The 72,089-nt window shown below is 37.6% G+C and overlaps 1 protein-coding gene across 1 annotated transcript; it reads left to right on the top strand.

Annotated features, from left to right (window-relative positions):
* The first annotated feature begins 16,728 nt into the window (after positions 1 to 16,728).
* Positions 16,729 to 50,469, top strand: GC (GC vitamin D binding protein). Its single transcript, XM_038556296.1, has 13 exons — positions 16,729 to 16,956; positions 28,671 to 28,740; positions 29,303 to 29,435; positions 31,738 to 31,949; positions 33,069 to 33,201; positions 33,487 to 33,581; positions 37,132 to 37,261; positions 38,138 to 38,340; positions 39,269 to 39,398; positions 39,867 to 39,964; positions 41,736 to 41,868; positions 47,983 to 48,037; positions 50,290 to 50,469. Exons 1-12 carry the CDS (start codon positions 16,899 to 16,901, stop codon positions 48,010 to 48,012), a joined length of 1,425 nt encoding a protein of 474 aa, XP_038412224.1. The 5' UTR covers positions 16,729 to 16,898; the 3' UTR covers positions 48,013 to 48,037; positions 50,290 to 50,469.
* Positions 50,470 to 72,089: the final 21,620 nt, after the last annotated feature.

The following is a 72,089-nucleotide window of genomic DNA, read 5'->3' as shown; positions in this document are numbered from 1 at the left end:
ATAGCTACAGTATAGAGAGGTATTACAAACAAATGTCTATACAGTCTTGAAAATTTTTTTGTTAGTTCATTGGGAATTCATTTTTTTTTTCTTTAAAGATTTTATTTATTTATTCATTAGACAAAGAGAGGCAGAGACACAGGCAGAGGGAGAAGCAGGCTCCATGCAGGGAGCCCGATGTGGGACTTGATCCCGGGTCTCCAGGGTCACGCCCTGGGCCAAAGGCAGGTGCTCAACCCCAGAGCCACCCGGGCTGCCCTGGGAATTCATTTGAAGTAAATTTAAGAATGACCCAAAACATGAGTTGATAATTAAAAGAAAAACTGTCTTTGAGAATAATCCTCACCACTCTTCCAATTATACTATAAATCAGTATCTTAGTAAGAATTTCAGATTCTTATTTTTTAAAGTGAACATAACAGTGTACTGCCTACCAATGCATAAACTACCCTTCTTTTAGATAACCTTGAAAATGTTTATTTCTTTGGCAGCCCTGGTGGCTCAGTGATTTAGCGCCACCTTCAGCCCAGGGTGTGATCCTGGAGACTCGAACGGAGTCCCATGTCGGGCTCCCTGCTTCTTCCTCTGCCTGTGTCTCTGCCTCTATCTCTTTCTCTGTGTCTCTCATGAATAAATAAATAAAATCTTTAAAAAAAAGAAGAAAATGTTAATTTCTTAAATATTGTCTACATCATAGGTCATACATTATGAAGGCTACATAAGAGATGAAAGAACAAAATTAATAGCAAGGAAAAATGATGACTGTTTTCTCTTACTATTAAGCACCCTTTCACCTCGCTAAACAAGAGGGAGTTACTTCATCTAGTGTTTTATATGCCTTGTGGTTAATTCCCTGTTGTTCTATATGCTGCACAATCCATTTGTGATTTTTTTGTTGCCCATAACTGTTCTACTTTTTATTTCTGTGATTAAAATCATTACAAATATTTTTTATTGTCTAGAAGGTAAAAATGAACATAGCAGAATCTCATGTCTAATTCTCCTTGGTATTCACTGACTTTTTTAATAATAAAAAAAAAAAAGATACAAAGCCTTAAAAAAAAAACGAATGAACTTGAATGGAATAGAGTCCAGAAGAGACACCTGGGTGGCTCAGTGGTTGAGTGTCTACATTCAGCTCAAGTCGTGATCCCGGGGTCCTGGGCTCGAGTCCCACCCCGGGGTCAACGCAGGGAGTCTGCTTCTCCCTCTGCCTATGTCTCTGTCTTTCTCTGTGTCTCTCATGAATAAAATCTCTAAATAAATGAACAAACAACAATGGGTATTGAGATGGGCTGCTCATTATAAAAATTTTCCTTGGGTTACAGTGGCTCAAACGTCCTTAAGATTATATAGTTGTATCTACTAGAAAACTACATAGCAAAAGAGATATGCCCCTTAAAACTTCTTTTTAAGTTGGGCTTGAACTCAATAATCTTGAGACCATGACCTGAGCTGAAATCAAGAGTCAGATGCTTAACTAATAGAGCTACTCAGGCACTCTGCCACACAATTTTAAAGGATGTGGGATCCTCAGGTTTCTCTCAGTGTAAATTATCTGCATAAAGAGGGTTCCCTAAAAACTTTTACATCAGAAAGCAATGATCAATACCTAACATGCAGCTATTTAAAACATAATTATCATCCATTCTATCCCACTAGAATTACACTCCATGAAGGCAAATATTTTTGTCTGCATTTCCATGATCTTACCCCAATGTTTAGAACAGTCCCTGACCAATAAAAGTTTCCTTGAATAAAGTAATGTGTTACTAATGTTACTCAAATTACTATAATTAACAATTTAACAGTATGTTAGGAACAATAGGTTACTACTATTATAACACATGACTATAGGTTAAGCAGAGTTAGGTTTTTTTAAAAAGGTAGACTTTGTATATTGTTTTTAAACAAAGTGGGCTTTTTATTACTTCCTCTGACTTGTTATATTAGTCAACATTTGTAGAATCAAAAATTTAATACTTCTTATGAATTAGCCATAATTGAAAGAATAATGTATTTTAATAATATAACAGAAGTTATAGTATGTGTTTCAATTTCAAAGTTTTAAACTTGGCCAGATATCCTCACTTTTTCCACTTAAACTTATCATTAAACTTGTATTATCATATTAATTAAGGTTATTAGTAAGGTTTACACATAAATCTTTGTCTACAACAACCAAAGTTCATGTTCTTTTCACTGTTCTAGAATATTGCTTACTCCATCAGGAGAAATCCATCTACCTTATCTACCAGTGATGATGATATAGACTAGTTCAATTAGTGAGAAACACTCTGGTCTGGAGTCAGGTTTTGTATTTTAATCTCAAAGAATTTCAATTATCGTTGGTGCTCTGAGTCTCGGCTTTTTTATTTGTAAAATTATTTTATAATCTTCTACCTACCAATGCATGAATTGTTGTCCAGAGCACATGAAATACGAAGTGTAGGAAAATGATTTACAAGCTGTAAAGCAATTGAAATATATGATATGGGTGGTATCAGTACTTATCTGTATTCACTTACATTAAAGTTTCTTTTTAAGAGCTATGATTTTATACCAAATTTTATTTGTAGGAATGCAGGAGAGTCCTGATATCTGAAGTAAGAGGTAAAAAAATAGAGTAACAAAAATAGCCAGGTTTGTATCCTGCATATCCCTTTATACTATGTGGACTCCTTTTCAGAGCACATCTCACATAGAATTCACACAGCAGTACTTTGAATAAAACAGAACAGAAAGGGACACCTGGGTGGCTCAGTGGTTGAGCATCTGCCTTTAGCTCAGGGCATGATCCTGAGGTCCTGGGATCAAGACCTGCATCAGGCTCCCTGTAAGGAGCCTGCTTCTCCCTCTGTCTATTTTTCTGCCTCTGTGTGTGTGTGTGTCTCATGAATAAATAAATAAATAAATAAATAAATAAATAAATAAATAAATAAATAAATAAATAAAATCTTTAAAAAAAAACAGAACAGGGAGAAATAGGTAATTTATCAGCATTCATTACACATTAACCTGCTTAGTCTCCATATTTGAAGTGACAATCAGAAGTGATCTTTCCAATAGGTAACCACATGCCTTTCTTTAAAACAAATAAATTGGTTCAGAAATAGAATGAGAATAAATTTGTTGCTAGAAAACTTTTCTTTGCTAGTTCCTTTTACCCTCAGCCAAATTAGAGTTTAGGTATGGCACCAAACAGAGTTCATCAGATATTCCTATCTTAGTCCCACATTTGAGTATTCCAAATGTTGGTTTGACTAAATTGGGCAGCAATTTGGCCGCTATCCAATTGATTCAATCAAAAGGATGTCTGAACAGCACTAATTACACTCAGGGATATCAAGAATGAGAAAAGTAACGTGAAAACAACTTGACAGTTCTGTATGGTTTGATTTTTTTATTCCCTATAACATCACAAGTGCTAATTAGACTATCCTATGGGTCTTGTTTTTCTGTGAAAGAACATATTGACCTAACCTAATCAGTGTAGACACAGCTCTATGTGAATGCCAATATGATCTTGTGTGTGAATAATACTAGAAGGTAAATATCAAAAAATAAAGATATGAAGCTTAAGCTCCAAACATTAATTGCAATAATTAAAAGCACTGGAAAACCTAAGACTATTAAAACAGTGAAGTGTTTGTTGGAATAGGTAAGAGTGAAGAATAATTAAAATGATAAGTATCAAGCTGTTAGAATAAAGGCTTATATCTAATACTTAGTCAAGACAAAATCTACTTTCCAAAGAAAGGAAGGGGTGATATAAGACTACGATAAAGTCAATTAACTCAAAAAAATAGATATTTTGCTCATTTCTACGAAGTTAAAAATTAGGTTGGTATTTTCAAACACTTAGCTTTTCTAATACTAAGATTAATTTTCATCTCAAAATCAACTTTGAGAATAGGTAAAAAGAATAATCTACCATGAAGTTATAGGAAAGTTGAATACAAATATTTAAAAATTAAAGAATAGTCATTTAAAAATATGCCAGTGATAGTCTCAATTATTGTCAATACTTATAGGCAAAGCTTTTATATTTTAGGTATTTATAATCCTGTTTATGTGTAAAGAGCAGGTAGGAAGGAATAAAAGGAAAATAAAACACCATGCTAAAGTTCCTAATGTAAGAAATCATTAATAAGGAACCTGCTTTCGGGCATTAGACAAGAGTTAAGTTTGAATTCCTCTGAATGAGGAACCTCATGAGGCAAGCCCCAGGGTTACCCTGGCTCTCTATTTGTAGAAAATGTGCTGACCTTAACTGTAACAAGCTCCAGTCCATGCAGCACAGTGGTTCCATTGAGCTGTAGAGACAGAGATGAGAATTTAGGGCAGCTGAAACACATGGAATTTGCAACATAGGGATGGGATTGGGAAGAGAATATGCATGGGGGCAGGAAATGTGCTCTGGGGACTGTGAGTTTCCCCATATGATCTAGGACAAAGACTGGGCTGTGTATGCCCAGGGCAAAGACCTATAAGCCTTGCTTGTACATAATTTTTTTTGATACTGGCTTTATTAAAATAAAATTCAGATACCATGTAATTTATCTATTTAAAATATTGTCTATCCCACAGATACATGCAATAATGACCACAGTCAATTTTAGAACCCTTTCATCAACTCAAAAAGAAATGCCAAGATGCCTAAGTGGCTCAGTTGGTTGAGCGACTGACCCTTGGTTTCAACTCAGGTCATGATCTCAGAGTCATGGGATCAAGCCCATCCTCGGGCTCCACACTCAGTAAAGAGCCTGTTTAAGAGTCTCTCTCTGCCCACTCTCTTCCCCAGCTCACACGTCCGTTTGTGTGTGTGCGCGCATGCACTCTCTAATGTAAGTAAATCTTAAAAGAAAAAAAACTACTATACCCTTTATCTATTACCCCACTGCTTCCTCCATTTCCCCAAACCTGGGCAACCACTAAGCTACTCTGTCTCCTTAGCTTTGCTTATTCTGGATATTTCACTTAAGTAGAATCATGTACTAGGTCATCATTTAGCATAATGGTTTCAAGGTTCATCCATCATTACCAGTATTCTGTATGGATATATCACATTTTGTTTGCCCATTCATCAGGTGATGGGCAATTGGGTTGTTTCCACCACTGAGTTGTTTGTGCCCTTTGACTATTACGAGTTATGCTGCTATAAATGTTTAAATGTTTTTGTGTAGAATAAGATTTCATTTCTCTTGGGAAGAAATCTAGGGGTGGAACTGCTGACACGGTGACTATGTTTATTTGAAAAATGGTCTGGAAATTCTTCAAAGTGGCTGCACCATTTTATATCCCCCACAAGCAGTTATAAGGGTTTTAATTTTTTCACATTCTCAACACATTATTATCCAACTTTGAGATTGTAGTCATCTGAGTGGGTATGAAGGGGGGTAGCTCATTGTGGTTTTAGTTTGCATCTCCCTGTTGACTAATGAGGTTAAGCATATTTCATGTGCTTATTGGCTATTTATATACCTTCTTTGGAGAAATGTCTATTCAAATCCTTTACCTCCCCTGCTTTTTTAAAATTCGGTTGTCTTGATTTGTGAGAGTTCTTTCTATATATTTTGGATACAAGAACGTTATCAAATATGATTTGTAAAAATTTTCTCCTATTCTAAGTGTTATCTTTTCAAGCTTTTGATAAAAACCTTTGTACTACAAAAGACACTAGTTTTGATGAAGTCCTTTTATCTGTTTTCTCTTTTGTTGGTTATCATTCTGGTGTCATATCTAAGAATTCTTTGTCATAAAGATTACCCCTATACTTTCTCCTAAGAAATTAATAGTGAAATAGAGCTAAGCACTCAGTGGAGGGGGCAAACATGGTGGGTAGCCCAACCAACTGAGAGATGGTAGGAGAAAAGGAGCCCTGTGTGCTAAATTATACTTGTTTTGCTAGCTGGAAGTGAGGAGTGAGTGGTCTTGTCTCAAATACCACAGATTGTCATTTTCCTTACCAAGTTCAGTAGATTTTCTTGGGGAAAAAAAAAGTTTCTTCATTTGTTATATACCCTTAGAACCATTTCTAGATACTTTCACCAGTTTCCCCGGGGGAACAAGTCCATGGTGTTCCTCCTACTATCATGCCAAAAGAACTACATCTTTTCTGGGGTGACGAAAATGTTCTAAAATTGGATATGATGATGGTCACCTGACTATACTAAAAACCATTCAATCTTATACCTTAAATAGATGAACATTGTGAAATTTAAATTACATCTCGGTAATTTTGCTATAAAAAATATATGAGGTTTATCAAAATGTGGCTGCTGTATTGAGAAGGCAAAAGAAAATAGAGGTCAAGCAGTGCTAAAATCTTCCAGATCCCACACTCAGCTAGTCGAAAGACTTCATCATCACCTTTGTAAACATCAAAACACTGGCTAAGACACTAAAAAGACTACACTCTAGACATACAGACCTAATTGGAGAGTAAGATCTACTCCAGATACATCTATACAGAACCTAATATCCAAGTTCTTACCAGAGCAATATAGGAGTTTGGAAGGGTTGATCCGTCTAAGTTACAGGGGCTTGGGAAACACCATGGCCTTCATTCATCCACTCTAGGGCAAAATTAAGTTCACATGATTTTAAGATAAAGTTGGCCAATAATTGAAGTGTCAGCTGAAAAAAAAAAAGTCAAATCTTTGTAGGAATATAATGGAATGCAAGGTTTTTTTTTATAACATATTCTTTTTTTAAGATTTTATTTATTTATTCATGAGAGACACAGAGAAGTAGAAACATAGGCAGAGGGAGAAGCAGGCTCCATGTGGGGAGCCCGATGTGGAATTCGATAGGTATCATTCTGGATACCAGACTTAGGACTCCAAGATCATACCCTGAGCCAAAGGCAGATGCCCAACTGCTGAGCACCCAGGTGTCCGTCCCTATAACATATTCAATAGTGTCCAGTATACAGTGAAAAAGTTACAACATATGAAAAGAAACAGAAAAATGTCACTGATGATCCAGTCATCAGTCAATAGAAATTAACTCTGAGATGGCCCACACATATTATTTAGCAGACAAAGACCACAAAAAGCTTTTGTTACTATGAAGGAATATTTAAAGAATAATATGCTTAGAGAATTAGGGTGCCTGGGTGGCTCAGTCAGTTAAGTATCTGCCTTTGGCTCAGGTCATGAGCCTGAGGTCCTGGGATGAAGCCTGCTTCTCCCTCTTCCTTTCCCTCTGTTTATTCTCTCTCTTTCTCTCAAGTAAATATATAAAATCTTTAAAAAATTGAAGAATTAAAGGCAAATAAGGTCTTAAGTAAACAGAAACTTAGTAGCAAAATAGAAACTATAAAAAACAGAAATTCTAAAGCTGAAAAAATTCTAAATTCTTTGAATGAGATTGGAGATAAAAGAGTAATGAGACTGAGGCTAATGAATTGAAATTATCCAAACTGAAAAACAGAGAGAGCAAAGGTTGAAGAAGCTGAATAGAATCTCAGAGACATATTCTCTGGGATAATATCAAATGGTCTAATACACCACTAGAAGCATGTGCAATTATAGTCCCACTGAAAAGAGTAGGGCAGAAAAGTTCTTAAAAAGTAATGGCTGAACAGTTCACAAATTTGATTAAAAACATTGACTTGCAGATATAACAAGTTCAATGAAACCTTATTAAGATAGATATAAAAAGAACCACACTGTACACAAAGGCTAGTGAAAACCAAAGGTAAAATACTAATATTGAAAGCAATCAGACACACCATAAACAGGATAACAATAAGAACTACTGACTACTTATAAGATGTAAAGTGCTACATAAAGGACATACTGAAAAAAGAGTATTTATAAGAAGTAATAATTATAAGTCTATTTGTATACAACACCAGTTTCAAAATTTAAGAAGCTAAAAAAGTGCAGAAATGTAAGAAAAAAAGAAAAAATTCTTAGAACTAGAGATGGTAACATCCCTATTTTCTTGCCCTTTCCAACTTCCTTCCAGAGGCGGCCCACATTTTGGGGCTCATGTCCCCTTTCCCTTTTGAAAGTCAACAATCACATTATTCTGATCTCTGCTTTCCCCCTCACATCTCTTCCTAACCTTTTCTAATCTGTTTTATTCTTCCATGTTTAAGGGACTCTTGTGAGTTCTTTGGGCCCACCTGGATAACCCAGGAAAGTCTACATATACCACAGTAATCTGATTAGCAACCTTAATTCCCCCTTTCCATGCAGTATAATCTGTTTACAGTTTCCAAGGATTAGGATGTGAGCATCTTTGGGGTGGGGAGGTGGAGATAGGAGAATTATAGGCATATCTTGTTTTATTAAGCTTTGCTTTATTGAGATATTGTTTGGGTTTTTTTGTAAACACAAATTGAAGGTTTGTAGAAAACCTGCATCAAGTAAGTCGATCATTGCCATTTTTCTTTTCTTTTTTTTTTTTAGTGCCATTTTTCAAACATTTTCTCAATGTCTCTGTGCCACATTTTGGTAATTCTCATAATCACCAATTTCAGACTTTTTCATTATCATTGTATTTGTTATAATGATCTGTGATCAGCGATTATAAGCTGCTAAAAGCTCAGATGGTGGTTAGCACTTTATTTTTTTAGCAATAAAGTATTTTTTAGTTAAGATGTGTACATTTCCTTTTAGACATGATGCTATTGTACACCTAATGGACTACACTATAACGTAAACAATACTCTTATACATATTGGGAAAAAAAATTCATTTGGTTTGTCCTATTGTGATATTTGCTTTATTGGAATGTGGGTCTGGAACCAAACCCATAATATCTCAGAGGTATGTCTATATTCTACTTGTTATAATTAATTTCTCAAAATTTCCTATTTATTGACATTCTAGCCCCCCCCAAAATAAATTCATGAAAACCAAGATAATATATTTCCCCCAAGTAGAATCTATTAGGTTATCTCTTAATTGTTACAATATGATCTTGGAAATGTCAAACTCTTATAATATAATTTAAATATGAATTTCATTTACTCAAATTGCCAGCCTTTCCTCTTTAGAGTCCTACTTAATAGAGAATGTCTGGAAGGCAGCATTAGAAACTCTTAATGAAGGTTAACACAGGCTATATTAACACTTATTCTATTTTTGAGGACTTCATTTTAAGAGAGTATTTAAAAAATGTGAAAAAGAAATATATACATTTTGGGCATATCAATCTGCACTGTTCACAATGGATATTTTACTCTAAAGGGGCCTATTTTCTTATTCTTTCTTTTTTTTTTTTTTTTTTCATGATTTATTTTAGAGAAAGAGCACACGAGCCAGAGGGGCAGAGGGAGTGAGAATATCAGGCAGACTCCCTGTTGAGTCCATAGCCTAATGTGGAGCTCAGTCTCACAATCCTGTGATCAGGGCCTGAGCCAGAACCAAGAGTTAGACCCTTAACAACTGAGCCATCCAGGTGCCCTTTATTTCATCTTCTATTTTATCATTAATCTCTTTTTTTTTTTTTTAAGTTTTGGATACTTTTTTTTTTTTAATTTTTATTTATTTATGATAGTCACAGAGAGAGAGAGAGAGGGGCAGAGACACAGGCAGAGGGAGAAGCAGGCTCCATGCACCGGGAGCCTGATGTGGGATTTGATCCCGGGTCTCCAGGATCGCGCCCTGGGCCAAAGGCAGGCGCCAAACCGCTGCGCCACCCAGGGATCCCTATTTTATCATTAATCTCATTGTCAACCCCTGCTTCCTTCTCTATAAATGATGCAAAAATATGTTTTTCAATGGTCCCCAAAAAGTAATTTCAGTTGTTAAAACTTGGGCCTGTTTTCACAAATTACTTGGCACCATTACTAGAAAACAGTTGAGCAAGAAATCACTATAAAGTGATTTCTTCTTAATAAACTGAACGTAGTCATCACTTTTTCTTAGGTATTCTTAGCTGGCAGTTCCCTAGTCAGAACTACAGCTGTAGCAGTGGTGACCACAGAATCACTCATTCTATCAAGCAACAGAGGCACACAGAGTTGTAGCTACTTGTCTAAGGTTGAGGCGATCTCATATAAACCTTGTTCTGGAGATTTTTTTTTATCTTTACGTTCCCAAGCAGAAGACAAAATTGATTGCTTCTAGTCTAAATACCCATTTTTCTTAAATATCTGATGTACTCTTCAGTGATTATTTCTTTATGGACATATTCTTGGGAAAGTTATGATTATTTGCCAACTCATCATGTAAAACTTCTTAAATTACAGACTTAGAACCATGATAGAAGTTAATAATTTCAACTAAAATTTTCCTTTTAAAATAAATCAAGTCATTTTGCTTAATAAACCTATGTGTATTTGTGAGATTTTTCTAACTCCCGTACTCTGTTGAATATATAATAGCCTCTTGTTTAAAATACACAATGAGGCATTTGTAGATTTGCACAAAAGTGCAAGTGAAACATACATGAATTGACTTGTTCATATTTTATCTGTATTTCAATGAGCAAAAACAAATTATAGACTTCTATCATAGTCTTTAATTTTAAAACACAGAGTTGACAAACTCACTAGATATTTTAATTGCTCCATGAAACTAATGATTATTCTTCAATAATTTACAATGATGTGTTTCTGTGCTAGCTGTTGTGAGTGCTTAGGTGAACTAGTGTCAGCTGGAGTAAGAGCACTAGGGGGTGAATGGCACAGTGCAGGAAAACTCAGTGGGCAACGTGGAAATTCAGGTCTCTTCTGCACTCCAGAGTAATAGTCACCAACTTTGCTTAGGCCAAAAACCAGGGGGCTCACCTCTGACTTTTTCTCCCTGGGTCAATCACCCCTGATTCTCTCTCCTAAATAGTTTCCTTATCCCGCGGCCCTTACCACAGGCCTAGCGTCTTGTCTTCTCTTGCCTGAACTCCTGAAGCAGCCTCCAGACTGGCCTTGCTGCATCTACTCTGATCTCTTTTGCATTCTCCACATACTCACCCCTCAACACATTTGCTATTTTGTTTTCATCATTGGCCTTCCTAACTAGATTAGAAGGTCCCTGAGGACCACAGAGATCTGTGTGCCATGGTAACACCAATAACTTTGCATGATACCTGTCAAAAAGTGATGTTAATTAAATATAGGTTAAATATGTGAAAGGCTTCTTCTACTGAAAACCAAGAGAGCAGACAGAAAATAGAGTAAAAGCTCTTCCAAGGAAAAGAATGGGAACAAAGATCTTTGAAGATGCAGCAATGCCACATGCTCAGTGAACCACAAGCAGTTCAGTTGTACTAAATTTTAATATGCAACACAAAGAGTACCTTACAAAGGTGCAAGCATATAGTCATGAACTTTAAGTACAGGCAATTAATTAAAGGGTTATAAGTAGGGAGGTAATAATATGGTTAATTTACATTTTAGATAAATGATGGCAAGAGAGGGAAGATTGATCTAAGGTCGGTTAGAAAGCCTTTAATTGTAAATGATGGAATTGGAGCTTGAATAAACTTAAAAATATAGAAGGAGATTATAAAGCTATTGGAATTTCTCATGGGAGTCAAGAACAGGAAAATGGTCCACCTATAAAGAATACCCTGCAGGAAAAACAGAGGTTTCCTCCTAAGGTCAGGAACAAGACAAGAGTGCACACTTTCACCACCTTTGTTCAATATAGTACCAGATGTCCTAGTCACAACAATCAGACAACAAAAAGAAATAAAAGGCATCTAAATCATCAAGGAAGAAGTAAAACGTTAAGTATTTGCAGACGACAGCATACTATATATAGAAAACCTGAAAGACTCCACCAAAAAAGCTACCAAAATTGATAAATTCAGCAAAATCTCAGGATAAAAAAAATGTACAGAAATCTATTGTATTTCTATACAACACTAATGAAGCAGCAGGGAAATTAAGAAAACAATCCCACATATGACTGCACCAAAAACAATACTATACCTAGGAATAAACCTAACCAAAGAGATAAGCGACTCATACTCTGAAAACTATAGAACACTAATGAAAGCCATTGAAGATGACAAAAAAAAATGGAGAGACATTCCACGCTCATGGATTGGAAGAATATTGTCAAAATGTCTATACTACCCAAAACAATACACACATTTAATGCAATCCTGATCAAAATACCACCAGCACTTTTCATAGAGATAGAACAAACAATCCTAATGTTTGTGTAGAACCACAAAAGACCCAGAATAACCAAAGTAATTCTGAAAAACAAAAGCCAAGCTGTATGTATCAATTCTAGACTTCAAGTTACATTACAAAGCTGTAGTGACCAAAACAGTAGGTACTGTCACAAGCAGACACATAAATCAATGGAAAAGAATAGAAAACACAGAAATAAACCACAATTATATGGTCAATTAATCTTTGAAAAAAGCAAGAAAGAATATCCAGCTGGAAAAACAGTCTCTTCAACAAATGGTATTGGAAAAAACTGGACACTTAAATGCAAAAGAATGAAATTGAACCACTTATACTATACACAAAAGTAAACTCAAAATATACTATGCACAAAAACTCAAAAATAAGCACATGTAGGATTCAAGACCTACATGTGAGACCTGAAACCATAAAAACCCTAGAAGGGAGCACAGGCAGAAACGTGTCTGACATCAGCCATGGCAACAGTTTTCCAGATATGGCTCATGAGGAAAGGGAAATAAAAACAAAAGTAAACTATTGTGACATCAAAATAAAAAGCTTTTTCACAGAAAAGGGAACAATTAACAAAACTAAAAGGCAACCTCCTGAATGGGAGAAAAATATTTGCAAATGACATATCTGATAAGTGGTTAGTATCCAAAATATATAAAGAATTTATAAAACACCAAAAACCCCTCAAAAAATGGGCAGAAGACATAAACAGACATTTCTCCAAAGAAGATATACAATATAGATGGCCAACAGATACAGGAAAAGATGCTCAACATCTCTCATCACCAGGGAAATGCAAATCAAAACTACAATGAGATATCACCTTACACCTGTTAGAATGGCTAGAGTCAAAAACACAAACAGGTATTGGCAAAGATATGGAGAGAAAGGAACCTTCTTGCACTGTTGGTCAGATTGCAAACGGCTACGGTCACTCTGGAAAACACCATGGAGTTTCCTTGAAAAGTTAGAAACAGAACTACCCTATAATCCAGTAATTGCACCAGCAGATATTTACCCCCAAAATATAAAAACACTAAAACATAAGGATACACATATCCCTCTATGTTTATACAGCATCGTTTATAATAGCTAAATTATGGAAGCAGCCCAAGTAGTCATCGACAGATGAAGAGAAGAAAGAAGATGTGATGTATACATTGGAATATTTTTCAGCCATCAAAAGGAATGAAATCTTGCCATTTGCAATGACACTGTTAGAGCTAGGGAGTGTAATGCTGAGCAAAATAAGTCAGAGAAAGACAAATACCAAAGATGTCACTCGTATGTGGAACTTAAGAACCAAATAAAGAGGGAGAAAAGAGAGAGATGCAAACCAAGAAACAGACTCTTAACTATAGAGAATAAACTAATGGTCACCAGAGGGAATGTGGGTGGGGGGATGGATGGACTAGGTGGTGGGGATTCAAGAGTGTACTTCTGGTGATGAGCACTGGGTAATGTATGGAAGTACTGAATCACTATATTGTGCACCTGAAACTAATTTAACAATGCCTGCTAACTATACTGGAATTAAAATAAAAATTGGGGAGGGCGAGTACCAGGGGTGGCCTGGATTGCTCGGTCAGTAAAGCATCTGACTTTGACTCAAGTCATGATCTCAGGGTCCTTGGACTGAGCCCTGCATCAGGACCCCCACTCAGTGGGGAGTCTGCTTGTCCCTCTCCCTCTGTCCCTCTGCCTGCTGTGTTCTCTCTCAAATAAGTAAAATCTTAAAAAAAAAAAAAATGCACACCCTGCAATGATGATCATATTCTATTCCTACTCTGCACATCACCTTTAAGGATAATACATACTTTATGCTACTAATATCTATCTATTCAGGTCATTCATCAGGTCAAGGTACTGATACTGCACTTTAATAGCATAAGAGAAGCTGAATTAAAAGAACAATCTGGCAAATAAAATCATTTCGAAAGTAATTTCTACTGTTATACTATAATGGAAAAGTCTAGCAGCCTATAGTAGCACAGAAATGTTCAAAATACAGCTCTGGTAAATAGTATATGGTTTAAATGTTATTAAAATAAGAAAACATAATAGAGAAAGAACTAAAGATGGGCTTTGTCTCACAATTTTGCTTAGAACTAGATTTATTTAGGTAAGAAACCTACATTTCTTCCAAAGCCAATGGCGAGATAAACAGAAGACTACTTCAATTCGGTGTTTTTGTTTTAAGATTTTGTTTTTAAGTAATCTCTACACCCAACGTGGTGCTGGAACTTACAGCCTGAAATCAAGAGTCACATGCTCTACCAACTGAGCCAGCTAAGAGCCCCAACTACAACTATCAATTCTTCACAGGCAAAACCACTCCTGCAAAATTCTATTGCTTAAATATTTAATAAATAATTCTTTTTAAACATCTATTTCAGTAATAAAATTAAGTTGCCATAACTGCTATTCTAACACGTCAGATGTACTAGTCATTGCAACAAGGGACTTCTCATTTAAGCCAATTAGGATTATTTCTTCCCAAATTTCGAACTATTGTAAGCAATCAATATTTGAAAGATTAAGGAAACTTATAGAAATAAAATGGAGCAAAGGTTCATATATTTAGCTACTAGCATATGAGAGCCAATTTTCAGTTAGAAAAAGATAGACTCAACCAAGAGAATGCATTTGGAAGCTGTGTAGAGATTGCTCAAGAGGACATCTAAATGAGATGTTGCAATTCTTGCTACATGTAGTTTGTCATTAAACAGAAATGGTAGAGGTTATTGCAAAAGCAGAGATAAAGTTATTTTTTTTTTTTAGTGAAAAAACTGATCTTAAACCCTATAGCAAATTTAATGGGAAATAATATACTCTATCTTTGAATGAACTAACCAAAAGATGACTAAAATGCTGTTTAAAAAACTATAGGAGTACATATGTTGTGTTATCTTAAAAATGGAAACTAATCTGTCAGATATTCTGAGCTCTGGGTTTCTCTTATTTTTAGACTCTTTGGCCCTCATTTAGAGTTGATTTCCAGATAGTTTACAATAAGACTAAAACTTTTTCAAATTACAAAATTACAATTTACAAAGCAAATTCGTAGTTTAGCCAAAGGAAAAGTTTAGAAGATTTTTAGTAGGCAGAAATTTAATCTTTGAACAGTACAAAATATAGACAAATATAAGGCTTAGACAAAACTTCCCAAGGTTACAGAGCCAATAAGAGCTGAGTAAGGATTTGATTTCAGAGTTTGTGTAGCAATCCTTAACTGACCCTTTTTCTGGAAAACAGGGCTAGACCCAGGCAGTGATCCCATTCCAATGATGGGATGAATGATAACTGTGCCTCTCCTGGCAAGTTAGAAAACCTATCTGGGACTTGGTTCCCTCTTCTGTAAAGTGTTCCCTTGTCCGCATTCCATAAAGCCGCTATGAGCTCTCTCAAGTTATGCTATCCAAAAATATACTAATTTTATAGAATTCATAGAGAATTTTTTTTTAAGATTTTGAGAGCAAGCACAAGCCAGGAGGAGGGGCAGAGGAAGAGGGACAAGCAGACTCCCACTGAGCAAGGAGCCTGAAGCAGGACAGGATCGATTCTGAGACTCTGAGATTATGACCCAAGCTTAAGGCAGATACTTAGCCAACTGAGCCACCCAGGTGCCCCCACAGAAAGAACTTTAAATGAGCTCTGGGGAATCCAAGACTTGCTACTAGTTTTTATGGTTTGGAGCAAGTCATTTACCACCACCACCACCACCACCACCACCACCACCACCACCACCACCCTAGTTATTTGCCTCACTTCAAGTGTTATTTTTAATACGTATTAAGATAGTGTGTGGATGGCTCAGTCATTTCAGTGTCTGCCTTCAGCTCAGGTCATGATCTTGGGTTCCTGGGATGAAGCCCTGCACCAGGCTCCTTGCTCAGTGGGGAGTCAGGTTCCCCAGCTCCCTCTACTCTCCCCCTTTCATGCTCAGTCTCTCATAAATTAATAAAATAAAATTTAAAAAATATTAAAATAGGTCAATGTTTCAAAAAGTAATAGCGCATAATGTACTATCCCACCATCATCAATAAAATTTTACAACATTAAGATTATGGAACTAGGCAACTGTTATAAATTGGCTTCTCAGGGCAGCCCGGGTGGCTCAGCGGTTTAGCACCGCCTTCAGCCCAGGGGGTGGATCGAATCCTATGTCAGGCTCCCTGCATGGAGCCTGCTTCTCCCTCTGCGTGTGTCTCTGCCTCTCTGTCTCTCTCATGAATAAATAAATAAAATCTTTTTTAAAAAATTGGCTTCTCATGTCCCCACCACACTGCCTTAGAACTTAAATATATCTAATCTTCAGTATTTTAAGGTAATCCTTAATTTGAAGTAAATTTGAAGAAAGAAAAACAGAACAACAAAAACCTCCAGGTTTCCATTTATGTATGAGAAGGATACGGAGGATCCAAAGACACATAACCTTATAAGGGGAAAGGGAGGGAAATGTGCCAATTAATATATTAAGTCAATTTTAGTAAAAAGCAGCAGTGAGAAAAAAAAAATTCTATGTATTCCCTGACTCTTTTGCAGTTTGACAAAGTTAATGATTAATATCACTTACATTTTCCCCCAGGATGTCTATTTGCCTTGATTGATATTATTTTCTCTCTTGTGGGCCAAGGATGATGCCCTTGCTTTTGTGTAGAGATTAATAATTGATTAGTTCATAGTCAAGAATTTTAGTAAAAGGGAATTGGTTACTTTGAGCTGCTACTTTTTACTGGGTAACGTACAAGAGACGGGAGTTACAGAACTTGCCAGCAGAAAAATGAAGAGGATCCTGGTTTTTCTGTTTGCTGTAGCATTTGTGCATGCTCTAGAAAGAGGTAAGAGCTTCCTGTACTGTGATCATTTATAAGAGCTCTTAGTAGTCTGGATTTTCTAATATTGTTTTTAAAAGTTATATAAAAGATGAAGAACAGAGAGTTGTAAGCATCAAAGAGGCACTTATCTGAGCTCAAATGTGGCATATAGCATTGAATTGGAATGTGCAAGGAATCAAGAACCTCATAAAAGGAAAATCATAATTTTTCAATTATCCTTCCCTGCTTTTTTGAAAACCAAGATCTGGAGGGAATTGCTTGAAATTAGAAATTTTTTTGGTTGTCAAAAGATAATGCTAATGGAAGTTGTGGTCCATTACTGTGCATCGCCCCCACCCCCACCCCAGACTTCAAAGATTTATTATCTTTGAGAGAATAATATAACTTATCAATGATGCATGAAGTCAGCTAAGATCCTTGATCCTCTTCAAGGAATTCTGTGTACATGTAATATTTGAAAATGCATCATAGTTTCTGAAAGATCCCACATGAAAGAATTTAATAGATATGAAACATGACCATCAAGATAATTAAGCTATATATTTCATTAATATTTTTCAAATGGTGTCTTCATTTTGAACAATGTGTAAAAAACTTTTCAAATGTTACAAGCTAAAATATGTGAAACAACTTCATGAGAAGTTCCCAAGCTGCAAAATCCATAATCTGTTCCAATTTACCTTTCTAGCAAATTCTTCAATGCTTATAAGGAAATCTGCATTCATCTTGCTTTGGATAACAAACTTCCATCTAGGGATGTCAGTGAACAGCCTCACCCAAGTCACATGGTAATATCCATATCAGTAGCAGAAGGTGTACCCCAGAAATTGTCTCTTACTATGACATTAATTAGCTTATTGCTCTTCTTTTTTACATTAATTTTTCCTTGATCTTTTGTCATTCGAGTTATTTCAAATTTTAAGTTACTCACTTATAGATTCTTAAGCAAGCTAGGGTCCTTATATTAAACTATGAAGTCTGAGAAATAAATAAAATAAATTGTGTCCTTTTTAAGATCTCTGAATAAGCCAACTCCTAAGAAACCCTGAAAGCTTACTCCTTTGCCCAAGGCTTCCTTGGTGGAGATCTGGACCTGAAAAATTCTACTGAAATAGGTTCAGCTCAAAATCTTCCAAACACAGAAGATCTAGTAATGGCAAGGTCCTGGGATTATGTGTGGATGCCATAGCATGGGGCATGAGTCATTTTGAACTGCTGACTCAGTAAGTGTAAATTGGCTTCACCACCAAGGATTTTAAGTGTCCTCTGGAAAATAATATTCTGCACCCTCTTGACATCATTCAGGACTCTCTCAGCTTCTGATGAATTGAATGCTAAAAACTACAATTCAGCTTCCTTAAAGGTCTGAAACTTCACAATCAGCTTCAATCAGATTACTTAGGTGTCATAGATCATAGATCATAAATCTAGGAGTTTGGGTCGCAGTTCTTTCTGCCTATTATATATAGTTCTAGAGAGTGGACCAACAATCCACGGTATGTATCCAGAACATCTTTTTGAAAGTGTATTTCATTTAAGACTCATCTTGGAAAAGTTTCTGTGGCCAAACACATTTAAGAATGAAGCCATGCATTAGCCCTTCTTGGTGGGTTTAAGATCAATGTCTTTGTTATCCTAAAGGTTATTAGAAGTCATACAAGAAAGAAACGTTATTTAACCCAGTTTCCCAAACACATGGCTCTTTCCTAAAATGCTCAGAGCCCATGGAAGTGTTCTTTGGGAAACCTCAGGTTTAAGATGGATATTGCTATAGCTCGACATGAATATCGTCTCCAGTCATGCCAGTCCTCTCCCATCAAATGGCACTGGAGATTCAGTTCATAAGCCCTTGGTACATCTTGGAAGATAAGGGCTTTACCAAACATGCCAAATCTGGAAGGAGTCATAAGAAAATATCCACTTTAGCTATATCATGAGAGGCAAGCAGTCTGTGTGCACCAACTGCCTCTCCACTTAGTTTCTTTTCTCAGGACTCAAATCTAAAATGTCATCTTTCCCAGGAAAGCAGGAAGGCTGCTGACACAGCTACATGATTACTAAGGAAATAATACTACAGGAAATAAATCTCTGCATTTTATAGGAGTTATTGGCACTAAAAGGATATTATGAATATTTTCCTTTTTGCTTTAAGCATTGCATTCTCAGCATCCGTATTGTTACTCTGTAGGATATCAAATAGCAAGAAGAAAGTAAGTCCTTTGGGTTGGTGGGTAAGCTGCATTTTTCCTTCTCTCTCTCGCCTGTCAGCCCTAGACAATATGGGTTATCCCAAACTCACCAGTCACCACTGAATCACTGTTTCTCTTTTCTACAAGTTGCCCCTTCATTAGCAGCCATACTAAAAACAAATTGCCCTAAGTTTGATTTAGGAACATAGTTGTACAGAATGCAAGAGAAGTAGGTATCTTCTCTATTTTCACAGAGAGGTCTTTACATCCTCTCTACAAAATCTACATAACGGTTATTGAGGGAGTGACCTAGGATATGAGATCTACATGATGGAAAGACAGCCATGCAGAGATCTAGAAGAGTGTTTCAAGCTGACGGAACAGAGCTGCAAAAGTCCTATGAACAAGCATGGCTTGATTCAAGTTCACAAAGCATGGAGGGTAAAAGCACAAAAGAGGCTTAGCCAGGATGGAAAATGAGGAGCTGCTAAAGTTGCAGAGATAGCTGACTTCATCATCAAAGGCAATGTTAAGGTCCCTGTGACACTCCACCACTGTAACGTATAATGCCAGGGATGCACTCACCATCATGTGTATAGTATAGGCTAAGGATGCAGGCTTCTAAAGGTCATGAGATTAATCTAGGAGTAATAAATAAAGAATCTTTAAGAGGCATTGATTGCCCTTCTCCCTGGGTATTTATGGCCTCTTAAACTCTTTATTATGCCCAACTACCCCACTCTGTTTCCCCCACCACCACCACTCCGGTTCACCCTGCATCAGCCACAGACCCCTACACTATCCCACACACTACACTCTGCACCTAAGGGCCTTGCACTAGCCCCACCCCCAGCAGATCCCCCTAACATCCACATGGCTCCCTTCCTCATGTCCTTCATGTGTCTGCTCCAAGTTCATGTACAGAAGAGCCTTCCCTGATCAACGTTTCTCAAATAGCACTGACCACTTCATTTTTCTCTGTCCTCTCACCCTGCTTTATTTTTCTTTTCATCACCTTGCCTGGATCACCAGCTGTTCATATGTTTATCATAACAAATGTAAACCTAACCTAAGAACCTAAGCTCCATGAGATCAAGGAGTTTATTTTGTCCCTTGCTTGATTCCCCATTTTAGAATACTACTTTCCATGTAATATGCATTCAATGATGTTTTTGCATGTAAAATCACAAAATTAGGATTGTTAGAGTATCTATCTCAGAAGGTAGTTTTGAGTATTTAAGGAAAATTAAATTTCAACTACAACACCTAATAGACATCTTTCTTATAAACAGTAAACTATGTAATTATAAAGGTTTATAAAGTACCCACTGTGAAACACTGGTCTAAGAGTCTATGCACTGGATAAAAGACAATATTCACAATATGCCAGCATGTTCAAGATCTTTTGAATAGATTTTGTTCATCATTACAACACCCTGATCAACGCACTTTAAAAGTGAAAGAATCTGTAGGAGGGAAGATAAGTAGCTTATCCAAGGAAACCAAGCTAGTAAGTGGAAGATCAGAATTTTACAGAGATTAGTTAGGTTTACAAAGACAGTCCTCACCATCATGGCTTTGCTGCTGCTCAAGGGACAGATATCTGAACAATCTTTCAGTAATCTAAGAACAAAAGAGAAAACTAATACACTAGCACCAGTTTAGGGGGAGTTAAGTAAAATCCATGCTGCCTACTATGGTCATCTGAAACTGATCCAAACCGTAGCTCATCTGTACTGCACGATCTGGCTCTGTCTTCTAACTTCCCTATTCTAGGACCATCACCTTGGAATTGTTTATGATCAAACCCGTAGAGACTTCCTGGATTTTATTGTATTCATTTTTGCTATCTATCGCCAATCATTTCAATATTCTACCAATTTCATCCCTGAAATAGATCAGCCTTGTACAGAGCATTCTGCTATAGACAACCTCCTCAGAACCCCCTTTTGCCTCTCTCTTTTATCTCCTACATGTATCTAGTTCAAGGCCTGTGAACACTACCTCTCGTATCTACTTCATTCCCACACACTGTCCTTGTCCAAGCCCTTATTCCCCTTTACCTGACTATTGTAATGGCTTCCTAATCAAATCCCTATCTCCCATCTCTTCCCCAGTCAATTCATACTAAAATGCTAGATTATCAGGCTTTGTATTGTAACTGGAATCCAAAAAAAAATGAACTGCATAAAAGTCAGGATCACTATTGAGAGATTAATGAAATGAGGAATCCTGTAACTGCAAGTAGGATTCCATGGATCAGGCTGTCTGATACAAATCCACCCCAATTCTGGTCTCTGTTTAGAGCCACCTGCTGGTGACTTCAGGCTTAAATAGGAATATGTGGTAAGCAGAATAAAGGCCCTTCAAAAATGCCTTTATCCCAAAGCCCAGAACCTATGATTAGGGTAGGTTACACTGCAAAAGGGAATTAAGAAAAAAAGTTGCGAATCAGCTGACCTTCAAATAGAAAAATAATGCCAGGTTATCTGTGCAGGGTCAATGTAATCACCAGGTGCTTTAAGGTAGAAGAGAATCAGCACAGATTCAGAGGAAGGTATGACTGAGGAAAAAAGAGAGATGAAAAATTGCTGGCTTTGAAAATGGACCTAAAAAATGTAGGCCACTTCTTGAAGTTGGAAAAGGCAAGGAAACAGAGGATCTCCTTGAGCCTCCAGGAAGCACATAGTCCTAAGGACGCTTTGATTTTAGCCCAAAAGGAACTGTCAAACTACAAGAGAGTAAATTTGTATTGAGTAGACCACTGAATTTGTGGTAATTTGTTACAGTAGCAATAAAAGTCCAGTACAGTAGGCTTCTGAGTCCTGTGACATGTTGAGACTTCCCAGAGAAAAGGAGCACTGAGCCAAGACATCTCAGTGTTGACAGGCTACCGTTTTATTTGCCAGATCCAGTGAGAGCGGGCCAGGAGATGACTGGGGTGCATGTTAACTAATTTCCCTGCTCTCTGGGAGTTTTCTATTTTTACCTTCTCTCCCATATTCCTCTCACCAGAAAGTAATTTAACCTACCATCTGCCAGAAGGACTGGAGCAAATCACAGGATACCCATACCATGAGGTTATAGAGTATCCTGTATATCATTGGATTTTGCTATATGAAGTTGCTAACATGGAATGTTTATCACATTAGACAGGAGATGTGCAAAGCATTTTCACTTAGATTAACATATTTCATGAAACAACCTTATGAAAAAGGTAGTGCTGACCATCTTAAATCACAGATTAGTCTTCCTTGAATCCCTCTACAGTAATATATTTCAATAGATATCCCATTACCTAAAAAGTAAAACTTTGGCTACCAAGCATGTGTTAAAATCCATTATTTCAGTTTTCTTATTGGGCTACTCATTTTCCAAATAGGACTTGTGATTTTCGAACTTCAGATGTTTCTTCAAGTTGTTCTCTCCACTTAAAATTACTTCTCCCAATTCATTTACTTCTGTTAAAATCCTGCCCATTATTCATGCTCCACTTAAAGCAATAGTTTCTTTCATGAGGTTTTCTCAAAGCCCTCTTCCATTCTGAAGTTTTGGAATGCTTTGTTTCAATCTCCTCTATGGCAATGAGCACTGTGGATGTTATATGCTTATCTCTACTAATAGACTTCAATTTCTTAAATATTGATGGCTTCAGAGTCTTTTGCATGGCACCGTTTTATTCTTATATTGCTTTAAAAACTAAGCCTGGGGGCGCCAGGGTGGCTCAGTTGGTTAAAAGGTCTGCTTTCAGCTCAGGTCATGATCCAGACATCAGCATCCTGGGATAGAGCTCAGAGTCTGGCTCTGTGCCCAGCGGGGAACCTGCTTGAGCCTCTCCCTCTGCCCTTCCCCCTGCTCATGCTCCTTCTAATAAATAAAATCTTAAAAAACAAACAAACAAACAAACAAACCCTAAGTCCTGCAATGCATTCTAAATTTCTAAGTCAAGATGCAGAAGCTATCACCCTCACATATCCCAAAGGTGGGAGAAAGAAACTTGCTCGCTAATCTTCACCCCTGCAAAAGCATTTGTCAATAACAAGATGAACAAGGTGCCCAACCTGTGAAGGGAAGGGGAGGTGGAATGAGATGTATGGAGGAAGAATGCCTCCTTTAAGACTTTGGTGGGTGTAGCATTTATGTAGGTGACCACCTGCAGGGACCCAAGGTTGTTAAATTTGAATGAGTCTATGAGGTCATTCTCTACTGTAATTATAGTTTTTGGGCAACTGACCAAAACTGTCCACACATCTCCTTTTTTTGGTTTTTTTAATTTTCAAAGTCTAAACTGAAGCTTTATTCTTCTAATGGAATCCTAAGACGTAAATTTAATTTCCTCTAGATGGTTTAATCTATAGATGTCATGTAGAGTTCTAGGTTTAGTACTAAAAGGATTGAATTTCTATTGATTCAAAGCCAGAAGACTGCATACCTGCCTGCAATCATTATCAATATGAAAAACCACATTAATGCTTTGTGATGAGAAATGTCAGTAGAAAAGAGAATTTTTAAAAAGCCTGATAAATGAAATAAAGTATTAATTTGTCATTTCTCCATTGACAATGTTCCTAGTAATAAATCGGTAGTTTTCTTTAGCTTCAATAATTAGGGGAGCTTCCTAAATCAGTCCAGCAATGTGATATCAACATCTAGCCTGACCAGTTGGAATAGATACTACAAACCATAAAGTCAAACACACACACACACACACACACACACACACACCTCAAATATACTGACATATTCTGACAGATAAGTCTATCGATGCATAATAGAAATGAAAATGCCAAAGAAATGAAGTTACAAAATACTGAATGCCCAACGAAACACTGAAAACCAAGGATTCTCCAGAACAAAATAGGAAAATAGTAACACAATGCAATTTCTAGCATTCTGCAGAAGCATGTACTCAATTCAGTGTTATTTAGGGTACAGCCACCACTCCTGGTATATAAACAGCTTTTAGAGGAGATCAAAATTGTTTTAGAGAAATATTCTAACAGTAGTTAAAGCTTCAAAATATACTTTTTAACAAAGTTTGCAACAAGATGGTAGTATCTTATTATCTATCCCCACTAGATTGAACGTTCCATGAGGGCAGACATAGATCTATTTTGCTCTCCATTCTGTATTTAATACTGAACCTGGTACAGAGCAGGTCTTCAAAACGTATCTGTTGCATGTATGAATGTTGTTAGCGGTGTTGAGAGAGATGAAGTACACGAAGCAATAAAAATTTCCTGAAAATAAAGTTTTCAGAAGTCTTGAATTAGATACAACTTACCAGAATATTTCACAATACAGGTAGAAATGGGACAGGCTATTGCAAAAAGCAAAAATTCTGTTAATGAAATTTGTAAACATTTAGTGCTGAGGGGTCACTTGATGTGAACCTGATTTCACCAGAGTCACTGAGATTATGCCAATATTTACTGGGGTTGTATCAAAGTTCAGATTGTCTTCTTCATAAACACATGGAACATTAAAGAACAGACTGTCATTTACCATTCATTCGAGATAGGATTTAATTATATGAATCAAAGGGAGTTCAACTGGTATGAAAACATTTAGCAGTACTCCATGGAATAAGGAATCAATTTGTAATAATCACACTGCAAATTAACTTCAGTACTTGGTTTTTGGACCATGAGAAAATAATTAATGTATCTGCTTAGGTTTGTAATCTATAGATCTCTGTAGAGAAATAAGTTTAAAAAAATTAATCAGAAACATATTTTGAGTATTCCACCTGAAAGATACATAGTACAACAGCTTCCTCTACAGGTTATTTCTTTAAGAGACTTTTACCCTCATATTTTAACTCTAGACTTTCTCAGTGACTCTTTTGAGTTTCCTTCCTTGCTTCTGTCAACCCGAAGGCTGAATTTTCAGCAAAAATGATTCCCAAACCATTTTAAGTCATGTAGTTGATCGAGTTTCACCATTTTGCTGTTGTTATTTTGCATTCTAACTAAAGCAGTACCTAACACCTATGGATTCTAATGCATTTTAGTGCAAATACCAGTTGATTTAATTAAAGCTATTGAACAGGGGATAATCTGTGGTATCCAGTTATACTACGTTCACATATACTCCCATTCCCGTAACACAGTGAAGCTTCTTTTTTGGTGAAGTGAGAGAGCTGAATCTGGAAGGCTAGAAACAAAATATTTCTTTAAATGTTCATCATGAGTATACCATTTGAATATAGGCTCTCACTTTTCATGTTATTGAATGTTTGCAATCAAAGTAACAAAAATGACTTCTTTTTATAGGGAAACTTTGTTAAACAAAGTTAGCTTCTCTGCATTTAAAAGAGAAAAGTTATTATTGGGACTATTTTTTTGCAGTTTAAAACATAGTAAGCTGGGACACCTGTATGGCTCAGCAGTTGAGCATCTGCCTTTGGCTCAGGGCATGATCCTGGGGTCCCACAATCAAGTCCCACATCAGGTTTCCTGCATGGAGCCTGCTTCTCCCTCTGCCTGTGTCTATGCCTCTCTCTCTGTGTGTCTCTCATGAATAAATAATAAAATCTTTAAAAAAAATAAAATGCAGTAAGCTTTGGGCAGGGGGTGGGGCGGTGCAGGAAAGAGAAGAGATTCCATATAATTTCTTACTCTTTTTTTCCTACTTATTTGAGAGAGTGCATGCATGCATACAAGCAGGGGATAGGGGAGTACAGGGATGAGAAGCAGTTTCCCCAGTCGAGTGGGGAGCCCAACACGGGCCCAATCCCAGGACCCTGAGATCATGACCTGAGCTGAAAGCAGACACGTAGCCGACTGAGCCATCCAGGCACACCAATTTCTTACTATTTCTAAAAGGAATGATTTTGTAATCCTTTGGATGTGATCTTACAGATCATAAGGATACAATCTTGTACTAAATTCAGGAATCTTTAATACATATGGTTATTTAAATTACACTTGATTATTTCCAGGGCAAAACAAACTCACTTCCTAAAAAAACTGTTCATTGTTTATTAGTCATGGCTATAATAAAGTTCTCGTATGTTGAACTAAGATCTACCACTAGCTGTTTTTCTTAGCTCTACCTTAGGAACAACATAAAATAACTCTATGGACATCCTAATGGTACATCCTTCACTATAGGAGGACAGATCTCCCCTAATTTTTTCCTTCATGCCCTAATCGCCAGTCTCATTGAATACCATTAATGATTAATGGAAGTTTCTGGCATTATTTTGACCTTTTGAAACTGTGACAGTATCTGACCTTGTAAACTAGTCAATACATTCTAGAAGATGTACTAGATGTGAAGGTCCTCAGCTTTAACAGGTTCATTCCAAGTGGCTTTTCATATTCCATTGTTAATTTTATCAATCCTGCTGTCTTATCCTGATTTCCTAGATAATGTGAGATCTGAACGTAGTTTCTCTCCCACCCTTTAGGATTTTTTTTAAAGATTTATTTATTTATTTATTCACGAGAGACACAGACTGAGAGAAAAAGACAGGCAGAGGGAGAATCAGGCTCCTCGCAGGATCTGGATCCTGCATCCCGGGATCACGACCTGAGCCCGGCGCAGACGTCCAACTGCTAAGACACCCAGGCGTCCCTCCCACCCTTTAGGATTTTGATGGAATGTGTAAATGAGGGGCTCACTTACACAAACTGCTGTTTAGGAATGTCTTTGTCCCTCAATTCTGTGTCTTCCCACAGCAGTAAAATACTCTGAGCACTCTACCTGAAAGATATAGGTGCAGCAGCTTCCTCTACAGGGAGTTTTTGTCAGAAATCTAACACATCCTAAAGAGAACATTTTCAAAAAGTTAAAAAAAAAAATTTCCTCCCAGCCTATATCCAAGCAGTATCCCCTCCACTCCAAACCTTCAAAGACCACAATCTACCCTGGCTTCCTTATGTTCCTGCTTTCAGAGCTGTAACTGTGGGAGGTAAAGGCACCCTAAGAGGGGAAACGTCATGACAGAAGTTGCCATTTTATCACCTGAGATCGATTGCTTAATATTTAAAATCCAGGAAAAAAAAACACTTACTAATCCTGAACACACTTAGAAACTGGACCATTTATATGCTTCTTACATTTTTCCCCCAAAAGCTATATCATAAAATGTTGGAATGTTTCCTAGACTTATTGGTATAAATGATGAATCAGGAAATAACACCATGGACTGCTTCCATACCTCCACCCTATCGTATTATGTAATAGGTATGTTGAACGGGTGGGTCTTAAAGAACTTACCTCCTCCTGTGGGAACTAGCTCTTCCCAACCACTTGAATGGACCTAAGAGTAGGTTTAATGATTTTTCTGTTCACATAAAGAGGTCCTCTTGTCCTTTTGAACTTCAAAATAACTACCTTCTAATAGTCAGGGAATGTCTGGTTTGTTCAGTAGCCAAACGTGTAAGTTCCTTTGAAATTGAAGCTACTCCCCCCATATCAGTCCTGTTGACCATGGTGGCAATAAGAGACATGTACACTTTTCTTCTCTGCCTGTTCTCTCCTCCTTCCTCCCCTTCTCTAGACTGCTTTTACCTCTTCCAAGGTTACCACAGGCAAGGGAGAAGCTAGCAGGAGAGGTAAGCAGCATAATTTCTGGAATCTCTTACATTCAACCAACACCTTAAGATTTTAAGTTGTCTCCTCTGCACAGAGGTGTCCACTACTGGCAGCCCACTGCTCTCTAGTGCCTACCCCCACTCCCAAAATTAAGACAACTGCTGGCTGTCTTGCTCTCCTGCTTGATCTACATCAGGTCCGTAGGCCACAGCACAGCTTCTCACTCAAATTCCTCACCCTTTGTTGCCCCCAGGCCACTCCACCAGCCCTTCTCACCCTCTAATATTCTCTAGTCTGAATCAGACACTTGTCATTGTGCCCCAAACTCCAGAAGTCATCTATCAAGGCCTGAATGTTTTCCCTTAAGCCCTGCACCATGCCTGCAATGAAGGGAAGCACTCTCCACTCATTTCTCCAAACCCACTGCACAGGCAAATTACTTCTTGGAGAAAGTGGTCAAATTTTGATTTTTTTCCCCTCAGCTTAATTCCTCGCATTCCTTGATAGAATTTGGAGATGGGTAATGGAGCAATACCAGCTCACATACCTCCTTAAAAGTCCTGCATTAGTGGAACTAGCTCTCCACTATGTACATATGTAGACAAACTCTCCATTTATTTATTTATTTTGGTTCTTTTCAATGCCTTTGGTGAAATGAAGACAAAGAAAGAATAAAAAGTTCCATTTTAGCATTACTGTAAAGAAGGGACCTAAGAGAATGCTTGTCATTATCAATAGGTTCTGATACCATTTGACTTAACTGCTTTTATTCAGTATTAGTGCATTTGTTCTGCTGTCCATTATAATTTATAGCAGACCACAAAATTGATCTGTAAGAAAACAGCTAGAAAGGCCCCCCAAAATGAAATTGTATATAGAGAAAAATGCTACTTTCACCTTGGGTGAATCATGTAGAAGATGTACACATAATGCCACATTCATTAAAAAGGAAAAGATATAGATTTTTCTATTTCTGGTTCATAGGCCGAGATTATGAGAAGGAAAAAGTTTGCAAGGAACTTGCCAATCTGGGAAAAGATGACTTCACATCTTTGTAAGTATGAGGTATTCCCTGACTCTCTTGAGTGAAATGTGAATGAAGCCATGTGTGAGGGAACTTCAATTCAGCATGCTGAACCATTCTCTGAACATTTTAAAAAGATAGAACCCAACGTGGCCACAGATGTCAGGCCAGTGGAGGACATCCAAAGATTCCAGTTGATTATTGTTACTAGGGTCTGAGAATTTGTTAGCAGTAAGTTTATTAATAGAGTTAAGGGAATAAGCATAGTTTTCCAGTGTAAATTAGAATGCAAAGAGTATATAGAAGGACCATGGCAAAAAAAGATAAGAAGATACAGAACAGGTCTATGGGGGAGGCTCAAAGAGAGGAAAGAACAGGAGGCTGCTCAGATAAAACCCCCAAATCCAACTTCCATTTTACAAGGGAAGTTTGTCTGGAAAAAAACCCCAAGTTTTAAAAGTCAAACTCATGTTCTTTTCATTAAAGAAGGTATACAATATGCTTGTTAAACACTGAACAAATATTTCATGTTTAAAAAAGTACAAATGTGAAATTTTTTAAAATTCTAAATATATTGACTTATTTTCCTCAGATCAATGGTCTTATATAGCAGAAAGTTTCCCAGTAGCACATTTGAACAGATCAGTCACCTCGTGAACGAAGTTGTCTCCTTGACAGAAACTTGCTGTGCTGAAGGGGCCGACCCGGACTGCTATGACCACAGGGTAGGTTTATGTGCTTGCCCATGCCCATGGTGGCCCAGAGAAGAAGCCAAGAAAGACCCGTTATGACCCATCTTGGAGAAATCTTAGACAGCAACTCCATCTACTTCAACTTTGGGATACTTAGAAAACCTGTTCCTCCCAGATCCCAGGCTTATTCTAGTAAAATTAATTAGTTTTGCCCATCAGTCCTACAAGGTTCAAATGAGAAAACTCGGACATATATTAATTCATGAACCTCTTGTAATAATATATTCTGTGTGTCTTAAAAGCCTACCCATAACCATACATTTATCATGTTAAGACTGATACCAACTGCCCCAGAATAATTTAGTGTTGGCCTCAGATTATTTGGGGGTTCAAAAGTTGCTATACATGCTCTCTCTCTCTCTCTCTCTCTCTCACACACACACACACACACACACACACACCCTAGGTTCTCCCTTGAAGTATAAAAGCAGAAGTTAAAATGCCGAAGTGACAGGGTTTCAAAAAGTAAACAGGAGCTGGAAAAGGTGAAACCACAGGTATTTCTAGCAATTTCCTAATGCAGTCATGAGGCCTCATGCAAAGTACATTTAGATGCATCTTGATAAAGACCTTCACAGACAACTATCTTCTTGCTCAAGCCTGTAGAAACCATGCTTCAAAGACCTGATTAGAATATATTCTACACAATGATGATTCTTACCCATTAATTGTTTTATCTGGCCCTTACGTATCTTCTAAAGAATTTTAATCATTTTCTTCCACCACCAGTTCCATAAAACCCAAAATTTATTTCAACTTGACCTTCTGCCCTACCTTAAAATAAACTCCCAATCGTGATCACTAATACATTTTTATTTATATTTCATGTATTTGCTAAGTGATCCCTTTAAAAAAAGATTTTATTTATTTATTCATGAAAGACACAGAGAGGCAGAGACACAGGCAACGGGAGAAGCAGGCTCCCTGTGGGGAACCTGATGCAGGACTCAATTCCAGGACCCTGATATCATGACCTGAGCCAAAGAGATGCTCAACCACTGAGCCACCCTGGTGTCCCTGATCCCTTGACCAGAGATAAGCTCCACATTAGTAGAGACAGATGATAAAACAGAGATGGCACTTTTTTTCAAAGCACCTTCCTCTTTCTCCTGTTTGTTCAAAGCATTTTTTAAAATATGTTGAATCTTTTCAAACTTTTTTTTTTGGAAAGACAGTAATAAAGAAAAAAAAAAAAAAAAACAGGTTTGCCAGGGAAAGAAATGGAAAAGGAATTCACTGACTAAAGAGATAAGGATAAAAAGAGTTCCTAAGAATTCCTAAAGTTCGGAGAGTCTGATGGAAAGTAGGTGTAGGAGAGAAGGAGAGGTTTACTTTTGGTTTATATAACTATTTCATCATGTCGCTTTCCTTCATTTATAAGAAAGATCCGTAGAAGTTGTGTTTTTAGAAGGTGACAAACTTACAAGTATAAGGATATCAAGGCACTTTTCCCCAAGTATATCCCAAGATAGGTTTTTATATGGGAAGGATTTCAATTCTACATTTATTCCAAATATCAGATCTTTTCCAATAATAACATTTTGCTGCTGCAGTTGCTTTGGTGGTGCCCTTACCATGGGCTTAGTCGGCCCAAGTGTTATCCGTGTGCCAGTGTGGAGGCAGTACATTCAGTTGCCCCAGTGGTTTTCAACCTATGCTGCACATCAGAATAAATACCAAGGCTAAATACCAAGGCTTTGGGAAACAGATCCTTGGGCCTCCCCTTTGACTTAATGAATCAGAATTTCTGCGTTGTACAGCCCAGGCACCGAATTTCATATACTCTGATTCTGATGCAAAAGCAGACTGCAGAATGACTGGGTAAAAAAATACAAACAAATGTAGAAGACTAAAGCTGTCAAGAATTAAGTCTGCTCATTTAATAAAAGGAGATGCTCCTTCTCCCTGGGTTATTTGCAGCAGAAAGCAGGTGGATATCAGAATTAGCAGTGGAGCTTTTTCAAATGACCTCACTTAATATCTCCCTAGAGAAACATGGAGAAGGATAAAACCTCCAGTGGCTACAAACACAGTCCACACTTGTTAATGAAGGTTCTGTTTTTGTCTGAGTCATTTATTAACATAAGACCTTGCATTTGCCTATAACTATTACAAATTGTCATGTTGATAAGTCACCCGATGGAGCTTTTGGCACAGACAGTTCATTACTAATGAGAATTTTTAAATTTAAGACTAAGATGTCATATTGAATAGAGAACTACAAGCCTGGAAACTTCCATATAGGAGTTGACTTGTTTTTCTTCTCTTATTCTAGACCTCAGCATTGTCTGCCAGGTCCTGTGAAAAGGACTCTCCATTCCCAGTACACCCAGGAACTGCTGAGTGCTGTACCAGAGAGGGCCTTGAACGCAAACTCTGTATGGCTGCCCTGAAGCACCAGCCACAAGAATTTCCTACCTATGTAGAGCCAACAAATGATGAAATATGTGAGGCATTCAGGAAAGATCCCAAAGACTTTGCTGAGAAGTAAGCTGCTTGTATCCTAAGTAAAACTTCAAGGCAAAAAAATATCAGAAGTGTGTTGAATCTAATGCCCTACTCTATACAAACACCTCTTCTACAGCAACCTGGACAATTTTCAATAAGAACTTGACTCTTACCTAAGATTTCTCATCTCAGCCAGTGCTGGTTATTGTAAATACCTTTCTCAGATAGAAATGAAGTCAACTTTCTAAAAGTCCCAAACTTAGTTCTATTGTCTGAAACAGAATCACTTAGATTCCCTGTCTATGTGACATTTTCAAATATTTGACAGCTATTGTGATTCCTCTTATGCTAGGGATCCCTTATGCATACTGCATCAGATAGATTTTTTCCACATTTTTGTTAGTTTTTGTGATCTTTCAAGACTAATATAAGAATATATAATCTGGCTCCTCATGAATGTTAAACAATGAGATGGTCAAAATTACATGTTCACTTATGTGGTATCATAGGCCACGTTGACAACTGTTTCTAGGGATGTAGGAATAAAAAAACTTAAGCTTTGGTGAACACTAAGCATTTAAAATGTGCACAGCAATACAATTCTATTTATGATAATGACAAATACATATACAAAAGTCAAATTCAATGTCACTCAAATTGGCTTTGGAAGTTTGAAGTTAAGGTCATGATTTTATAAAAATTCGTTGGCTTTCTCATCCCTGGAAATTTTCAGAGAAGGTTTTGCCCAAGATTTCAGAGTCTCCTATAGACCCTTAAGGGCTTATGCTCCTAAAAATTAAAAATTTCAGCAAATAAGCAAGTGTATACGTAGCAATTATCAAGAATAGTAAACTGGGATAGATAATGAAACGTAAATGTGTTTTATTTTAACTTGTTCAATCAACACTAATAAGCAATTACCATGAGCCAGTAAAGAGACAAATAGCCCCTCCTCTCAATTAATCCGTATGGAAATTTAAGACATTACTTTAATGAAAATACTGATTAAAAGTGACTACTATTTTGCCGATTCTTTAAATCCTGAGCACCTTTTATAGAACTAACATAATGCATCCTTTTTTCATCAATGTGCTTATAAAAAAACTAGATTCTGCTTCCCACAAATGTTTTGACCAATCCTGTTTTCCCTCCCAACAGATTTATGTATGAATATTCCATTAATTATGGACAAGCCCCTCTATCACTCTTAGTCGGTTACACCAAGAGTTATCTCTCTATGGTAGGGTCCTGCTGTACCTCATCAAGTCCAACAGCTTGCTTTTTGAAAGAGGTAGGTATCACTTTATTATGCAGTTATATTTTATTTTTTTTTCTTCTACTAATGCCATCCAATTTAAATAAGGAAGTTCAGATTCTGGAATCAGTAAAACTTTCTAAAATGCCTCCTTTACATTGTATCCATTGGAAAAATAAACCTAACTACCTCTAGGAAAGGAATATTAGTAAGTTTCTTTTGTCAGAATTCAGTTTTGTAGTAATAAAAAATAATTTCTTGTTGCCATTCCTGAACACTGCTTGGCCATCTAATAATAGGATTCTCTCACTTATTTCCTAGAGACTCCAGATGAAACACTTATCACTTCTCACCACTATGTCAAATAGAATTTGTTCACAATATGCTGCTTATGGGAAGGAGAAATCAAGACTCAGGTAAAGATCAAGCACCATCAGTATGTTTAGCTGTTTGCTTCTACACTATCCATAATATTAGGATTCTCTAAGAAAATATTTTTAATAGAATATATACACTATTGTCTTATACTCCTATAATTCTCAAAAATACAGTCCAGTTCTTTTATCTACATTAAATATGGATAAAGAACACAGCTATGTTGTAAAACATGAGATTTGTTTTTAATCAACCTTTTCCACATATTCATGGGAAAACTGGTATATCACCAGAAATTGTTTCCTCAGTATTTATTTAAAAATCACTTTTTTGTTCATCTGTTATTTCCTTTGCCTATTTTTTCCTTGAGATCAGATTTCCTGAATTCTTGTTACATGAAGCTTTGTTCTATATATAACGTGTATCTCTTAAGCTTAGTGAATGTATTCTAATTACTGACTTTATTTGTAACCTTCACTGTGATTTTTGTGGGCTACAGTTAACACCATATTTTAATTTTGACAGTTTCTATGTTAACACTTATCTCAGACTTCTGGGGTTTGCAGATTTATCTTTTCAGTCTCTACAGTCTCTAATTCTTCTTACTTTGATCTGCAAGCTTTTTTTTCCTCTAATGGCAATGAAAAGACAAACAAACAAATCTATTTTGTGCTGGCATCAGATTCTAAGGTTCTCTAATGTTAAGAGGAACTACTTTCATGAGTCCTTTAAAAATATCTTCCAATAGATATACTCAAACACTAAAATAGCATTTTCTTTAGACCTCCCCTTTAGTTTTCCTTTTGCAATAAGATAGTGTATTTGGCAAGTAGAACATAAGGATTTGTAATATAAAACCACCTATAAAATATATAACTAATTTAATCATTAATTTATACTTGCATTAGCGTGGGAATTTATCTCAGGTAAGTAGCATTGAATGTGAACAAAGATTTAGCTAATATATTGCTGCACCATTTCTTTTTTAAATATGAAAAAATTAGAGTCTTCTGAAATTTCCCTACAATGGAGAACACTCATATTACAGTATATCTATATGAGAATGCCATATGGTTTGTTATAATTCTATTGTAAAAAGATGTAGAATGAAAAATATAAAATATTGGTAAAAGAAACTAAAGAAGATACAAGTAAATGTAAAGACACTCTGTGCTCTTTGAATGGAATAATATTGTTAAAATGTTCATACTATTCAAAGCAAACTGCAGATCTAGTACAATCCCTATCGATATCACAATGGCATTTCTTGCAGCAATATTAAAAACAAAAGCATCCTAAAATTCATATAGAATGTCAAGGGACTCTATGTAGCCTTAACAATCTTGGAAAAGAAGTTGGAGGCCTCACATTTTAGGATTTCAAAATATACTACATGGCAGTAGTAAGATGCTATGGTACTGGCATTAAAAAAATAGAGAGAGATTAATGGAACAGAGAGCTCAGAAATACACTCTTACATATTTGGCCAAATGAATTTCAATGGGGGTGCTGGGCTACACACTGGAAAAAGGATGGTCTCTTCAACAAATGGTGCTGAGAAAATTGGATATCCACATGCTAAAGAAGGAAATTGAACCCTTACCTTATACATATACTAAAATTCAAAATATATTAAATCGAAACATAAGGTCTAAGACTATAAAACTCTTAGATGAAAGAGAAAGCTTCAGAACATTATACTTGGTGATGCTTTCTTAGAAATGACCTACACAACAAAAGCAAAAATAGACAAATGGAACTACAAACAAACTTCTGTGTGTAAAAAGACAACCTACAGAATGAGAAAATATTTACAAGTATATCTAATAAGGGTTTAATGTCCAGAATATAAGGAACTTCCATAACTCAATAAGAAAGTATTCAATTTTTTTCAATCAAGCTGTTTAAACAATTCTCTTCGAGATATATAAATGGCCGATAAGCATATGGAAAGATGTTCACCATTAGTAATCATAAAATAAAGGCAAGTCAAAACCACAATGAGATGTCACCTCACACTCATTAAGATGACTACTACCAAAACAGAAAATGAATGTTGGCAAGAATGTGAAGAAATTGAAGTTCTCGTGCGCTATTAATGGGAATGCAAAATGGTGCAGCCAGTATGGAGGTTCCTCAAAAATTTAAAAATAGAATCCCACCTTTGCATTCGAAGTAGAATCTCAAAGATATTTTCATACGCATGCTCATTGCAGCATTACTTACAATAGCCAAGAGATAGAAGAAACTCAAATGTCTACCAATAAATAAAGCAAATGCGGTATATACATACATTGGAATAATATGCAACCTTGAAAAAAGCCTGTCACATGCTACAACATGGATGAATGCTAAGACATTATGCTAAGCAAAATAAGCAGTACCAGGAGGACAAATACTGTATGATTCCCCTTAGATGTAATATCTAAAGTAGTAAAAAGGTGGTTGCCAAAAGACTGAGGTGGATGCTGTCAGTGTTTAATGGATATACAGTTTCAGTTTAGCAAGATGGAAAGATTCCAGAAATCTGTTATATTTACAGATACTTATTTATAGTAAAAATTAACATTACCAAGCTACATACTTTAAAAGGTAAGATGGCAAAGTAAATTTTTTGTCACAATTTAAAAATAATACTTAATATAGAAAATATCCCTGATATATTAAGTGAAAAAGACAAATGTATAAATAGTATAGCAGAGTATACATAATCCCTTATGAAATACTTAATACTTGATAAACCTTAGAAAATTCTTCAAGGTTATACACCAAAATACCAACATTTATTATTCTGTGATCTAGGGTCATAGGTCTTATTCCTTTTTGTTTTATCTTTAGTTTCTAAATGAATTTATAAACCATTTAAAAAAATTATTTATTCATGAGAGACACACAGACACAGGCAGAGGGAGAAGCAGGCTCCATGCAGGGAGCCTGATGCGGGACTCGATCCTGAGACATCCAGGATCACGCCCTAGGCCGAAGGCAGATGCTCAACCGCTGAGCCACCCAGGTGTCCCATAAACCATTTTTAAAAGTACAGTGAAAGGCCACAAAAAAAAAGGATATTGGCCTTATGAATAGGGATGTTAGTACTTTATTGCTCTTTTAGACCTAAATTTTTTTTTTTAAGATTTTATTTATTTATTCATGAGAGACACAGAGAAAGAGACAGAGGCAGAGACATAGGCAGAGAGAAGCAGGCTCCATCGAGGGAGCCTGATGTGAGACTTGACCCGGGAAGTCCAGGACCACCCCCTGGGCCAAAGGCAGGCGCTAAACCGCTGAGCCATCCAGGGATCCCCCTGTATCTAACATTTTAAAAGTATATTTCAAGTAGGTAGGTCTTGCATAAAAAAAAAAAAAAAAGAAAAACTACATATCAGTACAAAAAATAGGAAATGATTCCTTGGGGATGATTGAATTTTGAATAGTGGCTCTAGCACATAGGATCCATCACATAGCAGATGTGTTCCATGCAGCTATTGAGGACAGAGTTGAAATTACGGTATTATACTTCCAGACTGTATGTTCATAATAAGACCCAAAAAACAATATTAGCCACCTAACAATTCATTTTTAACTACTTAGCCATCTCATAAAATTAGCACAGAAAGTGCCAACTGCTGAGCTGGAGGATGTTTTGCCACTAGCTGAAGAGATCAACACAGTTCTCTCCAAGTGCTGTGAGTCTACCTCTGAGGACTGCATGGCCAAGGAGGTAAGAGAATCCTCATCATGTGCCATGCACTAAGAATCCCATGTTGCTATGGGATCTATGTTGCTTCTTCATACATCATCTCAGTGAATCATCATGCAATTTAAGTGTACTGTTAACTCCATTAATAAGGAAACAAGATTAACAAGGATGAATAATTTGAAGTCTTACAACTATTAAATTGCCAAGTCCACACTTGAGGACAAGATTATCTAACTCCCCTGACCTTATTTTACCTGCACAGCCCAATACAGGTTAATCATAATTAAATTTATTTAACTTCTTAAACTTGATAAACCTCGATTCCTTGGTAACACTAGCCACATTTTTAAAACAAATTAAATTTATTTAGTAATCTCTACACCCAACATGGAGCTAGAACTCACAACCCTGAGATCAAGAGCCACATGATCTACCAACTGAGCCAGCCAGACACACCACTAGCCACATTTCAAATGCTCAATAGTATTGAACAGTATAGATACAGATCATTTCATCACAAAGTTCTACTGAACAATATTGCAACCAATATATTATTGGAAGATTGGAAGCTGTTCATGTTTATACCTGTGATGACTCGATCATTTTCTTCACCATTTTTTCAATTACACAATCCTTTTAAGTGGATATGAATTTGAATAGTTGCTTTAATAAAGGTTACTCCAAGTCTGTAGATCTCTTTAGAAACAGATATGTCATATTGCTTGGTCTTTTCCCACTAAGAAAACATGTCTGTGTTAATAGGTGTTTTTCAAGAACCTTACTTATAACCTTTCATATATACCATGCCAGGGCTTATAAGCCTACCTAAGCTTTTCTTATTTTTAATTAGGCCAACCAGGAAACTAACAATGCACAAACTCACAATTGCTTTTATAGCTACCTGAATACACAGTAAAAATCTGTGATAACTTATCCACAAAGAATTCTAAGTTCAAGGACTGTTGTCAAGAAAAAACGCCCATGGACATTTTTGTGTGCGCTTACTTCATGCCAGCTGCTCCAACACCTGAGCTGCCAGCCATTGAGTTGCCTGCAAATGCGGATGTATGTGATAAAGGAAACACCAAAGCCATAGATCAGTAAGTAGAGTTGACCAGAGTAAATTTTTTTGACAGTATTGACATTCACTAGCATTAGATGACAAAGAAATTAAATGAGAAGAAATGGTAAACCTATATCTGTTTTCATCCAACTAAGAACTAAAAATAGACCATATGTTCGTTTATGCCATGAGCTGCATAAGGTCTGAGTATATGCATATTCAGGGCATAGAAATATTTCACAAATAAGTTGTATTAACAGGTCAGAAAATTACCAATATTAGAATAATTTAGATTAACTTTAGACTGATTTATAGTTGACTGAATATTTTTATAAATGCATAGAGAGCAATGGAATAAGATAATGGAAGGATTTACAGATCTACTTACACAGAAAAGCCACTTGAGGTGCCTACTTGAAGCTTTATGTAGGGTTCATTGTATTATAGTTACATAAAAGTTAGTTCCATATGCATTTGAAATAGATATGTTTATATAGAATATATACATACGTGTATATATAGTACACACAGAGCTTTAATACAGTATTAACTAGTCAGAATAGCTCCAAAGCTACTACTAACGATTTGCATTTCATTGAGAATATAAATCCAAAACCTGTTGATTTGGAGTCAGTTTTACCTAAATCTTTTATTTTTTATTTTTTTTAAAGATTTTATTTATTCATGAGACACACAGGGAGAGAGAGGCAGAGACTATAGGCAGAGGGAGAAGCTGGTTCCCTGTGGGGAGCCTGATGTGGGACTCGAACCTGGGATCATGCCCTGAGCCAAAGGCAGATGCTCAACCACTGAGCCATCCAAGTCATCCCTAAATCATTTATTTTTCATTAGGATGCAGAAGCCAGGTGGTCAACCTTTAAAATAGACGTCAGATTTCTAGTATGACACACAAACACAAATCTACTCATGTCAAAGAGTATTCTCTCCTTTTCCCCTTGTGCCAGGTATACATTTGAATTAAGTAGGAGAACTCATCTTCCAGAAGTATTCCTCAGTAAAATACTTGAGCCAACCCTGAAAAGCCTTGCAGAATGCTGCGACTCTGAAGATTCTACTGGCTGTATGAATGCTCAGGTACACTTACTACATTTTCTCAACCTTGGTAGAGATTGGAAAATGGTTGGAAAACTGTAGCTCATGGGCCAAATCTGATCCAGTGCCTCTGTTTGTATGGCCTATGAGCTAAGAATGGTCTTATATTTTTAAAGGATTTGTTTTTAATTTTAGGGCACAAAAAAATGTGAAACTAAAAATTCAGTGTTCATAAAGTCACTAGAACACAGCCTTCCTCCTTATTTACACATTGCTTATAGCTGCTTTTGTGTCATATTGGCAAAGTTGAATAATTACAGAAGAGACTATATATGGTTTACAAAATCTAAAATATTTACTATCTGGTCTTACATAGAAAATACTTGCCAATATCTGGCATAGATAAAAACACACACATACTAAGACATTAAATGGAATTCTAATTTAATTTATGTCTTCTAGAACAATGCTTCAAGACAAATAATTTTGTATGCAATTGTTTTCTTACAGGGACCTCAACTGAAAAAGGAATTATCTTCTTTCATTGACAAGGGACAAAAACTATGTGCAGATTATTCGGAAAACACTTTTACTGAGTTTAAGAAAAAGTAAGATTTTTCTGGCTGTTTCCTTCACATTTATCAATAACTGCAGTTTGGTATGGTAATTTGAATGTATAATTGAAGATTTAAGGTGTGCTAAGTGAGCAATAGAAAAAAGAGGTGCAATTAAGAGTTTTAAAAAGTAGAATCTGTGTAGGAAGAAATGGAGTTCTTTTCACAGTGGGGAAAAAAGTCATGTGTATCAGGTGAGAGATCAATTAGAACAGAGCCACAGAAGTATAAATTACAAGATCTGCTTGATTCAAAACACACCAAATTAGCCCATAGTTCATCAACATTCTTGCCCTAAGGCTAAATGTAGATGTCACTACACATAATTGAGGAACTAGAAAACTGCTAAAAAAAAAAAAAAAATAGGTTATCTAACTTCATGGTATATTGTGTCTGACAAGACAACCCAAACTGTCAGTCAAGTGGTAGTACCACTCATGACCAGCATGCGTTCTCTAAAACTTGAAAATCACCAACACTGTTGTACAACAGTCAACTGCCATGTTTCTTAAGTAAGACGAGAAAGGCCATGATAATGAAAGAAATTTTACCCACAGCGTTCCCAAATTCATTAAAGTGATTTCTTAGATCCATTTCAAATCATCTTGTCAACATAGGACTAAAGCAAGAACAAATAGGACTCCACAAAAAGACCTAAGAATCCCCAAAATCGGATGCTTCCTTCAATGACCCCTATGAAAACTACCTTAGCAAAGCTCTGTAAGAAAATGAAAAATTGTAAAAGCTGTAAGTTCAAAATGTTTATTTCCGAATTATCAGAAAACAGTACAGAACATTAAACAGATAATCCAAGTTTTGTACTCCAGTGTTGCATAGGGCAACTGACTGATAATTTATATAATCTCAAAACATTAAAAATAGCAATGGAGTAGAATTGACATTCAGGGCTATGACATCAAAGATTAAGACCACTGCATCCAGATATTTGAAATTCTGCACGAGTGTACACAAATGCACACACATTTTTTCTTTCTCCATCACCTGAGTTCCTTCTGGGCAGACTTACCTGCCCTTCCAACTGGGACTGACTCCTTTCAATAATGCTTTTATGAGCAAACTAGTCTCCCTCATCCTCTTGTCCTTTCCCAGCATCCACCTTATCCCACCCAGATAAATTTGGATTTCTACCATCTCTGCCCAAAACAAGGCTGGCAAACAGTTTCTGGAGAAGATCATGTTAAAACTAGGTTGAGCTGCTGATTTTAAGAGTAGAGAGATAACAAAATCATATAGACCATTCAAACTGGGAGAGAATCCAGAAAACTCAAATCCTAGCACCATCTTGAAAGTTAGATGGAGACTTAATTGATAGTAGGGCTAAAAACAAGAGCCAAAGTGTCTGACCCTCTCTGTGTTTTCCAACATAGCCAGTCAAGAAGCAGGCACCCAAGGGGGAAATTGTATAAAATAAGAGAAAAGAAAGAGTATTAAGGTGGCATAAAATCCCATGAAGGAAATACTCTTTAAGGAGCTTGAAATCTAGTACTGCAGAGAAGATGAAAGTCAGGAAAAATAGGAGAGGAAATCGTCCATGTTAATATAATTGAACAAATGAAAGGGGAAGGCCTGGAAGTCAAATCCAGGAGCAAATTGAATTGCTAAATGATTACTCCACAGATCTGAAATTTAAGACAACTACTCCAATTTTTTTTAATTTTAAAAGACCTGGAGTGGGTTATCATTTTGCATTAGAAAGGTTTATAAAATACAACTAGTAAAACCGTACAAAAATATGGTCTTTCAGACTAGCAGAGGGATTAAAAGCACAATTCCCTGATGCCAGTGCAACCGACCTCCAAGGGTTGATTGACAAGCGCTCAGACTTTGCCTCCAAGTGCTGCTCCATAAACTCACCTCCCATCTACTGTGATTCAGAGGTAAGAAAATTTAACCCTCTCCCTAGCACTGCACAGTATTTTAACAATTTATGTACTCAGATGTACTCTTTCCTTTGTTACTGAAATGCCATCACTTGGCAGACTTTTCCTGATGCTTTCATTATAAAGACAAAAAAAAGTTAGTTTCCTTGTTATGCTAATTTAAAAGCAAATTGAGGCAGTTGCAAAACTTTATTGCCTATATTCATAAATCCTTTTGTTAACAAAGTGTAGTGCAGTGGTTTTAAACCTTAGGTTGTAACATATTGACAGCTTCTTAAAATGAAGAAAAAAATATGGTAGAGATATCAGAGTCCATCTCACACAGTGAGGGTAAATCTTTTGTGAATTTTACTTCACATATGTACACGCGTATGTATATAGGTATCAGTAGATATAAGTACTTTTATAAACATGGATCACATACCTTCTCTCTTAATTATAAAAATTTACTTTTAACAAGAAAGAAATGCAACTGAAAATGAATAGTCACTAATGTTTCTTTACAGTGATTTTCTTAAAATGGGGTCATTTTTAATTACAAAAATTTTTAGACACTATCAATTTACTTCCAAACTTTAAAAGCTAAAGAAATTAGAACTTGCACATCTTCCAGTTGCCCTCCCCACCCCCACTAATCTGTTCATTCTTAGGTTTATTTTTCTTTAAATGTTAATCCCCCTGAGTCTCCATTCCTTGCCCCTATATTCCCTCCCTAGCTTTCCTTCTATCCTTTTAATGTAATTTGCATAAATCATTGCCAGATCATTTATTTTACCTTGTGCTTAACATAGGTATTTCCAGCTAGACCGTCCTTCTTTTATTACTGTATCCTTTTCACTACATCTGAGCCTACCGGTTTTTTCCCATAAACCATTGTGAGGCAGGTACTTAGTGTTACACCTGTCTGCAGGCTGGAGGTATAAAATAAGGGAGGAGAGCCCAGTTTAGGCTGTGTGGCTCTGTTGCAGGTGGATCTGGTCTGTGCTCTGATATTTTGTTAAATGTTTTAAACTAGGATTTAAACTGCTCTGGTTTTCTTTACCAGCTAGAAAATGTCTCTTTTCTCAATAGCAGCTTTTATACTTGCAGTGGCTTCTTAAAAGTTAGGCAAACCTTAAATGATATATCTGATAAAGAGTTAGTATCCAAAATATATAAGGAACTTACGAAACTCATCACCTAAAAAATAATCCAGTTAAAAATGGGTAGAAGGGGCAGCCCAGGTGGCTCAGATGTTTAGCGCCGCCTTCAGGCCTGGGCCGGATCCTGGGGACCTGGGATCGAGTCCCATGTTGGGCTCCCTGCATGGGGCCTGCTTCTCCCTCTGCCTGTGTCTCTGCCTCTCTCCCTTCCTCGCTGTGTGTCTGTCATGAATAAATAAATAAAATCTTTTAAAAAAATGGGTAGAAGACATGAAAAGACATTTTTCCAAAGACAATATACAGATGGCCAACAGACATATGAAAAGATGTTCAACATCACTGAACATCAGGGAAATACATACCAAAACTATAAGAAGATACCAGCACCCACCTGTCAAAATAGCTAAACTCAACACAAGAAACAACAGGCATTGGTGAGGATGTGGAGAAAGGGAAACCTCCTTGCACTGTTGGTTGGAATGTAAACTGATACAGCCACCCTGGCAAACAGTATGGGGGTTCCTCAAAAGTTTAAAAATAGAACTACCCTATGATCCAGCAATTGCACTACTAGATATTTACCCAAAAAATACAAACATACTGATTCCAAGAGGCACATGTACCTCTGTTTATAGCAGCATTATCTACAATAGCCAAATTGTGGAAACAGCCCAAGTTTCCATCAACTGATGAATGGATAAAGAAGGTGCGGTGTGTACACACACACACACACACACACAATGGGATATTACCATAAAAAAAGAATGAAATCTTGCCATTTGCAACAACATGATGGAGCTAGAGTGTTACGGTAAGTGAAGTAAGTTAGTCAGAGAGGGACAAGTACCATATGATCTCATTCCTATGTGGAGTTTAAGAAACAAATGATCAAAGGGGGAAAAGAAAAGAGGCAAACTGAGAAACAGACTTAACTGTAGAGAACTGATGGTTACCAGAGGGGAGGTTGGGGGGGGGATGGGCTAAACAAGTGATGAGGATTAAGGAGCACTATGCAGTGAGCACTGGGTATTATAAAGAAGTGTTGAATCACTGTATCATACCCTGAAACTAGTTATACTGCATGTTAGCTGGAATTTAAAAATTTTAAAGTTTGCACTCATATCCCAGACTTGCCTAACATTTTAGTGAAATTTTGATTTTGACTGTACAGCACCTAAAATTGTCCTAATTAGTTTGCTAAACTGAGCTACATCACCTTGTTCATTTTTCTGCTTGATACCCTGGGAGATTCTGATTTCTCTTCCAATTTCTACGTTCACACCCTATTAGCCAATCTTGTTTGCAGCAATTTATAAAGTTAGAACTCCAGATGAAGAACAAAAGCATATTCTTTAAATTCTGCTGAGAAACAGATCGTGTTCATCTTTTATGAAAATTCAAGCCAAGTGAAATCAAACATAAGACTAGAGGAGCTAGATCGTTAGAATATTTTGGTCATTATCACATTAAAACACTTAGCATAAAACAATTGAGCAGACCCTTCCTTTACTACCAACCTACAACAGCTGAATTAGGTTGCCTTATCCCAGAAAAATAAAACTACCTTACTTCAAAGTTGTTACCAGATTTTGCGTAGAGTATCATTCAATTATTAAGAGAAAGGACTATTTTTTTTACATGCTGTCAAAAGGTATCAGTTTCGTAAACTTTTCCTAGTCCGTTTGTTATCTGTTTGTCCAGATACACACTTTCTTTTTGACATCATACAAGAAAAACTGAACAATTGCACACAACACGTTTCCTTCAAGTCTCTTGCTTTTTTGCTTTTTAGATTTTTTTATTATAACATATTACCATTTAAAAACTTTGTATTTTCAACTACAATGATGGAAAGGCAGGTGCATAACAATGTTCCTGCTTTATACTCAGCAAATATAGAGCAGTGCTGCTGCTGAATAGCCAATTTTTCAGTAATTGCTAGAGAAGATGGAAATAAATGGAGTTGAGGCACTCGTGCACATGTGATTGTCTGGAACACTCGAAGGTTCGACTCTGCTGTTTCCATTAGCTTTTTAGATGGTCTTTCTAAACTAATCTCACAGCTAGGTAAGTGAGCTGGCCTCTGCTTTCTGACTTCATGTTAGAACAGCATTCGCTTTGATTCTCAATACTTGGCATGACTATTTGTCCTGTTACCTTATAATATTTGAGATATATTAAATATCCTTGCCCCATATTTGCCTGACAATTTTTTTCCTTAAAAATAATGCCCATCTATTACAGCGACTCCAAGTCATTTAAATCCAGGGATCCACCTCTATCTACTATTCTGTATACTTGGCAGAGTCACTAGAAGAATGGCAAAAGATGCTTCTGAACCAGACTAAACCAGAGTCTCATTATGTGGTGATCTATCCCTATCCCTCACCCTTATCTTCAAATGACAAGCAAATAGAAAAATTAGTGTAATTCTTTTAGTTTCACCATAGTACTCTCAATGAACTAGAACTAGTCCTTTTTTTTTTTATTCCATAGAAGCCCATTAACTATAGAAACAGCTGTAAAATAGGACTTGAATTTATTTTTTTCTCTTCACCCATCATTCAGTCAGTTCATCCCTGGTGATTCTCTGAGAATTCGTTACTAGGTTTCCTCTAAAATGTCCCAACAGAGTGCTAATGGGCATTAACTATGGTTTCCAAAAGTTTTCAGAAAGCCATTGTTACATACTGGAGTTGATCATTACCATCTTGAAAGGAGACAATTGCAAATAGCCAAGAGGAAGTTGGGCAAGAAAACAGACTCTCCCCTCCTTCTCCCCCTTTCTTCTGCTCATACTTCAGGGAACACTGGCTTATCCCCTATAGTTGGTCACATTTCTTAGTGTAAGTAGGTTTTATGAGATCCTCAACATCATAGCTAGCATTTATTAAGCCATTACTAAAGGTGAAGCAGAATAGGAGCCTTATATGTATACATTTATAAGATAATCTAAAACAATTCTAAGTATTAGGTACCATTTTTAATTCTCCTTTTACAGATGGTTGAAGGAACATGCAAGGGTTACCTGATGTTAGGAAAATCATAGGTTTATTCAACAAGAGTCTGTTGCTCTCGCTCCAGGTTACGGTCATAGATTTAGCCCTAACTTCGCTAATAATGACAAAAGCAAAGTATAGATACCAAAAGATTTAATTGACTGAAATCCAAAATTATTAGGAAAGTAGAAAAAAAAATAGTGCCAGGTCAGTTTTATGTCTCGGAATTCCATCTATTCCACTTCCTTGGAATCTTCTTCCATTAGTTATACTACTCTTCTTTTGTTTCAACATTTCCTTTTTCCTGGCTCCATCTAATTTAAAGTTACTTATCTCCTGACCTTAAATAAGGTACTTTGGACACTATTCCCTAGCTATTTTTCCTTTCTCCTCCCCTTACGACCAAGATTTTTCAAATAACAGTATATATTCTCATTTCTTACATCTATTAAGTCTTCAGCCCATTGCAGGACTTCTGACAGAACCATGCCACTAATAGCATTACACTGACAATCTCCTTCTTCCCAAATCTAACAAACATTTCTCAGTCATTAGCTTAGCAGCCTTCTCTGAAAAAACACCTGATACCTACAACTATTTCTTCCCCTTTGATACAATTACTTTGATATCCCTATTTTCTACCTTTTGTACTTCCAGGATTCTTCCCTTCTCATTCTATTTCATAGTATCTTCTTCTTCTAGCCATCCTTTCTCTTTTCTAGTTTTTTTTCTTTGCTCTTTTTCATTATATTACATTTTCCTGGAGTGTTCTCAGCCATGGACAGGACCTTAATATCCAAATCTCTTCCATTAGCCAGGATCTCTTCCTTCCACACTGAGCATTTTATCCAACTCTTCAGGGGGCTCTCTTATCCCACAAGAAATATAAATTCAACCCAACCAAAATCTTCCCTTAAAACCTCCTCTTGTGTTTCCTAAATTAATAAATATCATAATCATTCACCCACTAAGATAACAAGTGATCCTTGATTTCACCTCTTTCCATATATATCCAAATTCCAGATCCTATCAATTCAAACATCTCTGTATCTCTGTCTCCCCCACTTACTTCTACATTATTGTTACTTAAGTTTAGGCAACCTCTTGCCTGAATCACAACTTTCCAATTGGTCTCCCTTCTCTAGTCCTCTCACCTTCCATGCCTCACACCCAACCTAATCTCTATGCAGAGGTCAAAATCACCTCTGTAAAACATGTAATAGTTAATATATTCCTCTAATTACTCTCCATAGGGTCTAAAGTTTTGTAATAAAGAATTTGAACCCTTGACTTCCTTTTCAGTTGGACCTACCATTACTTCTTGTTCCTCCTGCTTTGATTCTCCTGAACTACTTGTAATTTTTCAAGTACATTAATCTTGTTCTTACCTCAAGGATTTTTACACATAATGACTCATCCTAGATTGCCCAATGCTCACTCCAACCTAACTAAATCTTTCATCAAGTCTCAGGATTCATTTTAGGCCTCATCTACCTGCAGGGAATCCTTCTCTGGCACTCAGGCTCTTTTATCCCTCAATATTTTGTGCACACCCAATAATTAGCACTTATTAACTATTGTCGTTTCTTTATCTATTTTCAAATTCTAAGTACAGGGATAGCATAAAACTAAATAAATGTGGGGGCAGCCCCAGTGGCTCAGTGGTTTAGCGCCGCCTTCGGCCGGGGTGTGATCCTGGAGACCCGAGATCGAGTCCCACATCAGGCTCCCTGCATGGAGCCTGCTTCTCCCTCTGCCTGTGTCTCTGCCTCTCTCTCTGTCTCTGTGTCTTTCATGAATAAAAAAATAATAAAAAAAACTAAATAAATGTGAATGATGGCTGATAAAAAGTTTAATATAAAGCTACATTTTGACAAGAATCTTTTCCCCTAAGCAAGGTTCAAATTTTTGAATACCTTCTACAACAGTCTATAAAACACTTTATGACTTACATAACTTTTTCATTTCAGATTGATGTTGAAATGAACAATACTGTATAGTCCTGATGTATGTGTGCGGTCTTAGGTAAGTATAGCTTTAAAGGCAGTGAAGAACCCAGATTTTTATTTTTAAAATTCAAGACCAATTTGAGAAGTCTCTTTTCTAACTATCATCTATTCAAACTCATATTACAGTGGAGACATTAAGCATATGGAAAACTTAAGGAGCTTATATGCATATACCAACTAATTTCTTTCTTCTGTAGACCGAGAATCCAGGTCCCCAGCTTGGTACTACATCTATTATAATCCCGCATCTAAGAAAATGACAAGATAGAGATCACTGCAGGGATTTTGAAGAATTCTAAATTTAAAGACTGAATTTAAAGACAGAGTCCATCATCTTAAAAGACAACAGGGTTCCTAGGAGGAAAGAGGATTTTTCAAATTAAGTGGAATATTTGAAGTATTAGCATTTGTTTATTTTAGACATTATATTATCACCCATTAAAAATGCATGATGAAGATGTTAAAGGCATAACATACTTTAAGTTTCGTACCTTAAGCTGAAGGTGACCTCAATTCTGCACATTAACAAAATTATTCTTTCCAAATTTAATTGTGTTCATTTTAAAGATATTACTTTTGAAATTAAAAATGAAGAAAACAATCATTTTGGTGTATCTCAGACCTTCACTGAACTGAGTCTTTTCAATGATAAAAGATTGTTATTTTGCTGATTTATTAACAACATTCCTCAAAATTATATGGAGGCAAAGACCCTTGACTAAGGAAATTAAATCAGTCCATCACATCCAGGCTTTCAATATAAGCTATTTGAATACGAAACAGTAAAAAAGAAAATTAAATCCCAAGAGGCAGTATAACAGGGGTGGTCATGGAAACATTCGGAATTATCCAAGCTATATTAGAATTCCTACTCCAACTACCTATCTTTGTGAGTCATTCATCCCCCCTAAAGCTCAGTTCCCTTTTTTCATGAAAAGAAAATTACAATATCTATCTCTCAGCATTATTGTAATGATGAAGGGGAAGGGATGTATATAAAATGCCTAAGAAATGACAGTACTACCAGCAAAGTTGCTGCTGCTGCTTCTACTACAGATAATGTGAATCTAAACTCAAACGAGTTTCCCCAGATACAGCAGTTCTTTCATGTTTTTAATTGCTCTAGAATAGATCCATTTTCTTCTGAGTTTTCTTTTACTAGAGCATGTCAGCTCACCCATGGCAGAAATGGCACATACTGTTCAATGGGAAGCTGTTCTAAAATTGCTAGATCAACTGTGGATGCTTATGAATTTCTTCTCAATGAAAGTCTATATTTCTTCTGAGATTTGAACTTGTAGGAGCTGAAGCCTTCATCTCAAGGTGTTCCCATCCTTAAGGACACCTACAATTCAGGTTTTCCAGGCAACAGTGTGATGCTATTTCATTCTTAACTAAGATCATAAACCGGAGTCATCATCTTGACCACTCACTTTCTTCAAGCCCCAAAATTGACTGACTGTGGCCACATTCTCATGCCTCACCGGAGAGAGAATTATCACCTCCTGATAAATCCCACAAAGCCAGTTATCTTTTTCCTTCAGTTTTGGAGACAGTGTTCCCTGGGTTGCCAACAGATAAAGGAATAGGCTCATCCGATGGCAGATTCAAATTGGATTAAAAAAAAAAAAAAAAAAAAAAAACACTACCAGAATCACACTCAGCATAGCCAGGCACTAGGAGAGAAACCAGTGAGGAAAGCACAGATGGGTCTCCCATCTCATCTTCAAATGCATAAACTGAGAGTAAAATGAAAGATGGAATTTCTTGCACTGTGCAAATAGAAACTACAGTAGAACTCTACTGTAGTGCCTTGATGGGGTTGGTAACCAAGGAATGGAGGGGACGTATTTGCCTCATTACAAAGTAGAATGGGATTTGACAAAAACTAACACTGTTTTACCAAAAAAATTATCTCAATCCCATGACTAGGAGCCTCGTGTATTAACGGTTGCTGCATTTTTTGTTATGGCTGGAACCATTCATTCTCAGAGCACCAAGTTACACACATCATTAGTTCAAATAAAAAAAGAAAAGCTATAATGAATCTTGACATAACAAGAGTGATGGTCTTAAATGCAAGTCTTGGGAATTTCTTACATTTTTATTCTGGACCCATCAGGTGGGTCATAGTGGGTATATGGGTCATGCTAGACAGGTTCCTCCTTAAGCATAAAAATAACCTGACCTTATAAACATCTGCTGAGCGGTATTATGATTGTTGCCCATTCACTGTTTTTCTAACATTCATTTTCATTATTCTCATAGATCTAGTGTTGGAACCACCCTGGGAACATCTGATGGCCTAACCTAAGCAAAACCAGAGCTCCTGGGGAGACGAGTGGGATAATCCCTGCTTTTATCAGCTACAATATCTTTATACAATGATGTTTGATAATTTGCTATAAAAATAATATATAAAAATAAATATAAATATAATGCAATCCATACATGTTACTGGGATAATGTTACAATGTTGATATTCAGCTCTGTCCCTGTGATTGTCACAAAGATTCTGGGATAGGTAGCCCTAACCTCACCAGTCCCTGCTTTTTTTCAGGTCTCTGCTGTGTCTTTTTAGAAGATTCACAACATTAAGTAACCACTTTCAAATTCCCAACACACTAAGCTCCACTCATTGATTGCTTCTCAGCTTTGATAGGTATCATTAAGGAAAGGTTAGCCAGACTTCCATCATAAATGCCTGGGATCACTCACTTTTTTTTTTTTTTTAATTTATTTATGATAGTCACAGAGAGAGAGAGAGGCAGAGACACAGGCAGAGGGAGAAGCAGGCTCCATGCACTGGGAGCCTGATGTGGGATTCGATCCCAGGTCTCCAGGATCGCGCCCTGGGCCAAAGGCAGGCGCCAAACCGCTGCGCCACCCAGGGATCCCGGGATCACTCACTTCTTAAAGAACCACCACCACCATCTTCCTGAGAACACCTTCCTGCTCCCAGCTGCAGGTTGTGTTACATTAAGTAGGTAACATCTACCTTGCATGAAAATTTCTGTGGTTTGAACATTTTTCATCTTTGCTAAAAAGGATTCAGAGCAATTTAGTGTGTCATAATTCTAAAAACCCGATTTCAGCTTAATTCAATTTACCATATGCACACTGTATAGGATATTGTTTCTATGTGCTTTCTTTGCTCAGGGAAAAATGAACTTGCTAACTCAACGTATTTTGTTTTGAAAAAAAGGTTATACTTTTAGAATAAATACCTCTCTGAAACCAATACAAGCCGAGGAAAACTTCTGTATTTATAATTAATTGCCTGAAGGAATTTACATTTATCTCATGATAGATATAGAGTTATACGGTAGAGATGAAGCAAATTTTATAGCAAATATAAATGGAGTCACACTAACCAAAATCATCCCTGATCACTCCTCAAGATTCTAAGTCCCAGGAGGGAAAATTTCATTAACTAACTCAAGGTCAAATACCAAGACTTCAGTTGCTGGTAACCGGGAAATAAAATGTCTCTCCCCTTGCAGCTTCTATAGAAGATTCCAAAATGGGAAATTGACCTCAAACAGAAAGTTCTTCAGATACTACCAAGAAAAAAAAGGCAACTATGCACTATGCACTACATATTAAAGCAGGATTTTAGATTTCTTAAAGTTCTTTTTTACTTCCAAAAGTACCTTTCCTGAAGGTTCAAAACCAACTCTGAGCTGTAAATATCATTGATAAAAATAAGAGAATGAAACTCCAAAAGGCAATTGAGTGGCCCAAGGAAACAGTGAAGAATAAAGCAGAGACTTAGCCTTCAAGTCCAGTAGGCCATGCAAGATTAACCATCATACTAGAAGAATGTTTTCCTTGGTGAAATTAGTTCTGGAAAGAATATAATGTATCTTTCTTGAAAGGTCACAATTGACTGCATACAATTTAGTATTCTCTAAATTTAACCACTGATCCCTTTTTCTTTGAATATCACCCAGACTTATTGCTCTGTAAAATTAATCTTGGAAAATTCTGCTCCTTCTTGAGAAACTATGTTTGCAAGTTATTCATTAACCATTAAAACAAGCCCATTTTGGTCAAGCATTTTTGTACCTGACCAAGTAGAACCAGGTATTTTTTGTCACTAAGTATTCAATAAATATTACATGATGGGTTGGAGTAATGTATTCATAGTTCTCCTGAATATATTTTCCAGAAAACTCTGAACTTCCATTTTTTTATATCAAGAATCTCTGACCCAAATATATCATCATTCTAATACAAGTTTTTAGACTTTATTTATAAGACTAAACTATTTATGGCTGCATTTGTTCCATTTTTATGAGAAGCAGAGATCTCTTGAAAAGATATTGCCAAAATTTACTCTTACTTCCTAAGTGCAACTCTTTAGAGAGATGATTTTGAATTTCCATCTACTGTCAACTATAGCTGATTTTACTTGTTAATGTCTATTTTTTTATGCATGACCTATCACTTTCTTCCAAAAACGAAGTACTCATCATGATAGAAACAAAATCCTTTCTTTCTAAAAATGGCACTTACAAACTATATCAATGAATAAGGGTTCTCCAAGGAAATAGAGCTAAGAGAAGCTAGGGAAACAGAAAGACTTTACAGCATTGGCTTACACAGTTGTGGAGCTAGTGAGTCTGATGTCCCCAGAGGCAGGCCAACAGTCTTGAAACTCGCACCAGTTTTCTGTGTTGCAGCCTTGAGATAGAAGTCTACACTGGGTAGAATTTTGCTTTTAAGACTTTTAACTGATTGGTTGAGGCCTATGTACATTATCAAGTCTAATCTCCTTTACTTAAGCTGGTGGTTGATGTTAATCGCATCCAAAAAATACCTTTACGGCAACATCTCAACTAATATTTGACTAAACAAATGGCCATCATAGCCTAGTACAGTTGGCCCATAAAGTTTAGCCAGCATACAAAACTTCTATAACTTGCATTGTCCTTTACAAGGCTTGATGTCTTTCAATTTATAATCCTACCCTCCCTGTGTTTTCTTAGATGCCTAAGTCATTCCACAGATGATTCTTAAACCATCATTTGAGAACCGTCCCCTTAAATGGTCTACACAAGATTACTGTATTAATACCTTTTCCTGGAAATTCTTTTTTAAAAAGTTCCTTTTTATGGAGATTATAATTTTAAAACATAACAAGGAGAAAGTCTTTCTATTATGTCATTTAATTTAACAGCAATGTGCTCTAATGAAACAAAACTGAGTCAACTTGACAATTTACACAATTTCCAAATAGCTAAAAATAAATAAGAAGGCCTAGAAGCTTGTGTTTTTAGGACTCTGGTCTTCCTCTTGTGCACCTCTCCCCACCACCAAAGTCTCACCTTCGGTGCTCAGTGACTCTCAGAGATTCAGGTTTAATCTGCCTTGAATGGAACCTGCTGGGCAAAAGCCTGCAAGTCACTGCTTTTGAAGCTTGTCACTGTCACTCAAATTAAAGAAAAGGAAACATCTGAAATCAACCTGTTACAGACCTGTTGGCTAAGTGGTGATACTGAGCAAGAGTGAAAATCTAATATCACTTTCTCTCAGTCTGCCATTGCATTATGAAAACACTGTCAGGGGCAGCCCTGGTGGCCCAGTGGTTTAGCACCACCTGCAGCCCAGGGCGTGATCCTGGAGACCCTGGATGGAGTCCTACGTCAGGATCTCTGTATGATGCCTGCTTCTTCTTCTGCCTGTGTCTCTGCCTCCCTCTCTCTCTTTCTGTCTCTATGAATAAATAAATAAATAAATAAATAATCTTTTAAAAAAAAGAAAACACTGTCGGTTATGGAATGAAATTTATATATTTAATGGGAGCGTTAAAGAAAATCCAGTCATAGATAATCAAGTCAAAAGATGGACTTTCCAAGAATCTATTTTTTTTCTTGTCCCATTTCTTTCAGGATCTGAGATATTCTTTTCTCCATCAGGCCAAGAAAGTACCTCATTATTTCTTCCACTATACACACCACCACATGGCTCCTCATTTTATAATTAATGCTTTTCGGCTAAGTCTATCATGCAATTAACAATAGCACCTAGTCACCCATCCACAGATGAGGGGTTTGGAATTCCTCTATTGCTTCTGCCCCAATAAGAAAGTTTCCAACAATGAATTAGGTGCCTTTTCTCATGCCACAATCCTAGAAATATGGATCTTTACACTGCTGTATGCTGCACCAAGAAAGACTCGGGAGGGCATGCCTGTTTCAAATAAAAAATCTTTGCCTCCACCTTGTGGTTGACAGGCCTACATGCAGATGGCTGTGCAGAAATCTATTCTGGAACCAGATTTTCGTAAAGTGGACAGTGCCTAATCACCTGGAATATGCTTACTTTGTGTTGCAGCTCTATTTAGAACAATATGAAAAGTCAAGTTAACAAGATACAGAATTTTCAAACTTTATTCTCAGAGATTTTAACAGCTGTGTGAATTTGGCAACTTTGTACACAACAGACCCAATGATCTGTCTAAATGTTTCATTTTGTTCCTGAAAATGTTTAAAATGTTGAGAAAAAAAATTAACCCATTTTTCTCTCTTAAAAGATAACATTAGTGATGGCGTATGATTATCATCTCAGTATTAAACTCCTGCTAAGATTAGGTAAGAAAATGTAAAATACGGTAGAGTGTTTCACTTTTTAAACACTGTGGTGTTGTCCATAACTGACCTCTGTGATTTGGATCCAAGCGGTAACTCGAAGACGGAGTTTGGGATAAAGAGGAACAATACTAGCTTTATTGCTTTGCCAGGCAAAGGAGGCTGCAGCAGGCTATGCCTTCAAAACCTGCAAGCCCTCCCAGAGGCAGGGGCTGCAGCTTTTATAAGAAATGTAGGATCTAGCCAGTTTCAGCAGTAACTGTGTACATGCTACCAGCCATAGTCTAGTTCAGCGTGGTCCTGGGGTCCTGAAACAAAGGCTAAGAACGGAGGAGGGCAGGTGTTCAGGAACAAGGAAAAAGGTGACCTTAAAATCAAGCTTCGCTGAGGGATGCCTTTCCTCAAAGCCTAAGAGAAGCAATAGTACTTGACCGGTACACGTCTTAGACCTAAGCACACAGAGCTCCAGCTCTGGGCACCATACTTTAGGGTACCTTATTCTCAACTTTGTCCAACCAGGACCTTCCCCGTGGAGCCAGGCATCCATGGAGCCAAAGGAACATGCCCACCCTAAGATCTACTCTTCCTCCTTCCAGACCTCATTCTAATACACAGGATGCCAGAATTTCATTCCATTCCAGCACCTGCACAGGAATCTCTTGGGAGACCACGCTGTTGGTGGACCAAGAGGCAGTTGTTCATAGAGGATGTGGACAGGGTTTAGACATGTGGACCAAGGTATGCATATGCATATGGATGAGATCATCACAGAGGCAGACAGAGTTGGATCTGGGAAGGAAACAGAGACAGGGCACAGGGCAGAGGCTGGCTTTCTGCATTTTGCCAAGTTCTGTTACAGAATTCAGAGGGATCTAAGAATTTCAAGCTTAAACCTGGATTTTCAGGTCATTATAAAATTGTTTGCCAAACAAGGAGGATAGAACATATTTTTTTAACAGTTTGTCAGATTTATTGCAAACCTTCAACTATTTAGAGATGAGCTATGAGGGCTTCTATCTGTGCTCTTCCCCCTGGGCCTGCAGTTTCAGGTCAGATATGTGTTTTACAGGTACCAAAATGGATCAAGTAGGTGACTTCTTCCCTTACTCCCCCAACATATACAGCCTCATTCACACAGGTTTAACAACAAACTGTATCAGGCTCTTCAGGATGGTGACTTAAAGCAAGCTGCTAGCACTCTTTCCTCCAAGCCTGGAAAACTACAAATGTGAAAGGAAACTAAAATGATTTGAAGAACTAACAACCATAGAACAATAATTATGAGACTCTTTGGAGAGTCTGAAGGCTGGAGAGTGGGAAGAGAAGTTGAACTGTAGTGGATTCAACCTCGGGCAGAGTAAGCAGAAGAAAGCTTCTAAAATCTGCTTGTGCATTCAGCAAAGTTTAAAATGCTAATAAAATCATAAAAGATGGCTGAATATGTGAAAAGACAGTCCATGCTCTTAAAGTAAATGACTCACTATTACACAAATATGAATCCTCTTCAAATTTATCTATAAATTAAATACAATCCCCCATTAAAATTCTAGATGAGTTTTTTAACAATTCATTCAAAATCCTTTTTGGAAAAATGTATGTAGAAATTTAAAAATCTATAATAAATAAGCCTAAAAAAAGAAGAATGAGAATGTACATAAACAGATATTAAGATATAATACAAAGCCATACAAATAATAAATAATACAATAATACACAAATAGTTAAGTAAAATAAAATAGAAATCCAGGCAGATATGGGAACTTAAAACTATAGTGATGGCATCATAAATCAATGTGAAAAGATTGAATTATTTTATAGATGTAGAATTTTTCTTCTTTGTATAGAAAAATTAAATTGGGATGCTGTCAAACAACATATGTGAAGATACAAATGGACTAACGTATTTAAGGTAAAATTATAATGCTCTGGATTTAATAGAGAAAAATGTATAAACATATTCATAACATGGGGTCAGGAATAGCCTACTTTAAAAAATTCAAAAAGGAAAAATCATAGGCAAAATAGTGATGAATTTTACTACATCAAGGTTAAGGAGTTCTATTCAACAAAGTATACTAATAGTAAACTTCACAGACATATGCAGACACAAAATATATATATATACATTTGCAATTTGAAAACCGACAAGGTTTTCAAACAACAATTAGAAAATAAAATCCACAAAGAAAAAAATTAAAATACCATGCATTTTAATGCATGACTAGGGGAACCACACAGGATTTTTTTGGCTAGTGAAGCTGTTCTGCATGATTCTATGATGCTGGACAAATGACATTATGCATTTGTCAAAACCCACAACCAAATAGTGAACCTCAACGTATGCAACTTTAAAAACATCATGTATGAAGTCAAAGGTCACAGGAAAGAACGCAGACTGTGACAAGAGAATTTAACTGTGTTACAAATGAATGAAATAAGTTCACCAGAAGGATTAGGGGAAATGGTCAACCTCCATAACTTCAGAAACAAAGTCTGGAAGACTAAAGGCGAACAGAGTCGCGCGTAAGCACTGTGCTCCAGTTGATAAAGTTATTTCCCATGGGGATGCATGTTAATCATTTTGATGCTGCTATACATGTGTCCTGGAACTGAATGATTAATTAAGTGGATGAAAGACAGTAGGAGCCAGGTTGCTCACTGTTGGAACGGACATTTACAAATAAGCCAAGAGAGGAGGCTGAAATAATCCATGTGGTAATGGAGTAGAGTTACTGACATCAGTAAGAACTCATGTTTAACTTTAGATAGTTACAGATGATGATGATATGGGAGAGGTCCTTATCTCACGAAGTCAAAGAACGAATCTCTCGGACAACAAAGAGTGAGCAAAGTGATGGAAGTATATTAAGCAGAGATACAGAGAAAGCTCTCAGAAGTGGGAGGGGTCCCCACAGGGTTGCCACTGAAGGCTTTTAGTGGCCGTCTTTTATGGAGAACCTAGCCACGGAGCCCATGACCTTGAGATTCTTGTGCAGTCTTCTTTTGAGGAGGGATTATTGATAACATCTTAATGACATATTTCTTTGTGGTCTGGTGAGTTTCTGTGATTACTTAGTAGCCATTAAAGGGGGATACTCCCTAACATTTCGGAGCTAGGGAGCCAGGCTTCTTATTTTTCTCTGTTTTTACTGTCTTATCTCTGTTTTCTTGGAATGGGTAGGAGCCTGACTCTGGGCCTTTCCTTTCCCTTTCCCTGCCTAGCCCCAATGCACATAGAAATATATATGGAGATATATATATATCTCCAAGGTTTAGTATACACACATATGTGCATGCTCTGTCAGTAGAGAAGGCCTCAAAGAAATGATAACCCAAAAGCAATGAACATGCTTAACACTCCAACCTAAGTTTCTAAGATAATTCTCTCCAATACAAGGAACTAGGGATCCTTGGAGAAATGGTTATCCTACAACCAAGGGAGAAAATATTCCAAATGAGCCTAGAGCGTATTATAGTATCAGGAGGAATGGGTAATCTATTTGTGGAGCCAGACAGTCAAACAAAAACTGACTATCCAGCCCTAGCCTAGAAGAAGAAACAGGTAAAATGTAATGGATGCACACTGTGGAATATTAACAGATGTTAAATGTACAAAACAATGTACACATGGCAACATGGATGGATCTTAAAATCACAGTGCTGGCAAAAAAACATTACAAAACACAGTGATGTTCTTACACATGACCAACTATTCCAATTAAAAATACATAACACGTAACAAAATCTTTATATTTAACCAGAACAGATACAATGAAAGTATACATAGAAAGCACACAGAATGATTACTTACAGGCAGAGGGAAGTGGGGGTATGAGGAATGGGGGTAAATTTAAAAGGAGTTGAGCTTGGGACGCCTGGGTGGCTCAGCGGTTTAGAGCCTACCTTTGGCCCAGGGTGTGATCCTGGAGTCCCGGATCAAGTCCCACATTGGGCTCCCTGCATGGAGCCTGCTTCTTCCTCTGCTTGTGTCTCTGTGTGTGTGTGTGTGTGTGTGTGTGTGTGTGTGTGTGTGTGTCTCATGAATAAATAAATAAAATCTTTAAAAAAAAAAAAAAACAGGAGCTGAGCTTTACATGAACCAAAGATGATAATGTGCATTAACCGAAGAGTATGATTAACATGATTAACTAACCTTCTGCACTTGAGATCCAACAAGAAAGAAAAACGATTCCAACTCAGATATGGAATTGAGGCCTGAAAGCTCAAAATGCTATGCCAGGACTTCATCATTCCTACAGCGATATAGTCCAGCTCCACACTGTCCACTGCTTTTCCAATACCTCTCCTGTGGTCTATGATAATAGCTGAAGGAGGTGAGGATGGTATTACGTGGTATACAAAAAAAAAAAAAAAAAAAATTCCTATGTGTATCCCCCAGGGATCCAGTACTCATGTCTTCTTGGTATAGGCTCAACCTGCCATAAAGATATCGCTCTCAGACCAGGTGTGCCTGTAGTCTCCTGCCCAGGGACCAGTAAGGCAAGGAGTAGGCCAAAACTTAGCATCTTCCATGTGCTGTTGAAGAGTAACCTACATTGTCATTTACTCTTGCAATACCAAGCAATTCTAACAATTGTTGAGAAAGAAAAGGGATAATGGCTCCCCCGGTTTGAGGCCTGCCCCTGCGTTGTAGAGGAGAGCCAGATTTAACACAGTCAGAGGAAACTCTGATCTTTTCAGAACATCGAAGAACTATTCTTGAAGGAACAGAATTCGTCCAAAGTGTTAAAACAGAGATTGGTTCACGAGAAAGGTTATCTGATTCATGGTTCCACCGAGTTAAGCCTAGACTTTAATTGCTTCAAGATCCCTAGCTGGAGCCATTAATAACAATTATTATAATAGCTGAAAATTAGTGTTTACTGTGTGCCAAGCATTGTTCAAAACACTTTAACTACACTATCTCATTCCAGCACACACACACACAAAGCTCCATGAAATAGCTGCAGTAATTATGCCAATTTAATAAAGCAGAAAATTGACAACATAGGAGATTAACTGACTGGCTGAAGGCTGCCCATTAGTATATGGTGGTGGAGCAGGGATTCACAGCCAGGCAGGCTGACCTCGGAGCCATGTGCTCAACTTGTGTACCTCATGGTCTCTATCCACTGGGCATGGCAGTTAAGAAAAAGGCAGCTTTTCCTTATTATGCCAAAGTTATGGTAGAAGAAACTTTTCATGGTTTGGTCAGAAAAGAATTTCCTACCCACTCATCAGGCTATATTCTAATAGTCTGATTCATTTCATATATTTTTGTGTGGGTCTGAAGATTTGATTTTATTTTTTTTTGGGGGGGGGTGGTCTGAAGATTTTAAAGTTTCCTTCCTCCTTCCATCCTTTCTTTCCTTTCTGGTGCTGCTATAAAATTGCTGAAGATACGGCACAGTTTTTTAAATGTGTCCAGCATTTTGCAAAATTGAAGATGTTAACTGATAAGACACTCGATAATTTCTATCCACTGGAGAATTATATAGAGAACATATAGAAACGAGGTAAAAATCAAGAAAATATCTAAAACTTTCCCTATGGCCAAGATATTAAAAAAAAAAGACAAGAACAGTTCCTACGCCTCCAGATAGTCACTACAGTGTTTTAGTTAAAAGAATTGAAGAAATAAACCAGCAAATGTGACAACGAGAGAAGGAGCCACCATTTTAAGTTACTGTCCATGTCATGCATAGAATCAACAAGCCAGTTCCTAAGAATATTTTAAAGTCTATTATGGTATAGATCCTTTACCTCTTTGGTTAGGTTTATTCCTAGGTAAAATTAACAAGACAGGAAACAAATGTTGGAGAGGATGTGGAGAAAGGAGAACCCTCTTGCACTGTTGGTGGGGATGTGAACTGGTGCAGCCACTCTGGAAAACTGTGTGGAGGTTCCTCAAAGAGTTAAAAATAGACCTGCCCTACGACCCAGCAATTGCACTGCTGGGGATTTACCCCAAAGGTACAGATGCAGTGAAATGCTGGGACACCTGCAACCACCCGATGTTTGTAGCAGCAATGGCCACAATAGCCAAACTGTGGAAGGAACTTGGTGTCCATCAACTGATAAATGGATAAAGATGTGGTCTATGTATACATACAATCGAATATATATATACACACACACACACACACACACACACACACACACACATACACAATGGAATATTACTCAGTCATTAGAAATGACAAATACCCACCATTTGTTTCGATGTGGATGGAACTGGAGGGTATTATGCTGAGTGAAATAAGTAAATCGGAGAACAACAATCATCATATGGTTTCACTCCTATGGGGAATGTAAAAAAAAAATAGCAAAAGGGATTATAAGAGAAAAGGAGAGAAAATGACTGGGAAAAATCAGAGAGGGTGACAAAACATAAGAGACTCGTGACTCAGGGAAATGAACAAGGGGTAGTGGAAGGGGAGGTGGGTGGGAGGATGAGGGGACTGGATGATGGGCACTGAGGGGGGCACCTGACGGGTATGAGCACTGGGTGTTACATGTTGGCAAATCGAACTCCAATAAAAAAATATACATATAGGGATCCCTGGGTGGTGCAGCGGTTTGGCGCCTGCCTTTGGCCCAGGGCGCGATCCTGGAGACCCAGGATCGAGTCCCACGTCGGACTCCCGGTACATGGATCCTGCTTCTCCCTCTGCCTGTGTCTCTGCCTCTCTCTCTCTCTCTCTCTATCATAAATTAAAAATATATATATATATATATATATAAAGTTCATTGTGCTAAATTGTGTATTGTACCTGACATGAAAAATAAATTTATCAGAAGTAGAAATAAAAATCTATTTTTGAAATAAGCATCTTTGAAACCTGCTTTAATCTCCTATACTGCTAAGACTATGACGGCATAAAGTATGTTTTATTGGTGTATACCGTATCTTTGTTATGCATACTCTAGTAACCTTTTTAAAACTTAACATTTTTTAAAAAGTTTATTTATGTGAGAGGGAGGGTCAGAGGAAGAGGAGAGAGAGCACATCTCAAGCAGACTCTCTAGTGAGGATGGAGCATGAACGCGAGGCTCAATCTCACAACCCTGAGATCATGACCTGAGCCAGAACCAAGAGTCAGACACTTAACTGACTGAGCCGCCCAGGTGTCCCTAAGCTGATTAACTTTTAAAAAATACTGACCAGCAGTGTATTTGAAGGCTGTCATAAGTAATCAAGTGCCCAAGAAATGGAAATTTATTCTAATGTTAACCAAAAAAGATTATATGTATCGATCAAGGTAGAGACCTAGCCAGTAAATATATAGATATGGAGACATGGGTATGTGTCCGTATTACACACACCAGTTTTCCCTTCCATTAACATAACTAAGAAAGTTGGGTTGGTACTGCACATGCCGAAAGCTTCACAATATTTCAGGAAAATACACTGATTTTGGAGTCTGAATTGAAAGGAACTTTTGGGAGATCCCTTGGTGGCTCAGTGGCTTAGCTCCTATCTTCGGCCCAGGGCATGATCCTGGAGTCCTGGGATCGAGTCCCATATCAGGATCCCTGCATGGAGCCTGCTTTTCTGTCTCTCTCTCTCTCATAAATAAATAAATAAAAATCTTAAAAAAAAAAAAAAAAGAAAGGAACTTTTGTTTCCCATCAGTGGAGTCACAGAGGAAAAGAGCACTGAACTGAACAAAAGTGAAGAGACCAGAGTTTTATCTCAGTCTCACCATCACACTGTGTGACTGCGGAAATTTCTTTCAAACCTCCCAACTCCCACCTGCAAAATATTGCCAGTACACTGAATAACCACTCCAATTCCTTCTTCCCCTTGTATCTCTGACCACTGTGTGCCTGTGGGTGCTGCTCTGTGCCCAGTTTCTGAAGCTTTTTAGAGAATATTACTCAGCTGACACACTAGATGGTAGCAGAATCCTGGTTACTGTATGATTGCAGGGCGCCAATTCCACTGTCATACCATCCTGAATTCCACTATGAGAAAGTTGATGGAAGGACTTTGCCTTGGTTGTCAAAAGACTTGAGTTTTCACTGTCGGCTCTATTTGTTAACTGTATGGTCTTGGGCAAATGAGCAAGTTTCTGATTACTTACCACAAAATCAAAGGACATCTTCCAGATCTAATGCTATGATTGAATATTATAGCCATAGCAAGATTATGATACATTTATTTTTTAAAAGATTTTATTTATTTGTTCATGAGAGACACCGAGAGAGAGGCAGAGACACAGGCAGAAGGAGAAGCAGGCTCCATGCAGGGAGCCCAATGTGGGGCTCGGTCCCGGGACTCTGGAATCATGCCCTGGGCCAAAGGCAGACACTCAACCGCTGAGCCACCCAGGTGACCCTCATGATACATTTAAATAGTTATGTCCTCTTTTTCTACCTTAAACCCTTTAAATCTTCTTCATTTAGCATAAAGAAAAATTCCATTTTCTCTCTGTAAGACCTTGGACAATTAACAATATATTTATTTCCTCATCTGTAAAATGGGAAAAATAATAGTACCTCTAAGGGGTATTATAATGAGTAAATAGATAAGACAAGTAAAGCAATTAATAAATGTTATCCTCAATATGTTTTTTGTCATTATGGTTTTGTTTCATAGCATTTAGACTCTCACAGACCTACTATTCCTACCACCCCTTTCTCCTGATGTTTGAGGGTGTACGCCAGTAGCTTTAGGCTGACTCTCACAGGGTCAGAGTCTGCACAGAACAGCTCATGGTCCAGAAATACCTCACAGAATCCTCCCTAGTCTAAGTGGCTACAGAAATTTCCAAGCCTTGGATATCTAAGTCCTGAAGGAATCTCGATATTCTGGCTCAATCAGTTCTCACTATAGCTCCTTGAAAGAGTCCCCTAAGGGCCCTCTGATGTGGAACTGTAACCCATAGCCTTGTGGATTCCTCCTCAAGGAATGCAGAGTCAACCTGAAGGCACCAGGTAGGCGTGGTGAGCTTCTAATCTTAGCGAAACACTACAGAGACTAGTAACTGAGAGATACCAATAACCTAGATTGCAGAAGCTAATGCAGCTGGCTCCTCCTTAAATTGGCTTTGTTTATCACAATCATCAATTATATTACTTCTGAGTTAAAATACTGTGTTATATATTATGTGACAAGAGTTGCCACACCCTCTCAGGTACTGCTTTAAAGCCTATTCTAAAGATGCCAAAGGCATCAAGTCATCAAAACAAAATTCCTAGGAGTCAGTGTGCTTCTTTGACTTCATTAGGTCTCATCACTTTGAGAATGTTTGACGTTATAACCTAGAGAAATTCAGATGCAAAGCAAAACTAGCCGTAGTCACCACCAGGAAGCATCCCTTAACTACCTCAACTCTCTTTTTTTATTTTAAGAGTATTTATTTATTTATTTATTTATTTATTTATTTATTTATTTATTTATTTATTTATTTATTTATTCTTGAGAGAGAAAGAGGGGCAGGGACATATTCAGAGGGAGAAGCAGGCTCCCTGTGAGGAGCCCGATGCGGTACTTGATCCCAGGACCCCAGGATCATGACCTGAGCTGAAGGCAAACGCTCAACCACTGAGCCACTCAGGTGCCCCAACTTCCTCATCTCTCTTTCCAAAGAACTACACTGCAACAAATTTCTCTTTTTTTTCTGTAATTCTATGTTTGGTATATAATTCATTTGGCAGTAATATAGATGTACATAATAGCTTGTTCTGTGTAATGGGATGAGCCCAGTCATGATATCAGTGCTGACAGGTAGTGGTTAATCAGAGAACATGCCACCCAAGATCAGAGCAGATGATGAGAAAGCAGAACCAGGGATGAGGTGCATCTAGAACACCCAGAACCCTTTACATGCTACCAGGGAGGAGGATAAGAACCTCGAGACTTTGGAGCATTCCCAGATCTGAGGCTGTCAGGGCATTGAAGAAACCAGAAAAATGTTCTGATTATCCCTTTCATGAGGCAGTATTAATAATCTATCTGCTTACACAACTGATTCTTAATTCACCAAAGATATTAAAGGGCCTTCAAAACTACACGTAAAACTAAAATAGGGGCACCTGAGTCGCTCAGTCAGTTAAGCGCCTGCCTTTGGCTCAGGTCGTGATCCCAGGGTCCTGGGATGGAGCCTGGTGTAGGGTTCTGGTTCAGCAGGAAGCCTGCTTCTCTCTCTCCACCCACCCCACCCCCCATGCCACTTACTCTTTCTCTCTCTCTCAGTAAATAAAATCTTTTACAAAAGAGATTAAAATAGTTCTTCGATGCAAATCCCACCTTTAGAAAGAATAACGAACACAAAATAGAAGAAAGGGGTGGGGGGGGGGGGAGAGAAAAGGCCAGCCTCCAATTATGCATCCTTTAGCTCAGAAAACAATTCTGCTAACACAGACCAGACCACACTGACTTCAGTAAAGGCAGCGAGGGAACCTGGCCTGCCCTTTTTATCACCAGCAACCAGTCTGGTGCCTGGCACTCACATGCTCTCAATGAAGGTTCGCCTTGGTTACTGTTGTCGTGGATGATCAACTGAGTATATAGAGAGAGCAGAAGTTAGTGATCGTGTCCTGCTGAGTCAATCATAAACCCCCTGATTTTTAGCCCTCCCCTGTTCTTTGAGCTGAATTCACATACAAACATACCAAAGAATGCAACCACCCCAAATAAGAAGTGAAGCCAGGATACAGGCTTCAAAGGATGTAGACTCCCCACAGGGCTGTTGCAACTGGAACCACTGGCACCCTGACCACCATTCCCACCACTGGTGAATGCTCTGGAATCGCTTCATAAACACGGTACAATAGGCTGCAAGTCAGGAGACCTATAGCCTACCTCTGGTCTTGTCATTCACGAGCTGTGTGACCTGAAGCAAGTCATTTAATTTTGCTTTTTTTTTTTTTCATAAGTTAGACTAACAGTCTAATTTCAGCAATAATAGTCCATTTCAGCAATAATGTTCTGATTCTAAGCTGATCGTGAAGAAGAGAAAATTGGATTCCACAAGGGCCAGCCAGCGTTCCTGATCTGTATAAATTCCCACAGGGTCTTTTACTCTCCCTAATCCACATACTTTTCAGTGTGTGAACAACTAAACTGCTTACAGGAGATTTACTAGTGACATAAACTCAAGGAGGATTCCGGCAAATTACATGTAATCATCTTTCTCTGTGCTTTAGAGCAGCAGGAACTCTCACCGCTCCAACATGCTGCTGAACTGGTTAACGGAGAGGCTGGGAAAAAAAAAAAAAAAAAAACTTTAAACAGCTTAAAGGGAGGCTATAGAAATATAAGGATCTTTATGCTTTATCCAAAAAATTGTATATGTAATGGTCTTCAAGTTTCCCACGGATGTCACACGAAGATGATGAAATGAGCAAGTGTTGACAAATGAAATCATCAGGAGAGAGGGCTGGCAGGGAAAACAGAGCCCTGGGGGGGACCTCTGGGATGCCCCGTCTGCATTGCTGTGGCTGGGGCTGCTGGTAAGTGGTGCCCCCGGGCCTGGCGGGGGGGTGCGGGCTGTTTGGGGGCTGAGGCAGCCTGGGTGAGGTTAGCAAGAAGTGCTGTCGGGGGTCCTGCACACAGCACTCACCAGCACCGGCCCGTCAGGCCTCTAGTGTCCTCCACTCAACGTACGACTGCAAAGGGGCTCTTCAAAGTGCACTACGCCCTCGTCTAATAAAAGTTTTCTATCCTGTTCCAGTTTGGGGGGAGGCAGAATAAACATTCTATTCTGTTTCTCCTGCTGAATGTAGCTAAAAACTGAGACAGGATTCCCGGAGCAGCCCATGGGGGAGTCAGAGCAGGTGGGCTGGAGGGAAGGTGAGATGGGCAGTACCCTGACGCAGGACGGTGCTCACCCTTCTTTGCCACTGCTGCCCCTGGCCTAATCGCCAAACTGCCTAAAACCTAGAAGTAAGCATCGGCGATGATGGAGAAAGGTCCAGGAGAAGCTGTCTCGGTTAGGCTTGCGTAGTGGTTAGGGGGCTGCCTGGCAGCACGGTGCAAGACAGCCCACAGGGGCCTAAAACCCTGAAGAAGGAAACCCTTGCTCCCCACTTGGAAGAGCTATGGTACTAAAGACCTAAGAGAGTGGGGTGGGAGGGGTGAAACCTCACAGTTTTCCTCCCTGTATTTCAGCCACCAAGCCACAAACACCGGGGGTATCATGAGAAATGCTGGCAGAGCAGAATAAATCAAATTTCAGATTTCTGGCAGCAGGACTGTAAAGGGGGGCCTTGAGGAAATGGAAAGTAATGGGGAAGTCACAGAGAGGGAGGAGCTCAGGGAACAATCTTAAGGAGTTGACTGTGTACTCCTGGGCTCACCCCCAAGCTGTGCATGCACGGGTCTGACCCCAGACACTGGAGGAAAGACTCCAAGAAGTAAATTAAAGGTTATATTATTGCCCAGGTCCCAGGCTTGCACATATAGGTACATGCACAGGTCAAATCCAAACAGGACTGCAAAGCCTCAGAAAATAGGAATAAAAGAGGGGCTGTCACAATAGACTTGGCAGATAGTGAAAGAAAAATGAGGGGACACTACACAGACGTCTACGCACATAAATTTGAGGAAATAACAGATGAAATAAGCTAATTAATTGCTCAAAAACTCTGTAATATCTAAATTCATCCAAGATGAAACCCTTCTGGGGGTCAGAAGCCAAAATCAAAGCATTGGCAGGTCTGCCTTCCTGAAAGCTCAAGAGGTGAATCCTGAATCCTTTACATATAGCCCTTTGCAGCTTTTAGAGGCCACCCACATGCCTGGGCTCATGGGCCTCTTCCTGCATCTTCAAAGCCAGCAACATTGCATCTCCCTGTGCCTTTGACCTGTAATTACACTTCCTCTGACTCTTCTTCTTTCTTCAATTTTTAAGGACCCTTGTGATCACAGTTGGGCCCACCCAGATAATCCAAAATAATCTTCCTATTTTAAATCCAGCTGATTAGCAACTAATTCCATTTGCAACCTTAATTCCCCCTTGCTGTGTAACTTAACATATTCACAAGTTCTGGGGATTAGGATGTGGACATCTTTGGGGGGCCATTATTGTGTCTGGCATAGCAGTCCTTAGTAACTGATGAATTTTAAGAATCTAGTGTGGAATTAAAAAAGATATTGGGATGTTTAAGGCAAAGTTGAAGCTAAGGAGGGGTTTCATACATAGGCCAAAGAGAGCTTGCGTATATATGACTGGAAATTGAAATTTTTTGTTCTTATAAAATCTCCATACCCCATTAATATTACCCAAAGGTCAATAACTGTTTTTGGGTCCATATCTCCATAAGCATGAGGTTGAATTAAAAGTCCATTTGGTGTTCTGTGTGGTTAGGAAACCAATGAGTGCATCACATATTATAAAATATAAGCCTAAACTGAAGTTAGAAGTCCAGTTTAACATGATAAATGTAATCACAGAACACAAAAAGGCATAACTTATTGAGGTACCTGAAATAAATAGAATTTCATTGGTGAAAAAAAACTCTGGGAAGAAAATAGAATAATGGATGGAAAAATATCAAAATTATTCTTACACAATGTGGTTCTTTTTTTAAGATTTTAGTTATTTATTCATGAGAGACACACACAGAGAGAGAGAGAGAGAGGCAGAGACACAGGCAGAGGGAGAAGCGGGCTCCTCACAGGGAGCCTGATGTGGGACTCGATCCTGGATCTTGGGATCAGGCCCTGAGCTGAAGGCAGACACTCAACCGCTGAGCTACCCAGGCGTCTTACAATGTGTGTTTTTGAAGAATAATCATTTGATTAATTATATATCTATGACCAAATTGGGTGAAGCGGAGCAATATCTACAAGGAAAATAAAAACACCTTCGGTTTTTATTTGCTTTGAAAATAAAAACGTCTCCATCTGGCAGTAGCTAATGAGAAGTGTAATCTAGGATTCTATCAGATAGAGGGTGTCTCTGTTGCTTGTCAATAGACAGTATTGACAAGTGACTGTTACTCTATGTTAGTAAATGTATTCCTGGGAAACAGATAAATGATTCTCATGCTTTCTTCCACAGAGGGTGCTCATGAGAGAGGACAGTACTTATACGTGCAATCATCATCAATGAGATTTAAGCTCAATTTCCTGTACAATATTTCTGATGCTGCCTCTTTCTTTCACTCCACATAATATAGTCAACTATTTGAGAATCAAATTCCTGTTATTATAGGCATAACACAAGAACCTACTAACTTCTTGAATTCTCCCTCTCTTTAATACCAAAATAGTTACCATCTGGGCCTCCAAAGTACCCCTTCCCAAGCTGGGAGAATCGGCAAATGGAGCTGACATCCTGGCTATGGCTATGCCAGGCTTCCCCGCCACTCTCCCCCAACCCCACCATCTCACAACTGTTCTCCATGCTGGTGATGCTGTTTCTGCTCTAGCCTCATTCAGAAACTAGACAATGCCTTTCTTTCTCCAAAACACAGCTAATGTGAGACTTTATTCTTCAAGGACTTCACGAAAGGAGTCCTGCTACAATATAAGTCACCCTCAGTTGGAGATCTTTGTTTTCTCCATGATATATCTCAGACACCTAGAATATTGCCTGGCATGTAGTAAAGCCTGTTGAATACATGCAAAGTTTTTGGAAACATAAGGCAATGACAGCACAAAACAGTAGGAAACTCTACTCCTAAAATCAGTTAGTCATTCCTCAACTCGCAACTGAAGTCCCAGGACCCATTCATTCTTCCCACTGAGGAAAACTCCAACTTTGTTCTAGCCATCCAGGAGAAATCAAACTGGCTAACCCCATAACAATCTTACAGACATGCTATTGTGACTCCAGAAAAGTCATTTGCATTGCTTTGTAGACTAGTTGGATTTCTTTTACTCCAAATCCGACATTATCAAATAGGATCTTATTTTACCTTTACACAACTAAAGGTTCATGCAAATGTTTACTCCAAAAACCAAAATGACATCTATATCTATATCTTTCCCCAGAATGATAAGGAATTTATTTTTAGCAACACAAAGTGCCAATGAGAGCTGTTGGCAGTTCCAGGGTTTTTTCCTTGAACACCGCAAAGGATCCAGATCAGTTCTCTGCCTTCCCCACCTCTCCTGCCCTGCATACACACAGCAGCTTTGCAGGTGGAAAGTGTTTCCCAAACCATTGTTAAAGGAAGGGAAGGAGATGATTTGTCTTTTTATGGAATTACTAACCAGCAAGGTACATGCAAAAATAATTTTGACGTACATGCAAAAATAATTTTGAATATCTTCTAATTCTTTTCATTTTTTAAGAGAAGTGGAATGTAAACTGCCATGTGATGACTGGTGTAACATATCGACACTGATCTTCCCCCACAATCGATGGTCCATCCCATGTGTTGTGACACTCCAGCTGAGAGCACAAAGCAGTCATTCTAACCTAAGATCTTCCCTCGCCTAGTTTTGTTTCCAAACTTCCACATGCTGTGAAAGGAGTATTTTCCAAAAGCACAGGTACAGATTTGGAATAGAAAGTAAATACATGGGTATAATCAAAGCAATAATAACTCTATATCATAAGAAAGCTTGTACCATATAGCATGGCAGCCAACAGCATAAGTAGTGCTTCATACTACCTAAATCTCAAGAGTTTTGGTGATGATACAAGGTAGTAGTTACATATACAGATTTTGGAATCTAAGGATATGGGTTCAAATCCAACTACCTCTCATTGCTGTGAATGTAAGCAAGTTATAGAGTCAGCTGTCAGACCTGGAAAAAGATACCTTAATATAGATCCTAGAGGGTATCATACAGTGATAGAAATACAGTGGTGCTTCTAGAAAATCAGAACCCCAACTCAGTTGGGCCTTATCAGTACCATCTTATAGCTTTTTTGGCTCTATTCATTTACTCTTCATCTTCCATAGCTGCTATTTCATACCTTTTCCCTTCCCTCAAACATGTACCTGCATCTCACCTCTACTGCTAGTGAGAAAAAAAAGAAACCATCCTAAGTAGGATGACTATATGATTTTTCATCAAGAGTGAGACAATTTTGGGATCCCTGGGTGGCACAGTGGTTTGGTGCCTGCCTTTGGCCCAGGGCGCGATCCTGGAGACCTGGGATCGAATCCCACGTCGGGCTCCCGGTGCATGGAGCCTGCTTCTCCCTCTGCCTGTGTCTCCACCTCTCTCTCTGTGTCTCTCATTAATAAACAAAATATTTTTTAAAAGTATGTCAGAAATATAAACTATAGGTCAACTGTTTTCCTTCCTTGCTGTCTTTTAAGAGTAATGCCCCTAAAAAGAAAACTGTCACAAAGGAAGTGGAACACAGAAGGGAAGAGCAAGCACATGAACCTCCTAGGTAAGCTATACCTGAAGCCACATTTCTCAAACTTTCCAGCTATCTGAGCCAATGCATTTCACTTTTCTTTTTTTTTTTTTAAGATTTTATGTATTTATTCATGAGAGGCACAGAGAGAGAGGCAGAGACACAGGCAGAGGGAGAGCCCAGTATGGGACTAGATCCCAGGACCCCAGGATCATGCCCTAAACCAAAGGCAGACACTCAACCAATGAGCCACCCACACATCCCTCATTTTTCTTTTTTATTAAACAAGTTTATTGCATTTCCATCACCTGCAACTTAAAAGTCCTGACTTTAAAAAATCATGTGACCAGGTCATAATCTACCTATAGCACAGTACCTAGCCAGGTGATTAACAGGTTAAATGGATGATGTATACAAAACACTCTACATTCATCTTTACCTCCATACCAATAAAGAGCAATGTGTCTTCACTCATTCAAACAAGCATTTATTGAACATATTCTATGGATCACTGTTCTAGATACTAGGAATACAGCCCTGCACAAACACACAAAGCCTTGCTCTAATGAAATGTATATATAATATATTCAAAAGTAAGAATTAAGAAATTAAAGTAAAATATCTACTATTTTTGTCCATGGATCTTAGAAAAGCCACCTGGATTTTTACAGCAAGATATCATGTCTGAATCAAAGAAATTCTTCAGTGTCTATTGGCATAAGATATTTATATAAAAATGAATTTGGGACATGGTATCCATTAAAAAATGGGATCTAAACAAATGTCAGGGCTTAAAATTTAATCAGAAACAAATTGTTTTTATAGAGCGCCAAAGATCCTGGTCATAGACACTCAGGTTCACTAACCCTTATTCAAGGCACCATGGAAAAAAAAATAGAACACTTAGACTCAGAAACCCTAGAGTTGAATCCTGGAATTAAGTAAAAGCTATGTCTTCTTGCTACACACTATTTTCTCACGTATAAGAGGAGGATTCTAACATCTAATTTTTCAGGAGTCTTCATTTCACTTGGAAAGTTAGCCAATGATTATTAAATATTAGTTGGACGAATTAATGCTAATACACATATTAAGTGAGATCATATATATGAAATATGCCATAGAAATAGCAGTTACTTTCAGCATTATTATTATTATTATTATTTCTGCCAGAGCTGAGATTATGGAAGAGTTGTGTAGG

Source organism: Canis lupus, chromosome 13 (genome assembly GCF_011100685.1).
Source record: "Canis lupus familiaris isolate Mischka breed German Shepherd chromosome 13, alternate assembly UU_Cfam_GSD_1.0, whole genome shotgun sequence".
Classification (NCBI taxonomy): domain Eukaryota; kingdom Metazoa; phylum Chordata; class Mammalia; order Carnivora; family Canidae; genus Canis; species Canis lupus.
Note: the sequence above shows the minus strand (reverse complement) of the source record. Positions and strands in the feature narration are given on the sequence as shown.

Excerpts from the sequence above, each read along its gene's own strand:
- GC (XM_038556296.1), top strand. The coding sequence starts at position 16,899 with ATGAAGAGGATCCTGGTTTTTCTGTTTGCTGTAGCATTTGTGCATGCT. Across the intron at positions 29,436-31,737 it reads CGGACTGCTATGACCACAGG|ACCTCAGCATTGTCTGCCAG; the intron begins GTAGGTTTATGT and ends CTCTTATTCTAG. Across the intron at positions 39,399-39,866 it reads CTGGCTGTATGAATGCTCAG|GGACCTCAACTGAAAAAGGA; the intron begins GTACACTTACTA and ends GTTTTCTTACAG.